At 43.6% G+C, this 72089-nt stretch overlaps 1 protein-coding gene across 1 annotated transcript; it reads right to left on the reverse strand.

Annotated features, from left to right (window-relative positions):
- Positions 1-2704: 2704 nt before the first annotated feature.
- Positions 2705-35132, reverse strand: LOC147603584 (ATP synthase small subunit 6-A, mitochondrial-like). Its single transcript, XM_086795857.1, has 4 exons — positions 34995-35132; positions 3180-3309; positions 3010-3055; positions 2705-2876 (listed from the first exon to the last, which is right to left on the reverse strand). Exons 2-4 carry the CDS (start codon positions 3295-3297, stop codon positions 2873-2875), a joined length of 168 nt encoding a protein of 55 aa, XP_086651983.1. The 5' UTR covers positions 3298-3309; positions 34995-35132; the 3' UTR covers positions 2705-2872.
- Between the last annotated feature and the right edge of the window lie 36957 nt (positions 35133-72089).

Below are 72089 nucleotides of genomic sequence, written 5' to 3' on the forward strand. Positions count from 1 at the left end.
AAAAGCAAAAGAGAGCGTGACCTAGTATCTTTTTTGAAGTAGGATCAGTACTAAGTAGCATGTTGGGTATATTAAATTCCATAAAATAATTCTAAAAAACAAACTACTCCAAAGTGCAAGGCTTCAAGACACCATGTTTTCTTTGTCTCATACCTTGGTCCATTTGGGGATTAATTAATTTTCTCAAAAGACTTGAGATTTTAATCGAATTGTTAATATAAGCACTCTATAGATAAAAACTTTTCTTAGTTATTTACAAAATATTTAAATAAAAACAAATTACCCTATAGCATCATGATGGAGAGCCTAAGATGACATGGAATAGCTACAAATACACTTAGTCAAAAGGTGATGTGCAAAAACGTTTTATCTTGTCTCAACCCTACTATCTACTAAATTGAGACAAGCCAGAATAATCCAATCATCCAATGTTTTCCAATACATAAACCCAATAGATGGAATGTATCCATTAGAGCCAGAATAATCCAATCATCCAATGTTTAGATGGAATGTATGCATTAGCACACAAGGCTAAAAATTTTCTAACTACATTGTACAGAGCAAATGGAAAAATTTTACCTATATTAAAAATCCCAAATTTTGATGATATTAATATAGATTTTGGATTGGAGATGATATATGTATGTATGTATGTACTAGTAAAAAGTAAAAGGGCATAGTCAATCATAGCCCATCTCCTCAATTGAGTCCACATAAACCCATCATGTCGCAGAAATGTTCCATGAAGAAGAAGGGTCATCACACATGGACAAAGAATGATGGAGATTTTGAGTTTAAATTTGATGGATATGGCCTTCCATGGTAGATGCATGTTCTTTTGTGTGAGGCATGCTTGTTGGAGCTGTGCATTTCATGTGCAAGTTCTTTACCATCTCCAATGGTTAGGGGTGGACTTGAGGTTGTGTACACTTCAGTTTTAATTGAAGTATGCCCACATAGTGTGTACTAAGATGTGTACTAAGAAGGCTTTATGATAAACATTACCAATGCAATGATTTAGCTAATCCAATTTATGTTAGGCTCTCAATCTACTTCCCATTACAATATGAAATATGCTTTGACTATTGATTAGTAGGTGACTTTGCAGCAAACCTTAAGTTAAGCATACTTGATAGTCCAAGGCCACCTAAAGTACCTTCTTCATGAATGTGATTACCTGGTGGATGTACATGGAGAAGATACATATTATACTTAGAGTTCCAAGGTTACCTAAATTGCCTTCTTTATGTGCATGGAAAAGGGTTATTACAGGGTGAATGTACATGGAGAAGATGCATACCATATGGTTGTTCGATCACTCTTCCCCACTACTCACAAATACTGTAAGAAGAATTTCGGAAAAAATAAGAAATATAAGCACATGTGATCTTTGATGGTGCATCCCTCAAAATGACCCTTTAAGGGAGTCTTATCTATAGTTTGTAGATGCTTACTTGGATGTTTGTGATCTTGAGGTACAATTGAGCCTGATGATTATAACAGTTCTTTTATTATTGACACCAACAAAGAAATTAACATGTTATTGCCTTCATTCTATAGCAACTTGGGGTAGAAAAATAAATAGCCGGTTAAAATGCATACCCATCATTTCCATCCATGGCCTACAAGTAACAAGCAAGGGCTAAGTTTATTGGCAAGATAGTTAAGGGGGCTCAAAATGGCATGATTGTACACTCGTAAATGTTTAGACTGATACTTTTTAGCATTAACTCGTAACCAATAATACAAAAATATAGAAAACACTTAAGGTTTAGTGGGCTGATTTAAAGAAAACCACATATGGAGAGCTTTAAGTATGCTCTTATTTTGTATTTTGATCAATATCTCTACATCATAATGGACGACTCATGGTTTGAAGCCCAGCACTACTGAGCCTAGAATCCCTTGCTTCTCTTTACTCTTAAAACTGCATTACACTCTCTTGTTGGTTATCCATATTCAGTAACCAAAGGAGTGACATTCTCAAGATATGCAAGGGCCAGAGATTAAGCCAAAAGAATAGACAAGCTGAGGGATTGAATTTTATTTGACATTTTAGCTGCAGAATACTGCCTTAAAATGTTGAATCTTATTGAAAACTAGCAAATTATTAAGACCGACTCATATGCCACCTTACAGCTACTTGAACCCATTCTAAGACATTAAAAAAATCGAATGCTTTTCTTACAATTACTTGAACCTATTCTAAGACATTAAACTGATCGCATGCAAGTAGCTTGGGGAACTTGACGGGGATTAGGTTTGTGCAACATCAAACATTACCAAGCTGTTCATGAATAATTTATCATGGCGAGTCCCATCTTAGTGAACAACCGTTTTTTCAACATGAAAACACACCAACCACACAATTTCATCAAAAGACCTTTCAATGTGAAAAAGCACCAAAGTTTGAACATCAATTAAAAAACAAACACAGTAACATTGCTTTGTTTCAACTAACAACTAACGTGTTAAACAACAAATCATTGCATTTGCCACCATGGTGTTGCACTGTAGTAAATGCTTAGAGTGACTTCAGATGACAGAAGCCCACCCAACAGCACGACTACGTTAAACACCCTGGTGACGCCCCCTCTCCCGATGAGCCATCTACCCTACTATATGGCAGCTTCTGTTAGAGAACAGGTTGCAGGGCAGATAACATGAAGGGGACCTTAGAGATTGTAAGAACGCAGACACATGGTAAACTAAATGTCTTTCCCATTTACTGATAAGTCATCAACTTGAAAGACATTAAGCTATCATGGATCCAAAATATTTCCTGGTTACAAAACCTTATTCACCAAGTCCTCCATATCCAGTGTTTATACACGGTCAACAAAAACAAAAATCAATACCTCCAAGCTAAGCTTCAACTGCAAACAAGACAAGGATGTAGCTACATCAGATGTTTATCATGACTTCTATCATTCACATCATCCCCAAGAAAAAAGAAGGTTTAAACCCATCTAGCTTATCTGGCAGCTACAAAGACTGCTAGAAACTGACCTGCGATGGTGTTCCTTAACAAAAGGAGAATTTTTTGCATCTTCCGCTGTAACATGCACATAATAATTTGTAAAAAATAATTCCACTGTACAAATGAGCCTACAAAAATCATTTATCAAAACCCTCAAAGCTAGGTGCAAGAAAAAAAAGGGGGGGAGGGGGGATCGCACGTGTTAACGACAAAGAGAGCTTTAAAATAAGTGACAGTGTCACCCCAAATCCAAGCACAAACGGCCAATTGCGACGTGCCTCCTTAAGGGCCACCCTGCCAAAAGATTCTCCTGCCATTTTGCTGTTTACCTGAAAGATAATAGATGCATAGCTACAAGTAAATAATCAATTTAATGGTTTAATGTTATTAACATAAACTGCCCATTAAACTCTCTTATAATATCTCAACACTGACATCCAAAAAAGATAGCATGTTAAGTACATGCAGACACTCAAGGCTTTAAGAAGATGCGCCTTCCAATCTCCTTCCTTTGAAGCACCTCCTCATTCCAAAACATCAACCCTTAGAAGGTAACAATTAATGTGACTTCAGACTCTATGTCAAAGGAAAAAAGGCACACAAAAACACTACAAATACAGGGGAATCAATGCCCATTACAAGGCTCTCTCTTTCTCAAACCAGAGTACACGTGTGCATGCTACGCATGGCTGGCTATGGACCCTGCACACTTGGCAGCTGAGCTCCTAAGCACTGAATCCTGATCACACTTAGATGCCCACATAACCCCAGCCATCTGAGCCTTCATGCTTGCACTCACTCATTGCTGAAAACCTGTACAACTCCTGGCCAGTCTATCCACCCACGCCACACGTGACTCAAAGCACTTCTGCCATTTCCGGATGATGCACTGTTAATTAATATTTAGATTTTCATGGTAACGAGGTTTGCCGGACTACAATGTTGTAAGAGTCTAATCTCAAACTAAGGTGCTGTAAAGGAAAATTGAACACTAGTTTGGTAGCTCAAACAAGACGTTAAAAATGTCCTTTGGGAAGGTTGGGAAAAATTTTCTAATTAAAAAGATTTTCCACTACTGATGTCCATGCATAAATGGACTCTACATATGTGAGAATTTATATAGAAAATATAAATATTAGGGTTTAAAATTATCATTTGACCCTTAGCCTAGCACCACCTGGTGGGTGTTACAGGACTGAGTATTTTACCTTTTTTCTTAAGCATTGCAATTATGTTTTAAGCATGTTTAGCATTCACTAATCATGTTTTACTCTGTATATGCATATGTAAGATTTTACACGTGTGTGGGTACAAATACATGTTTAGTGTGTGTGAGTACATGTGTGTGCATGCTCATATGTTTGTACATGTGCATGTATGTCTTTGGGTATTTTTTCTCTTTGCAGGTGCAGCAGCTGAGATCTCTTCTCTTTTGTTGGGCACTCAAGGGCAGCTCAAGGGGCTACCCTAGGGCCACCCAAAAGGCAGCCCAAGGAACTGCATGAAAAGCAGCTAAGGGACAGTGTTGGGGTGACCAAGGGGGCAGCCGGGTAGCAACCCTGTAGTGCAGCCAGAGGTAACCGGGTAACAGCCCTGCAGCACCGTCGGGTTGCAGCCAGCGTAGCAATACTGGCAGCGCTGAAGTGGCCAAGGGGGCAGCCGGGTAGCAGCCCGCGCAGCAACACTGGCAGCCCGTCTAGGTGACATGGTGCTGCCACGTAGCAAAGGCAATTGACTGCAACACAAAGCGGCGAGCTCGCGCACAGTTCAGCTGCGAAACCCCAAAAACGCAGAAAGAGAGAAGTCGGGCAGCAAAAACGCAGAGAGAAACGTCGAGCAGAAAAACGCAGAGAGAAAGCGGACTGGAACCAAAAACACGGAAGAAAATAAAAGCATGCCCATGTGCGAATATTAATTTTATTTTTATTTTTTTTAAGAGAAGCATTCGAATAGTTTTTTTTTTAAAGGCGAAAAGCCATGCTTTTTACCCCAAACTTGTACAAAAAGGGGGCCAAGGCTCTTTGTATCACACAACAAACTTGGGTGAAAGCTTCAAGGAGACTCCTTCTACGTGGAGCAAGGAGATCTCTTCTCGGAAGTTGTACAAGGGCTACGCCAACTTCAAGTGATAAATAAATACCTACGGGGGCGCCACGCTTTGGGGCCTATCGGTCTCTTGTGCAGGAGCGTTCTAGCTCCATCTCTTCTTCTTCTTTTGTAAAGTTTATTATTATTCCAGTTCATCAAGAGTGTTAAGTGTGATTAATTTGTGCTCACCGCCCGTCAAGTCTCTGAAGGCCAGTTTCAGTGGGAGGTATATCGCCACAAGCATACCCTCGATAATACCAAAACCTAGAGAAAAAAGCATGGCTTTCAATCTTGCATAGACTTACAATGCTCCATAAAATTCTACTTAAGCCCTATCCTTAGGGCTTTACTTTCTTCCCAAAATACCAATGTTGTTCATACCTTGCTTTGAAAGTCAATTTTTGTCTTTCAAAAACTTTTATATCTCTTTAACTCTTTGCAATTTTTATAGTAAGAAAATTCACAAATTTTGTTGGAGTCTTGATAGTATTTATACAAAAGAAAAGATAGCAACTTGGAATCTCACCTTCAAAAAAAATCCACAAAATTGTTCGGTTAAGAGAACATAAAAGTGTCCTCAAAACACTTTTCTTTCTTACCACCAAATAAGGTTGATGTGGTAACTGACTCCCTAAAGCGAATGATAAATGAGTTACAGTTTTAATGAATTTCTTAATGACTTCGTAAAGCCATAAAGAGTGTATGTGAGTATGATGCCCACTGCTCTGAGTTTTGGAAAGCGATCATGAAAAGGGACCATGTAGGTGAAGCACCTAGGATGGGTGTCAATTCTATTTACCAATGAAAAGTTCAAGTTATTTATCACATTCATCGTTTGTAGCATGGAATAAGTGCTATGACATCCCCACTCACATCATCAACATCCAAGGGTAAATGCACATTCATACATAAAGATTTGTCACCGTGATAAAAAAAACTTCGTAGATATATCGAACTTAGTTTCTATCACTTCTTCAAAGGTGATGGGCTAGCCTCAGCCATGATAAAGGCTAGCATTAAAGATAACACGTACACTTTTTTTTGTGTGAAACCACTATTTTGTTTTATATTTGAGAACCCTCAAAGTGAGAGGCTCTCATCAAAGCACATCTAAAAAACAGTGGAAAAACACTTCATAATTCTACTGATCACTCTGCTACAACTCAAAACTGTCAAGCAAAGACTGACATAATGATCGATGGAAGTATATATACTTGTCGATCCGAGGTTGTGCAAACACCTCATAATTACGATCCAGCCATACTGTCCATATAGCCCAATATCTCACCCAGGCAAAGAAAAGTAGGATATCTTCTAAACATCCAAAACATTTTCCCAAATGTCAAAAAAGATAAAACACACTTTTTTTTTGTAAAACCACACTTTCTATTTCTTTTTTGTATAAAGAGAAGAGCCCCCAAGATGAGGGCACTTCTCCTACAATGTACAACTAAAAGCAGCCGAAAAAAAGAAGTCCAGATGTAATTGGTCTAGCTATTGTAGCTCAACACAGCTACGAAAGTAGTAATACTTGTCAATCTGAGGCAAGGAAAACCAGCCGATTATGACCAATCTAGATTGTCCAAAGTGCCCAAAATCTTGTCCATGCAAAGAAAGGAGCTTTGTTTGTCAATTTCCTTGCCAATCAGCGATGTAAGAACGAACACCTTGGTATCTGTGCAATTCCATAACAAGTGTGGAATAGTCTCATTCAAGCACGAGCATCGTGCGCATTTAGTAGTAGCAATTTTTCTTTTGCCAAATACGTGCCAATAGGGAGTACTCCTGCAATACATCTCCATAGGAATAGTCTTTGTTTGAGGGGGAGTTTACTATTCCTTATCGCTTGCAAATTTTTCTTCCACCATTTTTATGTTTTGTTCAATTGCCATATCCCATTTGCATGCTTTGAAAACCATGACCGAAGGATGATAAATCTGTAGATCTTTCATGCTGTAATTTGAGTAAAACATAAGCATGAAGCCCTTCTCTATATAATATATATATACCTAGATGAATCCAAGAACATGTCGAAATTCACCTTATAAGAAAGTACAATTTATAACCTCATGGTAGTCATCCACAAGACAATAAACCATCAACTCCATCATGCATAGTATGGACTAGATACTACGACATCCCCACTAACGTCATCAGTGCCCAATAGTGGGTGTAGAACTTGGTATCAATATATGCTCCCACACACACACCCCCCCACGCGTACACACAACATACATTCATAAAAGGACTGTGTACTGAGTTTCTGTCAGAGCTCCGGAGATACAGGGCAGACTCAGCCATGATGAAGCCTAGCACCAAGGATCATAACAAATAGAAAGAATTATTACAACAAAAAGGTAGTTGATAGGACATATGCACCACTAAAGATAGAAAGAATTAACACAATATCAATTGACTGCAACTTAGACAAAAACTTCACAATGTGAAATTTGCATGTCCGCTAATACAGTATGATGATATACCTAGATGATCTTGCAATCTATTCTCTATGTAATGTTTAATCTTGCAATCTATTCTCTTTAAGAGCTCCAAAAATAACACTTTTCATGCTTTTCTCTACGCACCCTATTATTTAAAAAACACATCTTCTCTCCATGTGCATGCACTGCAAGCTTCATGGAATCACTAATTTGGGGAGGAGTGTAGGATGGAATATGTGAGAAAGAAGGGGAGAGTTTCTGTGGGAGGGGAGAAACAAGAGAAGACGTGGTTGCAAGAAAGGATGGGGAAACCACCAAAGGGGTGGAGGGAGAGGATACCGATGAAGTGGTAGCCTAGGAAGTATGGGATAGGATTCCCTCTGAAGAGAAAAGAAGTCCAGAGAAGTCAGAATATTGATCTCTTGAAGCCATATCCTCCAACCATAGAATCCTCCCCTTCAATTAGGGCTAGATAGTAGAATTAGCTAGACCTCCTCTAAAACTGATTCAGTATGAGGATGACGAAGAAGGAATGCATGGTGGGAGGGTGGAAAAAAAAACATAAGGAGAAAAACACAGCCTGATTGAAGAAAACGAAGCACCATCATTGAGAAAACGCAGCTCTCTAATGAAAAACACAGCTCTTGATGTAAACACAGCTCCCAGATCTGAAAACGCAAATCTTTTTGTGCTGAAATCTGTAAGCAACAGGTTCATGAAGAAAAACGCTTGGTGAAGCATGCCTGCCTTTGCATGTTCTCATGCCCCAAGTTGTTCCAAACCACATGCACACCATTACCCTGACATAGTCAACCTTTCCATACACTTTGATCCTCTTTTTTACTTTGTCAAACTCAGCTTTTTGGTCAAAACAGCCTTGCTTTTTTGACTTTTACCCACTCGAATGCTCATGGTTGATCTACACATGCCAACACAGGTCTTCACTGTGCATCTTCATGTGTCTTTGGTCCATGTGAATCCTCTTTGCCTTTTCCTCAAGAGAAACCAATTCTCTTCTTTGCCTTCTTTCCATTATGCTTGCGTGCAGACAACCACAAGCTTGCCCCCTTGAGAAAGTTGACGTGATCCCGACAATGGAACCTCATGCGGTAGACAAAAACTTCACCACACACAAGCGCTTAAAGATAGTTTAAATCACTTAAACTTGAAGAGAGAGAAAATAGAGAGAGACTGTAGACAGGGAAGCTAGATTGCTCCTACACAAGAGAAGTGGTGGCCCCGAACTGCTCTAGTGCCCCCACAAGTATTTCTTTACTCTTCACAAAGTTGGGTTACAACTTCACCAGTCCCGCTCCAAGTATCCTCGGCTAGGAGCACTCCCGCACACACACTAGCACCCAAGTGAAGGCTTCTTTGGCCTCGTCTCAGACCCACACTACTGAGGTTATGATTAGAGCCCTTCCCCATGCCCATAGTTGTCAGGTACGATACCATACGATTCATACGATACGATTCAGTACAAGAAAATACAGTTACAATAAAATACAATGTTTTAAAAAAAATACTTGGAAACTTGGATATTTCCAATTTCGAGATATGGACCATTTTAAAAAGGAGGGAAGCATCACAGAATATAGAGGAAGCTCAAACAACCATAGACAAGCAAAAACAAGACCATTACCACCCAAAAAAAATGGGAAAAAAAATTATCATGTTTTTTTTGAAAAATCTGTACGAGTCTATACGATATCGTACCGTATGGTATTCCATACGATATGGTGTCGTACGACGTACAAAGACAACTATGTCCATGCCTCACTTATATAGAGCCGGCTTAGGGTTGCTTTAAAGCAAGTTTTGCTTTTAAAAAGCAACCGAAAAGCAACTTTATTGACTTTTTATGCGAAAAGTCATCCTCCTAAAAATCTCTCAAACCACTTTGAATTTAAAGATGCTGTAAGAGACAAAGCTGCTCCTCTCCTCAACGAGCTCTTCGCGATGACACGAACAGATCTTCATTCTGACAATCTTGAAAATTAGGGTTAGGGTTTCCACCGAGGCAAAACATGCATTGCGGTGACACTACCTGAGTAGAGTCCCAACTTTAGGTAGACTAGTCTTCATGGAGTTTTTTTTCCCCTCGAAAAGAGATCCTTCTATTAGCTAAAAAACAACCACTCAAGGGCTAAATGTGTTGGAGGTGGCAATTCTCGTAGCTATTCTTGGGTTATCGCATGACTAAAAGTTGTGGTGGATTATCCCATATGCAAGAGCATGGGAAGTCGAAGAGCCATATATAGGGTGTGCATCTCAGTGTTCTAGGGCTTTACCATTTATCTAGTATTTTACTAGATTTTTCTCCTATTTATTTGTCCAGGGGCAATCGGCCAGTTTCCTCTTGCACTATATAAGGAGTTCTCCATTATTCACTCTTTTATCCACTTCCCTTGCACATAGTTCAACATTCAATTGCTGGCCATTGCCATTGTAAAGCTTTACTGCTGTTATAAAAGGTGATCTTGTCCAACTCTCTCATTCGACTTTGTACTCTCTCATATGTTTACTGTTTATGCTTCCGCATGTGCTATCTCCTTCATGGTATCATACGCTTAGGTCCTAGCTGCTCCAAACTCTGCAAATCTGCCCACCTTGCTGTGCGTTTTGCTTCCATCACTTCTCCGGCTGTGCAGATCGGTCCATACAGTAGTGCGTTTTCAGTACCTTGCAGCATTTCTGGTCCAGAGATGGCACTTTGTCATAGATATCTCCTCCGGCCGGGTTTTTGGGAGGGGCAACGGCAAGGAGATGGGAGCCCAACCACCGACGTTGCTCAATGCCCTAGGGTGGTGTGCATGCTACTACTGCGTGACTTTGACAAACTCTACATGCTCAGAACCCTCATAAGAAGCAAGAAACAATCTGGGGAGGGGTGGTTCCCTCCATGGCTGGCCACTCTCGGAGGGAAACCTACCACATACAAGAAAGGAGGGCAAGCAGGGCACATCAAGCGGCTTGTAATGCCAAGTAATCTCGCCGGCACGATCGATTGGAAAGGGACCCCTACGCCATGTGCACAAGAAGGCCTCTCGCTGTCTACAATAGACAAATGACAAAAACGCTGAAGCTCCAAGAGAGAGAGGAGAGAAAACAGAAAAACACTGATGCACTAATCCTCAAGGAAAAGATGGATACAACCAACCCATATGCGAGGAGTGGACTCCAAAGGCAGAGGGTTGTGTCAAAATGCACAGCGGAGATGATGACCAAATCCCGGAACACAAGCAAATGCAATGCAGAAAAAAACAGCACAAGAGAGGAGAGATAGAGGTGTGTAACTCTGCTCTATATACACAAAGAAGATCCCGAAAATGATACAAGATGTGGCAAGGGCCGTGGGCCCATTTTATATGGCCCCCATACAGCAGTCAGCCTGCTGTAGGCAGCCAACAGGACTCCAGAAGTGCCCACGACTATCATCACCAGTCGGCCAGCTCATAGGGGTGTCGGCCAGCACCAAGAAGGTCGACGACTTGTCCACATACAGTCGGCCAGCACCACTAAGAGGACTGATGCAGCCGGCTACAGACAAGGACATCCCAGGGCTGCCTCCCAAGCCACAGAAAAAATGGAAAAAATGTGGGAAAAAATATGGAGAGTGGGGAAAAATGAGAAAACACCTACTAGGGCGGGCACACCCACAACAAAGGCCCTGGTGTCTACAGAAAGACAAGAGATGACTTCTAACACCCCCTCTTAGCTCCTGGCTGTGAAACCAACCACAGGGAGCTGGGGTGCCGCCTGAGCAAATCCTGAGATAGCGACTTCGTGAAGAGGTCCACCATACTGTCCTCTGTCGAACAAAACTCTAGCAAGATGTCATCAGCAACGATCTGTTCACGAACAAAGTGCCTCTGGATGACCATGGGTTCCTCCAGTGGAAGCCCAATCCTGCACTGCAACCTCTGCAACCTCACCACCTCACAAGCAGCATCACAAGCAGCCCGGAACTCTGCCTCTGTCGACAAGGCAAAACATGACTGCCTCTTACTGCTCCGTAAAACTACTCCTGGGCCTAAAGTAGATCTCCTCGTGTCCGGATCTCCTCCCCAAACTGAGTCACTCCATCCGTGGAGTCGGACTCCATCAATCAATCCCTCTTGTGTACAAGAGTCCATGATCCTTCGCATGTTGCAGAAACCACAAGATACTCAATCCTGCCTCCCAAAGAGTCATCTGCAACCATGAGCTCAACTGCCTCATCAGGAGCTCACGTCCAATCTGGTGTCCATCAACCAAATCAATGAATCATTCCGCTTCCGAGTCAAAGAGGCATCACACTGCTCACAAGGATCAACACTTGTTACGGTGCAAAGCCAAGTCCTGGAAACCTGCCGAAGACCACGCAAGGCCTTCTGAAACCTGTCAACCACCCCCTCTGAGTCCGGAACCACAAAGCCTGGAGAATGCACCTCGTTCTGCAAGTAATCAACTGCCACCTGCCTGGCTTTCCAAGAGGTCCTCGTGGAAAGAACATCCTCATCTACAAAATTTCTGTCCCCCAAATACTACGAGAAATCAGAGCAAAAGTTACCTGTTCAATTTCCTCTGACTGACGAACACAAGAACCACCAACATCAGTACTAGAAAAGTTCCTGCCAACTACTGCCATCAACTGGCAAGCTATCCTCCATCTCGTCCCGGAGAGCCTTCACCTGCAATGTATCCACACGTAAGTGGCCATTACCACACTGCCACTCATCACACACCTGAGAACCCTGGAGAGAGAGTGCTGAAAGCTTGTAAACTCCATTCTCCACTCCGCCTTCCCAAACTACATGGCCTGTTGCCTTGTCCCGGAGAGCAACAAAATGCTCATCAAACTCCACCCGTACGCCAGTCTTGCAAACCTGATGCACTGACAACAGATGAAAACCAAGTGACGAAACATACAACACCTGGGAGGAATGCTTCCCCCCTCTGCCATCGGGAACTATCTCCAACCTGCCCTCACTATGAACTAGGATAGTGGATGTATCCCCAGTAAGAATGTGACCAAAATACCTGCAAAGATCCTGTAAATCTGAACGGGAAGGAGTCATGTGCTTGGAAGCACCACTGTCTAGAATCCACTCCCGAGTATCCGTTGCGGAGAATCCTCCAACCTCCTCCCTGCCTGAAGAAAATGAAACATCGGTGTCCATCACCTCCAGGTGCACAAAGGCCGGAGTCTTCATGATTGCTGCTCAGGAATCTTCACCCTTCTCAGTCTTCCGCTTGGGACACTGCCTCCAATAGTGGCCTTTCTCACCACAATCATTACAGGTCCTCTCTGCCTTTAGTTTCTCGCGGTCAGCGACAAACTTCTTCTCAGAAGACTTCTCCGATGAAGCCTTCCCTTTGCCCGTGTTACGGCCTTTCGATCGTTGGCCAGTTAAGGCCTCCAAACCTCCACCCTGAGGAGGGTTCGTGAATCGTTCCTCCTGGTCCAAGACCATGGGCACAAGCTCCTCCCACGTGATGGTGCTGAGCCTACCACTAGTAATCAAAGACGAGTAAAATGCTGAGTACTAAGAGGGCAAATGTGACAGCAACGTTATGGCCATGTTCTCTGACGATATCTCCTTCCCAGACTGAAGAACTTCCTGTTGAAGAGCCTACAGGTTCGTCAACGACTTTGCAGGGCTCATAACCCGCATCTGTACTTCCAAGAAAATCCTCTTCATGGGCGATACCCTGTTGTAAAGAGAAGCCAAATGCTGCCATATACCTCTGGCCAGCGTCATATACTTGACATGATTGATTACCTGCGGTGTCAAGTTGAGGAAGATAAACGAACGGACCCTGGCGTTGACACGATCCCACATCTGTGCATGTGCCTCCCGGTCCTTTCGGATCGACAATAACTCCCCTTCCTCTACTTCCGGCCGTGGAACTCCAACAACGATGAAATCAACGAGGTCGTAAGACTCCAGAACAGATTCCATCATAACTTTCCATATGCCGTAATTGTTCCCATCCAACTGACGGTCCATCGGGAACGTGGGGAGTGTAGGGATCTTCACATGCCTCTCGGCCATCTCTAACATATCTGCCATTGCGGGGATGTACTCTGAAAAAGGGAGGGTGGCTGGGAACAAAGAAGAATTTACACCTGCCAAGTGGCTGTCCAGCAAATCAGCCCGCCGTCCTCTTGCTTCTCCTCTTCCCAAACAGTCCCGTACAGTCCACCAATCAGCAACACAACAGTCCCCCTCTTGCTCACACAAATCCCAAGAACTATCAAGAGCCTATGGCTCTGATACCATGTCAGAATGCGCAGCGGAGATGATGACCAAATCCCGGAATACGCGCAAACGCAATGCAGAAAAAAACAGCACAAGAGAGGGAGAGAGATAGAGGCGTGTAACTCTGCTCTATATACACAAAGAAGATCCCCATTATGATACAAGATGTGGCAAGGGTTGTGGGGCCATTTTATATGGCCCCCATACAACAGTCGGCCTGCTGTCGGCAGCCAACAGGACTCCAGAAGTGCCCACGACTGTAATCACCAGTCGGCCAGCTCATAGGGGTGTCGGCCACCACCAAGGTCCACGACTTGTCCACATACAGTCGGCCAGCACCACTAAGAGGACTGCTGCAGTCGGCTACAGACAAGGACATCCTGCCACCTCAGGGCTGCCTCCCAAGCCACAAAAAAAATGGGAAAAATGGGGGAAAAATGAGAAAACACCTACTAGGGCGGGCACACCCACAACAAAGGCCCTGGTGTCTACAAAAAGACAGGAGATGACTTCTAACAGGTTGAAGGTGCTCACTGCTCACCAAATGACCAATAAGCAATGATGAAAAGTGAGGAAAGAGCAGCATATATATACACTCCATATGAGGTCTCTAACTCCCTCCTAAACTCCTACACGACCTGAAAAATGGGGATATAGGCATAAAAGCCATAAAAAAAGGGTGGGCAACCCACATCAAAGGCCCAATAAAATAGGGAAAAATATGGGAAAATTAGGGGGGTGCCTACGCATGGGAAGGGCACCCGTGGACACCAAAATAGCCACAACCAAGCGATGATATATACTAACACCCCCTCTCAAGTCCTGGGGGTGGCCCACGGCCCAAGGAGCTACCATGAATGCCAATAGTTGACTAGATAATCCTTTGGTGAATAAATCTGCAGCATTGTCCTAGGTAGGACAATATTTAAGGATAATGTCTCCCTCCAAGATCCGCTTCCGCACAGAGTGGTACTGGATCGCTATATGCCTGGTCCACACATGAAATACCAAATTCTTAGCAATAGCCAAGCAACTCTAGTTGTCGCATGAGATGAGGGTGGGTTGCTATTGTCAAAAATCGATCTCCTCAAGTAGCCACCGCAACCAAATCACCTCACAAGCAGCCGAACAAGCCGCTCGATACTCCACCTCACTCGATGAAAGCGTGTTGGGTAGGAGGGAAGCTAGCCTGCACACACACACACACACACACACAACCTCAAGCACAGAGAAACGTGAGTGCTAGAAAAGATGTACTCAATAATGATATGAAATGAAAGTACAAGTAAGTACTAAAAAGCCTAGTGCAAAGTGCCCAACACACATAAGTGTGTTCACACGGGGAAAAAACCTGTGTCCAGTCACAGGGAAAAAGTGCCCGTGAGTAAGCTAGGTTCACACCTGCACTAGCCGGGAGTGGTCATGACCAACAAACCCCCCTCAAGTAAATGGTGTCAACGGGTAGCAGCACGGTGATAGAGCTATGAATGCTGCCTTGCACTATGCTCCACAGTAAGAGTGAACTGCAGTGCCAATGGAAAAAGCAAGCACTATATGACGGGTAAAAGGAGAATCCCCAATGTCATAGTGCTAATGCTAGAGCACAGTAGTACATAAATGCATCACCAAAAATGCATAGCAAAGATCATGTGGACATCAACTGCATCAAATCAGGAGGCATCGCATAATACCCCCCTAAAGGCAAGTACCAAATGCCAAGCTAAACTGCATGTAATCCACATCAATGCTCTGTAACTGCACCAATGATAAGCATAAGAAGAGGTAGCAGATATACGCATGTGTAAAGGCAACAGGATCCAGAAGTCATGCCTGTGAGACATGCAATGTAAGCTGCAAAAGTGAAACTCATCAATGGAGGATCCGATGAGGAAAAATCAGCAATGGGAAAAGCTGAAAATGGGAAGAGAAAGTGGGGGCTCGAGGCGGGCATCAGCCAATGCTATGAGAGGATAGGTAAACTCTCAGCGATGCCATGATCAATGGCATGTATGGCAAATGTAAAGATGCATAATCCCACAATGAATAATATACACGTGACATGTCAAAACCATGAGAGCAAGCCAACACTGGCCAAGTGTGTAAAAGGCACTCCCAGTAAACATCACATGTGAGAAAGTGACAATGTCAACACTGTAGAAACAATCCCGCTGCAAGAGAAAATAGCATAAAAGGCATCTCCAGTAGACATCACATAAGAGAAAGTGAAATGCATCTGCCAGACAATGCATACGGAGTACAAACTATAAAGCATAGTCATCAAAAGCAATGGCATCAGAAGACATCTCTGCGGCAATGAAGATGTAAGTGTCAAGGCTGACACATGTGTAGCCAAATTGGCCTGATCTGCACCTGTGGTGGAAGAAGATGCCAGCTTCCTCTTTTTCTCACTCGCAATACGCTTCCTGCATTCCTTTATGGTGTGCCTTGTTTTCCTACAATAGTTACAGGGCTTTTTCTTTTCAGGCTTGTCCTCTGTCTTGGGAGGATTCGATGGGCTAGGTTTAGGCCCAGATCTATTCCCACGAAAAGTAGCAGCCATTGCTGACTCAACAGACATCGTGTTGTTCCTGTTGGAACGAGATTGCTCTTCACTGAGCAAGAGAGTCACAAGGTTGTCAAAAGTGACCGCATTAGGTGCATTGCCAGTTAACAACCGCAAGTGGTGCCAAATGTCTGATAAGAGTCAGGCAAGTTGCGCAAAACTGTCTGAACAAGATAGCTATATGTCAAAACCTCATCGATGTTAATGAGCTGCTCTCGTAGGTCCTTCACATGCGTAAGGTACTGATCGATAGAGTCACCTTCAAGCATGCGGTCACTCTCAAGCTTGCCCCGAAGGTAAGCTACACGAGCCTCATTGCGACCTGAATACAATGCCGCCAAGGTATCCCAAGCACCCTTTGCAGTGGTGCAAGATCGAATGTGCGAAATGATATGCCTGCGGCACGAGAGAGCAATCAATGCATGGGCCTGAGCATCCCTAGCATCCCAAGTACGCTGCTGCTGAAAAGGAGGAAGACAAGGAGGTGGACCTGAAGGAGGATGAGCGGGAATCACTTCACCTTCCGCTGGAGCAGGTGCAAGAGAACGCTCCTCAGTGCCATCCACATACAACCATACAACCAAAACATGATGCATCATATAAGCTCACATAGGGTAGTTGTCCCCATTAAGCTTGTCCTCTTGAGATAGCATTCCAAAGAGGTCATTATTACTGTTGGCCATGGTAGGACAGCAAATCTGTCACAAGACACCACGAGTATGCAATGTCCAGCAAAACCGTAAGAATGCGGAAGATAAATAGCAGGATAACCAATGGACTGAAAGGAAACTCCTTCACTAGGAGAAATACATATGCATGTCCCAAAACTGAAAGTGTACTGCACGATGATGCAAATCTGTCAAAGTGTCCACAAAGGCATACATATACTGCAGCAAACCACAAATGTATACATGTGCCGTGAAAAACACAATCAGCTGACACCTGTAAGAGCTGCAAGTGCTCAAATCCTGGCAGATCAAATGTAAATTGGTCGAATGCTCCAAAAATGGGCTCAATGTAGAAAAGCCCTAATTTTTAGGCAACCAATTAGACCACATCTGAACCAGATCTGCACCTGTAAATCTGCTAATGCGATTGTCACCTGTACCAAGTGCTGCAATGCCCAAAAATTGGGAGGAATGCCCCAATGCCAACCAAATGTGCCTAAAATACCCAAAAATTTGGAGGAAATGCCCCAACCAAATGTGCCTGTAATACCCAAAAATTTGGGGAAATGCTCCAATGCCAACCAAATGTGCCTGCAACACCCAAAATTGCCTACAAATAGTGCCAATTTTTGCAAAATAGTGCCAATTTCTGCAAAATCCCCAAATTTCTAGTGCAATTATGCAACAAATCTGCTGAAATCAATGCCAATGTGTGCCAATGTTGCAATTGCAGGCTCAATGGTGAAAAGCCCCAAATTTCAACAGGCAGAATGTGCAATTTCAGGTCAGAAATTTGCAAATCCCACTAACCTTATCTGAAGGTGAACCTTGCAATTGGGCAGACCTGAAGGTGAAGGTGAAGTCGGCGTAGATCTGAAAGGTGCAGATCTGACAGGCGTCGTACGGCGGTGGTATAGGGCGCAGGTACAGGGCGGGAAAGTGCAGGGCGGCTGCAGATATGGGCTGGATCAGCACGGTGAAGGCGGCGCCAGGCAGACGGCGGCAACAACGGCGGGCAGGCGTCGGATGGGACGGCGGGCAGGCGATGGCTGTGCTACAGTCGATGACGGCGCACGATGCAAGGGCGATGGCAGATCTGACGACGAACGGCAGCGGCGCACAGCGGCAGGGACAGGGCGGCTGAGGGCGGTTCTATTGGAGGCACAAGCGGCGCAGCAAACTGGGAGGCACGAAGTGCAATCAGCGGGAGGCGACAATACAAGTCGGCGCACAAATATGAGGCGCAAAGATCTGAGGCACCGCGGACTAGGGCGGCGCTGGGCAGTGTCGTACGATGCAGGGCGTGAGCAGCCGGGCAATACAAGTCGGGAACAGCAAGGGAGAGAAGAACACAACTGTTTTTTTATATATATATAATAATAAGAGAGTGTGTGGTGTCTAAAGTGTGCAATAGGCTCTAGCAAGGAGCAAACCCTAACCCTAATGTTTGGGAGCAACAGGGTGTAACCCTAACCAGGCTCTGATACCAATGTTGGGTAGGAGGGAAGCTGGCCTGCACAAACACACACACACACACACAACCTCAAGCACAGAGAAACATGAGAGTGCTGGAAAAGATGTACTCAATAATGATATGAAATGAAAGTACAAGTGAGTACTAAAAAGCCTAGGGCAAAGTGCCCAACACACATAAGTGTGTTCACACGAGGAAAAAACCTGTGTCCAGTTCACAGGGAAAAAGTGCCCGTGAGTAAGCTGGGTTCACACCTGAGCTAGCCAAAAGTGGTCATGACCAACAAGCGTCACCATAGGTTGCATTTTACTCGTCCATGAAATTGATCCTAATCCAAGAGTAAAGCAATACCCTATAGTAAACCGTTGGGTATCCGCATCTCCGGCCCCGTTGGGGTTGCCCCAGCCACATAAATTGGCCCCCTCTCCATAGAAAATATGAAAATCCTTGGTACCTTGCAAGTACCACAACACGTGGAGTGCTACCTACCAGTGAGCATCCAAAGGTGCATGCACGCGGAGTGCTGCCTACCAGTGAGCGTCCAAAGGTGCCTGCATCATGAAGGCACTAAGAGTTCCCACAATGTGCGTTGTATGGTTGCTTGTGATGATCAAGTCGTCCACATAGAGAATGATAAGAGTATACAACCCTTTCTAAAGAAAGATGTAGAGATTTGCATCAGCCGCCGACCACTTGAAACCCTTCTATTGAAACAAAGCATCAATCTTCTCATACCTAGCCCTGAGAGCTTGTTTCGAACCATACAAAGCCTTTTTCAGCCTGTAGACCATACCTTTGGAGCCAAGAACCTGAAATCCCAAGGGTTGTTCCACATTAACTTCCTCCTTTAGCTCCCCATGGAGGAATGCCAACTTGACATCCATCTGCAAGATGGGTCAATGAGAGTGTGCAGCAAGAGCAAGAACTATCCGTATGGTCGCCATCCGGGCAATCAGTGCAAAAGTATCACCAAATCCACGCAAACCTCTGAGAATAGCCTCTTGCCACAAGCCTAGCCTTGTGCTTATCCAGAGTCCCATCCGATTTGTACTTGGTCTTATGGACCCATTTGACACCAATAACCTTCCGCTTTGCCGGTCTAGGAACCAGCTCCCAAGTCTGATTCCAATCAATAGATTCAAGCTCTGTTTCCATGGCCTCCTTCCAAGTCGGTTTGGAATGCACCTCCCCAATATAAGTAGGTTCGGAGTCCTTTTTGGATGCATGGAGGCCGGTAGAAACCAAAGTGCGGCAGACTAGCAGTCACCAATCCAATTGTAGTCCAGACAATAAACAAATAAACAAGAGCTAGAGTGCTCCAAAACAAAAAGGAGAACGACACCCGTTGGCCCCAAAGCTTAGCGCCCCTTTCGGTACTTCTTTATTCAATTTCAATGGAAAAGCTTAACTGAGTACTACAAAGCCAGTCAAGGAAAAGAAACCTGCATATCCAATCTGGCAACCCTCAAGACCTCTTAGCATAGAGGATACACACACAGATTTGTGTCCCACAAAAGTAACACACTGCAGTCTCCTCTAATCAACCAAGACAATGCAACAGGGAAGCCTTGAGCACGCATCTGGTTGTTCCATGATCGTAGCCTCAAACTCAGCCAAAGAACAAATCCACAATCTAACTCTGTTTCCACCCTTCAAACTGCCACACCCCTCCTCTCACAAAGGGCCAGAAGAAACAACTCTGATGCAGATGTAAGCCAGTGGAAAGAGAGAGAAGGATATTCAGCAGGTACACTGCTGTCCCTCAGTCCAATCCTCCTCAGAAACACCAGCCTTGAGAGTATAGAGTATGCTGTCCTGAATTGCAGCCACCCGCCTTTGCCCTCCAGAGCTCACACGAGGGGAGGAGAGAGAGATACTGCTGCCCGGTCAACCGCTTGCCTGCAGTCTTCCTCGCCCATCTCCTTTTGTACCCGCCGTCCTGCAGCCGCCTGCTCCAACTATCCTGCAGCCGCCTGTGCCAGCTGTCCAGTAGCCGCCTGTACCAGCTGACCTGCACTAACCTGACTGTATGCCTATGGAGAGAACCGGCCAAGCCATCCTGTACGTATCCCTTCAGGCGATCCTCCTCCAAAGAATTCAGCGCCCCTCCTTTTGAGAATCCTTCACGCCTTCCTCTCCACGCTGCCAGCCGCCTTGCTCTTTCCAAAAGCAAGAGAGAAAAAAGGGAGAGAGGCGTGTGCTTCCAAAAATGGAGTAGCCCCTCCCCAAACTTATCCTAGGGGCCTCATAAAGTTTATTGGAACTTTACTAGGGGCCACCCAAGGTTATAAACTTTAATAACTTTAATCCCTTGGTCCCCCTTCACACTTGGGGATGTCCACAAATTAACCTTTTGTCCGGGCACCCAAGTATGAACAATTAACTGTTTATCTTGCTCACCGACCACCATGCTCACACTTATGCTGCACCCATTTTCACAGGGTCATGACATACCCCCCTCTTGAAAAATGACAAGCGTCCTCGATTGCAATCTGGTGATACAGCAAGACATCCAAAGTGAAAAGTAGAATATGGCAAGATCAGCGTCCCAATCTCTCTAAGCCACGCATATGTAACAACATTCACTGCAAACCAATGGTGTAGTAATAGTCCAAGTTGTATACCACTGTGAACCATACACAACCACAACATCCAATGTGACTAGTAAACATATATCATAGAAGTCCTATAAACAGATGTACTGTCAGCCATCAGTACCTTCAGGTGAGACAAAAGCTGCACCAAGAGACCTCTAGATGTCATCTGAGCCTGTCTGTATCAAGGGAGCGGAGGTGCTACCCCCCTCTTGAGCATCAGGCAATGCTCTAGACCCATGCTCTGCTGAACCTGAATGAGCCGTAGCAAGAGTCGGCTCCAACTCAAAGGCATCAAGATAAAGCTGCAAAACCTGAGGTGAATCTACTAAGTCACCTTCCTCCATCCACTTCGCATCCATCGGTGAATAGTTCTTGAACTTCACAAGATAGCGACGGGAAACTTTACCTCGTACCTTTCTTTCCTTATGTGCCACTATCTGCTCTAGAATAAGAACCTCATCAAGTTCCTCAACTTCCGGCTGAGCCTCATCTAATACATCCTCAGGCACATCCCCACGGAAAGGTCTTAAGTAGACTCACATGAAATGCATTGTGAATCCTCCAGTGATCTGGTAGCTTCAAACGATAAGCCACCTCACCAATCTTTTCCAATACCTGAAAAGGTCCATAATAGCGCATGCTCAACTTAGGGAATAAGCGCTCTTTACCCTTCATCTTTTTGAGCCTAGCTTTCTCAAATCGCAAAAGAACCGAATCACCCAATGCAAACTCTAATGCACGTCTGTGACGGTCTGCTGCTTTCTTTTGCTTTTGCTGAGTTTTTTGGAGTGCCAACTTAACTCTCCGATAAGCTTCATCCATGTTCTCCACATACTAGTCAGCCTCAAAGATCTTATCCTTTGTGTGCAAAATAGGTGGTACCTTCTTCCCTCCTTCCACAATCTCAAAAGGCGCCTTGCCGTCAAGGTATGGACGGTGTTGTTATAAGCCAACTCCACCAAAGGAAGATACTTTTCCCATTGTTGCTTGTGCTCTGACACATAACACTTAAGAAGATCTAACACTGTGGAATTAGCCTCTTCCGACTGACCATCTGTCTGTGGATGAAACGATGATGAAAACTTGAGAGTTGTACCCATGTTGTTGATGTTTGCCATGAACAACTTCACCATGTAATCAACTTTGATCGTCTTACGCACGGGAATGAAATGAGCCTGCTTACTGAACCTGCATATGATAGCCCAAATGCCATCATTCTCCGTTTATGTCCTCGAAAGATCAAATATAAAATCCATGGCAATGCTCTCCCATGATCTATCTGGAATAGGTAAAGGCTAAAGTAACCCTGGTGTCTTTTGACGGTCAAACTTCACCTTTTGACATACGATGCATTGCCTAACAAAAGCATCAACATCTCTTCTCAAGGCCGGCCAATAAAAGAAAGCCTCAACTGCCTTTACCGTGGCATCAATACCTCTATGACCTGCATACGGCGTAGCATGACTTTCAATCATAACCTTGAGTCGTAACTACCACAACATTCTTTTTGCCTTCCACATGAACAATCTGAAAGTGGAACATAGACAGAAAGTTGGCCCATCTCATATGCTTCTCAGAAAGTTTAGTTTGCGTAAGGAAATAACGCAAGGTCTGATGATCTGTCTGCACAGTGAAATCAGCCCCAAGCAAATAGTGTTTCCATGTAGAAAGAGCGTGAAGCCAACATCTCTTTCTCATAAATGCTTCTCGTACGACTCTCATAGGCTATCACATGTCCTTCCTGCATGAGAACTGCCCCAATGTTGTTCCCACATGCATCACACTGGACAACAAAAGCCTTTCGGAGATCCGGTAATACCAATATGGGATCCGAAGTAAGCTTTTCTTTAAGCTTTTTACAGGCTGCAATTTCCCGATCAGCCCATCGAAACAGAGTTCCCTTCTTTGTTAAAGCATGAAGGGGCGAAGCAATCTCACCAAAATACCGTATGTACCGCCTGTAATAGGAACACAATCCCAAAAAGCTACGTACATCATGCACGGTCCTCAAATCTGGCCAATTGAGAATTGCTTCCACTTTCGAAGGATCCATACGGACTCCATCTTTAGACACGATATGCCCCAAGAAGTGTATCTCTTCCAAGAAGAACTCACTCTTCTTGCCATTAATGACCAACCTATGCTTCCGGAGTTATTCAAACACAATGGCCAAATGTTTCCTATGCTCCTCCTCTGTGCGTGAATGCACAATCATATCATCAAAGAATGTGCCCACAAACGCTCTATGAGGCCGGAAAATCCTGTCCATCATCCTATTAAATGTGGCAGGAGTATTAGTCAAACCATAGGGCATGACCAAGAACTCATATAGCCCAAAAGTAGTCCGAAATGCGGTCTTATGCACATCCTCGGGTCTAATGCGTATCTGATGATACCCGCTTTTCCAGTCTATCCGACTAAAGACTGTGGAGCCCTGTAAGCAGTCCAATATGTCATCAATCCTCGGAATAGGGAATCGATTCTTGATGGTGTTCTTGTTTAGCGCCCTGTAATCTATACACATGCACCAAGAACCATCTTTCTTTCGCACTAAGAGCACAGGTGAGCAAAAGGGTGATGAGCTAGGCTGGATCAACCCCTTTTTCAACAACTCCTGTACCTGGCTCATAATTTCCTCTTGTTGGGCTGCACTAACATGGTACGGCGGTCTATTTGGTGGGATACTCCTCGGAATTAGATCAATAGCATGATCTTCTGGCCTTTTCGGAGGAAGTTCTCCTGACAATGACTCGGAAAAACAATCCTGGAACTCACGTAAGAAATCAGTCCTGTCTTTATCTAACATAGACAAATTAGATTTAGACTCATCATCTTTTGCATCCTTTACAAAAACCAAGTACGCAAAAAGATGCTTTTTCATTACTGATAAAATGGCCGAAGCCGATACACTAGGAACAAATTCCCCTTTAAGCTTTACATCCAAAATATGCTCTTTTCCTCTATGAGTCAAACTAATCTTCCTGTTGTACGTACCGTGTGGACAAGAAGCCAGATGCAGGTTCTTTGCAGGCTTCAGGAGTTCTACTGGGACGGCTGAATTACCAGCCTTATATTGTAATCAAAGCTCTTAAAATCAATTAAAGAAATACCGCAAGGGGCGCCACTGCGATTTGGGGCCAATCGGTGTCCGTGTACTTTTTGCAGGAGCACTCTAGCTCCCCCTGTTTGTTTTCCTTTTCGAGGTCCTCAATGGTGTTGAAGAGTTTTATGTGCGAGTGTTTGTTTCGCCGCCCTTTGCTTTCTGAAGGCCGGTTTACAAGGTTCCGTTGCCGGGACACATCGTCGACTTTCTCAAATGGGCGAGTCCGTGGTTGCTTTGGTTGGGAAAATCGCCAACTTTCCTAAGGGGGCGAGCTCGTGGTTGTCTCATGAGAGTCACATCAAAAGCTTCAACATGAGGAAAGTGAAAAGGAAGTGCAGGACACAGTACAAGATTTTGTGTCTTTGCCTATATGAGGTGAAGAGCAAGAGATGAAGATGAAGCTCAGGAGAAAAGACACCAAGGACAGGAAGTAGTCGGCCAGGAACAAGAAGCAGTTGAAGTGTTATGGTGCAGGAGATGCGTTGAAGGCTATGGCTTTCGACAGTTTGTCACCAGTGGTATCTTCATAGAGGCTTCATGGGTTCGGAAGACAGTTTCCTTCTATGTTTAGCAGTGGTGATCTACTTACTATGCTTCATCGAGGACTTGTGCTTACCACTTGGGTGGAGTGCAAGCAGGTTTTGGGTGCCTGAGGATGTATCAGATGAGGCTCAAATGGAAGTGGAGGAACTTGACGAGGTTCTTATTCCTGAGCATATACTGGCACATAAGGAAAGAAAGGTACAGGGTAAAGTTTCCCGTCGCTATCCTGTGAAGTTCAAGAGCTGTTCACTGATGGATGCGAAGTGACTGGAGGAGGTTCACTGATGGATGCGAAATGGATGGAGGAGGGTGACTTAGCAGATTCACCTCAGGAGTTGCAGCTTTATCTTGATACCTATGAGTTGGAGTCGACTCTTGTTACGGCTCATTCAGGTTCAGCAGAGCATAGGTCTGGAGCATTGCCTGATGCTCAAGAGGGGGGTAGCACCTCCGCTCCCTTGTTGTTACAGACAGGCTCATTTGTTATCTAGGAGTCGCTTGGTGACATCTTTGTATTCACCCGAAGGTACTGAGGCTGACAGTACATCTGCTTATGGGACTTCTATGATATTGTGTACTAGTCACAGGAGATGGTGGTTGAGTATGGTTCACAGTCGCGCGCACCTGGAACTCTAACTGCAACTATGGATAACTCTATGAAGGGCATAAGTCTTGCGAGCAGTCCTAGAGTTGGTTTGGTTCATGGAAATATGGATCGAACTCTATTTGTGCATGTATGCATACACTTTTTGTGGTAGGTATATTTGTATTCTGGTGCCATTGGATCCTGGTACCATTGAGAATACATTGGGAAATACTCTGCATTGTGTCATGTGCTGCATGTATGTTGGTATGATACATCAAGTGCTTTATTATGTTCATGGATGCACCATTGGGTGTAACTCCTGCGGGATGGCCATGAGAACATATGTGGGAAAGTACTTGGTAGATGTAGTGTTTGGATGCATTGAGTGCTTTCATATGCTCATGTTTTACCTTCAGTCGTGGGTCCTGCGGGATGCCCATGGGCGTAAGGCTTGCGAGCAGCCCTTAGACTGTTACTTTGGAGTAGGTAGAGCATTTTGAGGAGCATATTGTTTGCGAATGCATATGTGTCATATGTAGAATGATGCATGGTTTTGTTTTTGGCTAACACAGTTAACGTATTTCCATTTGGTTTTAGACTTTTGCTGTAGGTTCTGAAGGAACAAGCAAGAGGACAGTGTGGCTTATTGTGCAGGATGATTGTTTTATCACCCAGATGCATTGGAAGGCCATTGTTTTTGCCATATGGGGTGTCTTTGCTCATGAGATGCTTTACTATGCCATTGGTTTGCAGTGAATGTTGATACATGTGTATGGCTTAGAGAGATTGGGACGCTGATCTTGCCATATTGTATATTTCACTTTAGATATTTTGATGCATCACCAAAATGCAATCGAGGACGCTTGCCATTTTTCAAGAGGGGGGTATGTCATGGCCCTGTGAAAATGGAACAGTACAAGTGTGGGCATGGTGGTTGCAGAGTCAGAATATTTTATGATTCACATGGGGGGTGCCCGGACAGAGTTTAAGATGTGTGGACATCCCTAGGTGTGAAGGGGGGGAACTAGAAACATTAAATTTTAATGTTTATTAAAGTTTGCCCCTAGGCCTTAGTGGCCCTAGGGACTTATTAAAGTTGGGGGCCCTAGGGATTATTTTGGGGAGGAGCCACTTTTGGAGTAGTGCTTCTCTCTCCTCCCTCTCTCTCTAGCTTTTGGGAAAGAAGTCGTGGAGGAGTCTTCAAGCGCATGTACACAGGCGTGGAGAAGCTGGAGAGCAAGTCGACTGCAGATTTTGGAGTGCTGCTGCTGTTTTTCTGAGTGTAAATCAGCCGTACAGCACTGTACGGCCAGATCTGTGCAAGTACACTCTCTCTCTCTCTCTTTGGTACAGGCTGCGAGTCTTCTTCTCTGCTGGACTGGCTGCGCACAGGTCCTGTACAGGCTGTGCAGTCAAGTTTTCAGCAAGTACAGTACTGTACGGCTGCCGTACAGTGTACGGACAGCCAGGTACAGCAAGTACAGTTGCTGCAGGCGGTGCAGACAGGTGCTGGACAGAACTGAATACTCAGATTCAGGCGAGCACAAGTGTGGACAGCAAGCTGCGTGTGCAAGTACAACTATCTGGCACGTATCCCGAGGTAGTACAGACGGGTACGGGGCTGTTTTTCAGATCTGTACATTCAAAGTCAGCATAAAGGTGAACAGGGGGCTGGTTTTTCATGAACATAGACATCATGACGATGGCGTTCAACTGATGGAACTTTCAGCTTCTCTTTGCTTTGGATTCGGGACTGTTTTGGGACAGTTTATGGGCTGTTTTTGCTTGGCTGCAAATTCAGCAATGTACTTGGGTTTTTGGCTGCAAGTACAGGTCACTTGGTTATGTTTCTTGGCATGGGAGTGAAGCAAGCTCGCATGGCTGCGTGCTCATGGAGCAGATTGTTTTCTTTGCTAGAAAGGAACAATGGGACCTACAGTTATGGGCATCTCTATGTTGCCAGATGTTTCATGAGGGAACAGGTAACTAGATGTATGGGAAACATGACAGAAGTTTCAAAGGGAAACAGGCCTAAAGGTTTCATGTGGAAACAGGTCGTAGGTTTTCTGGAGGAAACATGTATTTGGGTTTCTCCAGGAGATAGGTCACATGTAGGCAAAAGGTACAGGAATGGACACATGTATGGTACAGCCTTGCTACTGATATGACAGGGGACAGGGAATCCATGACAGAGATGGATAGTACCCTTGGAAGGTAGAGAGGGTTTGTACAGCTGTGTCGACTGTATGTTATGCTGTGCTGTGATACTCTTTTGAGAGACAGTTTGGGAGTCTGTGTTGTGATGCAGAAGCACTGGATGTGTCAGGGTGTGATGCTGTTCATAGTGTGAGAGGCTATGGATGGTTGTGGCAGCCCTGATCATGGGAGAAAGCTTCTGTATGCAGACTCAATGTGTGAGAGTCTTTCGATATGAACAATGGCTGGACTTGTTTGTGGATGCCGTGTGGACAAGAAGCCAGATGCAGGTTCTTTGCAGGCTTCAGGAGTTCTACTGGGACGGCTGAATTACCAGCCTTATATTGTAATCAAAGCTCTTAAAATCAATTAAAGAAATACCGCAAGGGACGCCACTGCGATTTGGGGCCAATCGGTGTCCGTGTACTTTTTGCAGGAGCACTCTAGCTCCCCCTGTTTGTTTTCCTTTTCTAGGTCCTCAATGGTGTTGAAGAGTTTTATGTGCGAGTGTTTGTTTCACCGCCCTTTGCTTTCTGAAGGCCGGTTTACACGTATCCACCACCGCATGTACTCTATGGCACCATGGCATAGCCAACAAAACATCAACCCATCAAGTGGCATGATAAAGAACTCCTCACTGTCCACATATCCCTGCACATGAAGCCTCAGCTTCCCAATAATAGAGTAACGAGTTCTGCATACCCAGGACAAGCCATATTAGCCTCAAACAAAGGCGCCATCTCCTCTACACGGATCCCCAGGCGGATCCCCAATCTGCCAACCAAATCTGGTAAAAGATAAAGTTGGCTCTAGCACCTGTGTCAAAGAAAATCAAGGCATTCTGATCTCTCACTCCATGCCCTGCACAACTCAGTCTCTTCACCACCTGGCTGCTCCCCAATAAGATCAAGAACTAACCCTGCACAAGGCTTTGGTTTCTTAGGCTTAGGCTCCCCTTTGGTGTTAGAGTCCTTTTGGGACTTACGCTTGGGACAATTAAAAGACATATGTCCCTCCTCAGTACAGAAAAAGCACTTCCTAGCATCCATCAAAGCCTGTCTCTCCTCAAGAGTTTTCTTGGGCATGGGTAACTTCTTATACCGCTTCTCTGTAGCCCTTTTGCATCACGCGAAGCATGCCCTGACTTTTCAGATTTCTTGCTTGTGCTTTTACTTCCTTTAAATCCAGATGAGACTCCAGTGAGTAACGCATTTGCCATCATAACATTCTCTATCATCTGCGACATTTGTTACTCGAGTCTTTATACAATAGTCACGCACTTCCTTGGGCAGCCCACAACAATACTTCTCAACCTACTCAGACGAAGGCACTGCACGATAAGAAGTAACTGGGATAAAGCTTTCCAAAACTTCTTATTATAATCCTCAAGATTTTCACACTTCGATGCATCCAACTTGTGCCATGCTGTCATTACATCCACCTCAAAAGTAGATGTGAGCCACACGGAAGAGAACACCTGTTTAAACTGTATCCAAGTAGATGGTGCTATGCCCTGCAAAAGAAGAGTGGACCACCACTGCAATGCATTGCCCTTGAGAAAAGTCGCAACTTTTCTCACCTTAGAGGATTCCGTGTAATTTCCACCAGAAAAAGCAGCATCAAACTGTTGTAAAAAGGTAAGTGCCTTTAGCTTGTCTTTGGCCCCGCTAAATGTGTCAAATTTCACTGCAACTCCCCCTTCCTTATAATCCTTCGCCTTACCCATACGCGTTAGATTATCGTAAGGAAGTGGCTTCACAAGATTGCTACCCCTAGCATTCATGCCCATCATAGGGTCAACATTACCAATTCCCACACCTGGCATACCGTGCATTCTTGCTAATCCCCCCATGTTTCCAAACATACCACTATGCATACCGGGCTGCATGTCCCCATACATGTTTCCTTGCATTCCGGGCTGCATACCACCATACATATTCCCCAGCATACCAAGCTGAAAATTAGCTCCAAAATTCCCTTGCATTCCCATGCCTCCCTGAGTGTATCCCCCAGTCATTGATTGGAACATGGAACCACCACCAAAATAGCCTAGATGCATAGACTGCTACAGAATAGGTGGCTGTCTGAAAAAAGAACTCTATGGGTTTGCACCAGAAGTGTTCTGCATGTTAGGAAACGGTCCAAAAGCAAGATCCTGTGGGAAGGCACCAATATTGCCCTGAGGTGGATTCGTAGAACGCTCTTTCTTCTTCTTCTTCTTAGGATCAGAAGGGGCTCTCATAAATTCAGCAAACTTCTCACTTTGTGTGAGCTGCATAAACACATCCACTGCCCCGGCCAAACGAGCTTTAAACTAGGCATCATCTTCCTCTTGACTTGGCATGTCTTCTGGCTGCGTTACATCCTCATAACGTGCATCTTCTGCAGCCTGATCTCCTGCAAGTATATCCTCTCTTCATTTCTCTCAAGAGAGGTCTCTTGCTCTTCCTCATCATCATAAAAATAGTCATCTTCTGTGTCTGACATCTTGCTGAAATTTTCAGCAATGGCTTTCCTCGAGACAACCACGACCTCACCCCCTTAGGAAAGTTGATGATGGTCCCGACAACGGAACCTTGAAACCGGCCTCTGGTAGAAACCAAAGTGCGGTAGACTAGCAGTCACCAATCCAATTGTAGTCCAGACAATAAACAAATAAACAAGAGCTAGAGTGCTCCAAAACAAAAAGGAGAACGACACCTGTTGGCCCCAAAGCTTGGCGCCCCTTTCGGTACTTCTTTATTCAATTTCAATGGAAAAGCTTAACTGAGTACTACAAAGCCAGTCAAGGAAAAGAAACCTACATGTCCAATCTGGCAACCCTCAAGACCTCTTAGCATAGAGGATACACACACAGATCTGTGTCCCACAAAAGCAACACTGCAGTCTCCTCTAATCAACCAAGACAATGCAACAGGGAAGCCTTGAGCACGCATCTGGCTGTTCCATGATCGTAGCCTCAAACTCAGCCAAAGAACAAATCCACAATCTAACTCTGTTTTCACGCTTCAAACTGGCACACCCCTCCTCTCACAAAGGGCCAGAAGAAACGACTCTGAAGCAGTTGTAAGCCAGTGGAAAGAGAGAGAAAGATATTCAGCAGGTACACTGTTGTCCCTCAGTCCAATCCTCCTCAGAAACACCAACCCTGAGAGTATAGAGTATGCTGTCTTGAATTGCAACCACCCGCCTTTACCTTCCAGAGCTCACACGAGGGGAAGAGAAAGAGAGAGAGAGTTTCAGGCTGCGCCTGCTGCCCTGTCAACCGCCTACCTGCAGTCTTCCTCGCCCATCTCCTTTTGTACCCACCGTCCTGCAGCCGCCTACTCCTGCTGTCCTGCAGCCGCCTGCGCTAGCTGTCCCGCAGCCGCCTGTACCAGCTGACCTGCACTAACCTGACTGTATGCCTATGGAGAGAACCTGTACGTATCCCTTCAGGCGATCCTCCTCCAGAGAATTCAACGCTCCTCCTTTTGAGAATCCTTCACGCCTTTCTCTCCACACTGCCAGCCGCCTTGCTCTTTCCAAAAGCGAGAGAGAGAAAAAAGGGAGAGAGGCGTGTACTTCCAAAAATGGAGTAGCCCCTCCCCAAACTTATCCTAGGAGCCTCATAAAGTTTATTGGAACCTTACTAGGGGCCACTTATGCCTAGGGGACACGCAAGGTTATAAACTTTAATAACTTTAATCCCTTGGTCCCCCTTCACACTTGGGGATGTCCACAAATTAACCTTTTGTCCGGGCACCCAAGTATGAACAATTAACTGTTTATCTTGCTCACCGACCACCATGCTCACACTTATGCTGCACCTATTTTCACAAGGTCATGACACATGACATCAATGCATAATTGATGCACAAGTTCTCCTGAGATGATGTCGTGGTACGTAACCGCTCCAATCGACGAGATCCTCCATTGTAGGTGAAGCCAACCGTGTTACCCCCAAGCCCCGCAATGTCTGGTACAACCAATTGGGAATATGAGATCCCCCCTCAAGAGTCAAACCCTGCTCATGAGGAGTAGCCTGCTGAGGAGCATCCACCGAAATCTCCCCCCCCCCAAGTCAATGTCGAATGATTCCTCTATCGGAGGTGCTGGAGGACGTGCCAGTTCAAGTCGAGGAAGAGGAACAAGAGCAGGAACAGGAGGATCCAATGAGGAACCAAGGAGAGGCTCACTCGAATCAACCCCCGATGATGAAGAAACCCCCTCTGCAATGGAAGACAAAGTCTCATCAACCACCACATCTCTACTAACGATGATCTTCAAAGTTGCAAGATAGTAGAGCCGATGACCTTTGGATTCTGAGTTGTAACCAACCAAAATACGATGCTTGGACTTAGCATCCAGCTTCCCCCTTCACCATTAGGTACATGTACAAATGCATTTGACCCAAAAACGCGGAAGTGTGAAACCAGGTAGGCTTGAAAGGGGGTCTGTCCTAGAACAGCAGTAGTAGGGGACCGATTGAGAATGTAAACAGCAATAGAAACTGCCTCCACCCAAAGCTTTTGAGGAAGACTCCAATGTTCCAACATTGTCCAAGCAACCTTCTTCCGCTCCACCACGCCATTCTCTGAAGAAGTACTTGTGTTGGCAAACTCCCTTGAATGCCATGGAGCTCACAGTACTGGTTGAACTGGTGAGAAGTAAACTCGCCTCCTTTGTCACTCGTAATGTCAAGACAGAGTGTCTAGACTGTTTCTCCACCAAGGTTCTCCATGTTTGAAATCTGTCGAAAGTTTCATCTTTGGATTTGAGAAAATAGGCCCAAGTATACCTGCTAAAATCATCAACCAAAAGAAAAACATGACTAGCAAAACCAAGATACAAAGTGTGCATCGGGCCGCACAAATCCGCATTAACCAATTCCAGAGGTGCCGTAGCTTGCCGTGTAGCCTTCTTTGGAAAGGCCTCTCGATGTTGTTTCCCTTTGAGACAAGAGTGACAAGGGCCCTCACGTGTGCCAATATCTAGCTATCCATCCACTAGCTCCTCCCAAAAAGCCTTCAACAAGGCCTCCAAAGGAAGATGTCCAAATCTAGCATGCCAAAGATCGCTTTTGCGGGTACCTATGTGAGAGTAAACAGCCATGAGTTTGCAAAGGCCATGGTCCTCTATGCCTTGCCATAGGATCTCGCCAGTGAGAGGGTCACGAATTATCACAATCCTCCATAAATTCGACCTTAGTGCCCAATTTGCAAATCTCATGTACAAAAAGGAGATGGAATCCTAAAAGTCGCACAAATAGCACTCTCAAGGTGTACTTTCCTCTATTGCCATCCGGAATGAGGGGCATTGTCCCTTCGCCAAGAATGGAGACAGTAGAGTTATCTCCAATGGCAACTCTACCGCGAGACGTTGCTGCAATTCATCAAGCCAGTCACGTGCTTTGTGGCACCGTTGTCCAAAATCCACTAAGGAGAGTTGGAACAAGAGATCAATCAGGGTGACGAAAGCTGACTCCTCCACAACTTTGATGGATGAGCTCGTCCCTTTGTCCTTTGACTTCCCTTCCAAGTCCCGCATGATGCGACTCCAGCACTGTCGCCATAAGTTGCCCTTGTTTGCAACAATAATCACAAACCTTCTGGTTGCCAGAAGAATTGGGAGCTGAAGACCCCTTCGGCTTTGCATCCTTAGAGTCCTTGGAATCCTTAAGAGTCCTTGGAGTCCTTAAAGGAAGGTGCCCCACCTTTGCCTTTGTTAGGTTGCACCCATTCCACGTGGCTGTTGCATAGCATCCCGTCACCTCCTCTCTATGTTGCCTTCCCCACGGCACCCAGGCCCCGCTGTTCACGGATCCATGCTCCAGGCCCCTCTCCACCAGTCCCGTGTGCAATCCTTGTTGCGCCCATGTTCCATCTACAAACAACCGCCACCCTCTCACCTCATCATTGAATCCACTGCTATCTGAGCACACATCATGTCTCTTCAAGCCTCCTCCACTCCTTCATTCATTGAGACAAGTTCACCAATAGTGGTTTCCCTACATGGCAAACCAACTATGTTGCTTGCAAAACTTATCAAATTCTATTAAGGAGTACTCACCACCTTTGTCGGCCCTTAAAAACTGAATTTATGCTCATACTTATGTTCCACTTCAATCTTCCATTCTTTAAACACATTTAAAGCATCACTTTTTCTTTTAAAAAAATACACCCAAGTTTTTCGAGAAATCATCAATGAACAAAAGAAAAGAAACAGCCCCACTAAGAGACTTTGTTCTCATTGGACCAAAGATGTCCGAATGTGAGTTTCTTAACTCTGTAAGTAGCCTCCTTTGGAAAGGCTTCTCTATGTTGCTTGCCCATCATGCAAGCCTAGCATACTAACCCAAATCACTCCAAATTTGGGCAGCTAGAGTTGGAATGGGCATTCACAAGATGTGTATAGCTTAAGTGGCCGAACCTCTTGTGCAACAATCGGCTATCTACAGCTTCCATCTTCATAAACATGAAGTTTTCATCGAACAATCATCAAGCATCAAGAGTGCCGCTTGGTTCTTGAGTCGTCCCCAAGCCTTGCATAGCTTTGAAGTTTGCTTGCCTACCGGCTTCAATTCTTCCATAGCATCGTCCATCTGGGGCTCTAGGGGTAACTCCCATAGTAAACACCGGTAACTGCCATAGCAATGTTGACACAGCTTATCTAATTCTAGTTCATAGTCATGTCCACATGCATTTGGATGAGTTATGCATGTGATGTATTTTCGACAAAACATACACTTCAAAAGTTCTTTTACCCAACCCACACAATAGGCATGCGGAGCCTACCATCCAAACAGACTACAAATCAATGGACACTTCATAGCAAGTCCAAGATTGCGACCTTGCATGTGGTAACACAACAAAATCCCCATGTATTCAAAAATATACATCACTAAGGCGAACCACAAAAACCTTGAGCTTGACACGACCTCCTGCAACTAGGACTCTAGAGAACTTTTGATTGCCAGCAGGAGGACCAAAGTCGTCCTAGAGGTAGTCGGCAAGCTAGAAGCAGACCGTGAGAAGCAATGGCGCACCAAATTCAATGCTAGATAAGGTAGCAACGGCAAGGCCAAAGGCAGAAAGTAAAATGCACAGAGAAGAAAGGTAAAACCTGGACCCAGATCTACATTACGAATCCCGCATATCAACAAACTGCCCTGGGATTCTTTATGCCATACCATGAAACAAGCACACTATTTACGAGGTTGATCCTGAGATTCTTTGTTCGGATGCACAATGCATTGATTCTTTGCATGCTTTGAAGACCTCAGATGAAGATTCGGCTCTAAGGTTTTTGCCATAGCCGAAACATTAAAAAATACACAGGCGGAAAGGCCTGAGAGAAACCATGACACAAATTTTTTTTCTAAAACCCCGAAACGGCGAGAATCTCATTACAGAACAGCTAATGGAACTGGTGAAAGAAACCTTCAGAGAAACGAGCTACTGAAACCGCGTAATGGGAGAGCAGATCAAGCTTCTGAAACCCTAAAATGGTGAACAGAGAGGTAAAGTACCTGCTGTGGAGGCTGAAACAGACAAACGTCGATGAAGCGGAGAGCTCGCCCGCCGTAGCAGCAACTCAAGGAAAACTAGGAAGCCTTCGAGAGTTATCTTAGATAATATCTCCATGCCCAGCCCCAGGCCCCATTTCTAGCGTTCAAAATTATCCTTCTTATGCCCTCGGCAGGTCCTATGCCTAGGCCATGTTCTAATGTCTCATGGCATGTTTGATATCTGGTGTATGTATGTCCAAGGGGCATCCTCCCAGCGGCGAGACTCACCGACCGCTTTCGGTAAGCAAGCTTTCAATCACTATCTGGAGAATGCATAAGCTTTCCTACTACCATGCCCTGCTAGCGAGGACAATAGCCCATTCGTGGAGGTGGCCCCAACTGGTGAGGTAAAACAAGTGTACGTGTGTACCTTCTTGCAAAAATAATAGAAAACCACTACTCTTGTTGACAAATTTTACACAGTGAATTGGTTCAAGCTAGTTACTACCATTCCCTACCCATAGGGCAAGCAGGGAGTTTGATAGTAGGTGAGATTGCTCTAACCATGTTATGTAACCAACCTCAAACAACCCTACCCATGTTCCTTGCCACATCTCTCTCAAAGGATGGGTGGAGCATTGGAGCTACTATGGTTGACAATTCTCTTATGATATCGAGAATGCCATGATGTCCTAGGTTTGACATTATGTAACAATTTGAGAGATTGTGACTATGGTGATCTTGGAAGTCCATGTCATCATCACATTAAGTGATTAGCACTCGTGCTTAAACCACCTCCCTTTCACCCAATTTTTTAGTATAAACATTTCCATCAAGCAATGTAACACCTATCTTTATTTAGCATTTAGAAAAATGTGTAGGGGTAAGGAATCAAACAAATGAATATTTATTTCATTTTAGTATGGAAAACATCACTTGAGATTTAGCATGCAAAGGTTTCATCGAGTGGGCAAAGACATACATACACCCATTTTTTTGCTAAATTTTGTATTGATCGTGAGGTCCTCCATACATGGTCATTTATGCAGACCCTATTGTTTGGGAATAGGAATTGTCCCTCTTGAAGACACTTGACACATTGTTTGGGAATAGGAATTGTCCCTCTTGAAGACACTTGACACATTGTTACTTTTTATCATGGTGTTGGTGCATGTCAGTTTACATGTGGTTCATTGTCACTATTTCACATTGGTGTTGTTGCATGTCAGTTGACATGTGGTGCATTGTCACTATTTCACCATGGTGTTGTTGCATGTCAGTTGACACATGGTCAATTATCACTATTTCACCGCGATGTGTTCTTACATGTCAATTGACAGCTTCACCTTAAAGAGTCTCAAGATCCCATTTAGTGAGTATATTGGCACATCTCTCAGAGATGACATGTATCTCTCAAAAGATGGCATGGTCCATGTATGTTTGTGGAGTCCCTGTTGTTTAAGAAGAAATGTACTTGAGAACAAATGACATCAATTCAGCTCATTATATGTCATTTGAACTCAATTGACATCATTTAATCTCAATGATGTAATACCGAGTAGGTCTACATCAATCACTTCATAGTTGTCTATCAATGGCTTAAAAATTGAGGCCACTTCAACACAAATGGCATCAATTCAGCTCATTATACATCATTTAGTCTCCAATTGGGTCAAATTAAGGTCAACTAGATAATTTCTCAAAGAAACGCACTCAAATGACCAATGGTGAACTAAAATTTTTAAATTCTTATTTAATTTTATATCGTCTTTAAATAAATATATAAATTTCCATTACTCAATTTGGTTGGGACTTAATTTGTGCACTTCCTAAGTTGCAAGATTGTCTTACCTTTATGCACCCATGTTATTGGCCAAACTACATGCATTTCATGAAGTCCTCAAATACCATGTCATCCTTGTATATACGTGTGTGGAGTCCCTATTGTTTTAGAAGAGGAAATATGGTTAAGGTAGAGTAGTAGGAGATGCTACGATATTTAGATCGCTACAAAATTCAAGTGGCTTGTAATTTTGTGGATGTAAGTTCTCAGGGATATGAGGCAATCTTCTAAGCAATAGCATGCCCTTTTAAATATTAATATAAGAAGAGAAATCCCCCCTCACCTCAAAGGGTTAGATCAACTAGCAAGAGTCAAAATGTCTCAATCAAGAGATTCAGAGGAGATTCATTGGAGAGTGCTTCTTTGTTGAAGGTTCTTTGTTGAAGGCCATATAGAAGTTCCACGAGAAAAAGCTTGCAAACAAATTGTTTTTGTGTAGACTAAGTTTAAAAATATTTTTGTTCGTATCAAGCTTGTGTTAAAGGTGTATGTAATTTCTTATGTTAAAGGTGTGCTTTACTGTGCTTATGTTAAAGTTGTGTGTAATTTCTTCTTTTGTGGGCATAAATGACGTTCTTAATGTTATTTTCCAATTAAAATTTATTATGTTTTGTATCTTTGTGGATAGGGAATGGTGATACCATTGAATGAATTTGTCCTCAAAGTAGATGAATGTCAGATAGTGAAAGTTTGATCTTGATGGACCAAGCCATGGCATATACAAAAGATGTAACAAAGAGGCCTATTTTCCACATCTAATTAAAAAAGGAGATATAGTGGCTAGCTATCTTTAGGGTACCAAAAGAAACACATGATGTTCTTTATTGTTGGTTGTTTCAAAGAACACCCTACACATGGATGTGATTCAACAACAAGTTAGTTGGATAAAAACTTCATGTTAATGGAGTGGGAGGATTTAAAGTTAATTGGTACTTGGGAGGAGATCCCAAAACCATCAACTACATGTTTACACCAAGGCCACTTTCAATAATACATGTCCTTGTTGTATGAAAAGGTCTAAGTCATCAAAGGACAATGAATTAGTAGCTTGGAATAAGTAACTTGGAAGATCTTCGAAAAATGAACTTGAAAAACCAAAATGAACAGGATAAGAACTAGAAATAAGTATTTCCCTTCTCCTTGGATAATGTTCATTTTCCCACTTTGCGTTACCTTGTGCATGTATGTGACAAATTGCATAAGTTATGCATATTTAATGCGGCCCCAAGAAGATCCAAAACTACTATTAAAAAGTCAGAGAAGCTCCTTAATTCTCTAGGTATGAATGCATGATGTGTCATAAATTAATAAGTATGGAAAAAGAGAAGTCTGGTGTTGCTCATAAAGTTTCCATGATTAATGCAAAGGCCAAGATATTTCTTAGCAATATGATAAATAAAAAGAGCAATGCAAGATGGGAACTCTAGAAGAAGTTGTGTAAGTGCATATGCACAACCAACGAAGATCAAAATCCCACATATCAAATCAATAGAGCAAAGGTTTGTCTTAGCTTTAACAATGTTGTTTTACTCATAATGAAAAGCACGACCATAAGGAAGAAGTGAAACATTCATTGAGCTTATTTCTCAAGTATGGGGGGGGAGGCATGTATCATGCACTACCAGATGATCTATTTTCACGTGCTATATTTTTGTTGTAATTTAGTAAGTTCATTAAAATAAAAAAGGTTTAAGGCAAAATTTTTTAGGGCATCATATTCTCCATGTGCATGGTTTCTACTTCATATTCTCCATGTGCATGGTTTCTACTTCATATTCTCCACGTGCATGGTTTCTACTTCATGAAAAAGTATGGAGCTCTTGAGATGTGGCATACTCAAGGGATGGAAAAGCGACACTATAAAGCAAGAGGTTCATATTTCAAAAATAGCGATACATCATGCAAGAGGTATCAATCAAAGCAGTTATACAGTGGTGGAGATTTTTGATTGGTTATGTCATGTACCATGAGTAAATCAATCTTAATGAAAATGGCAAAATCTTCTAAATTGCAAAAGATGTGCATATAAAGAAGCAAAGTTGAGACATAGTGAGAAGTGGAAAAGTATAACAAGTCCTACAAGGTGTACATCATGGTGCACTAAAATGGTTTGTAAGCGGACAAACTAGTTAACACAGAGTAGTGACTTCTTAAGGCAAATCAAACTCAACATGTTGTAGAGTTTTCGCTTTTGCAAAAGTATCCGTTTTGGAGGCAGATCGTCTCAATATGGTGCATGATGGTAAAAAGCTCATGAAATCTCTCTCTTGAAAAGCTTGTGAGATAGATGACAAGGATTTCTGACTTTCAAAATTTGCATATTCAACATCCATGGATGGTGTAGAGATGTTGATCTTAGCGGCTTGCATTTCTTATATTTGGAAGCTAGTTTTTTGGGGTTCTGTAAGAGAATCTAGATCATTTTTTTAATAATATTAGCTTCAGATACAAGCTTTGTGAGTGTTTGAATTATGGCAGTGACCTTCACTTGAAGAGCCTCTACTCACACAACAACACCACATACAAGGAGGCTGACCTTGAACTTCTGTATGATAGCCTTAGTAAAGAAGTTATAGCAAACAAACATTGGGACTTACAACAAAACAAGAGCGAACAAGAATCTCTTGAACTAAATAATTTACATGCTAACTTGCGATCCACCATAGTCAATAAATGAGATTTTGAGTATAGACTCAGTATAGACTTAAGTGGATAAGGTTGCTATAGAATGGTGAAATGTATGGTAAAATTACTTGACCATGAGGACTGCTTACATGTTTTCGAGCATTATGGTGGTGTTTAGGCACTTGGGGTGTTTATAAGGGATGTTCACATCCTTTGCGTTTATTGGGTGGTGTTCAGTGTAGCCATGATTTACTACTACTATCCTTCATTGGATTGACATGCTACACACCATCATCATCATCATCGACATCACTTTGTTACCATCTCAGATTTTAATAGTAGGAGATTTGCTCATGCTTTTTCATCATGGCTCTATGTTCATTATAGCGAGTTTCCATCTAGTGTCTTGGATCACATTTCTTTTCCTGAGTTCACACATACCTCTGGTATTCGAGGCTTTGACCTTTAGATCCTCGTTTGCCAACTTCATGCTATGTTGAGACTGCATACTCATGGTATGGTTGGATGTTGACTTGAGGCACTTATTCAATAAGTGGGATGTATGTGCCAAATGGTATAGACAATCTATGCTCGTCGGTAACTTTATTGATTCATTGATTGGGTACCTTGACATGGATGGTTGGGCATTGTTTGCATGGGATGATTCTTCTTTTGATGACTTGTATAAGTGTCCTACACTCTTGAGCCATCATAATTATGTTCTTGAGGATTTAGACTACTCCTACATAGATTCAGATGGTCTCATGATAATGTATTGCACACACATACACATGATGTAGACTACTCTGACATAGATTTAGATGGTCATGATAATGTATATTGTACACACATACACATGATTTTGTATCGCACACATACTCATGATGATATTGATACACGTGTACATGATGATGACATTGACCCATATGCACATGGTGCACATGATGATGATGTATGTGGTATTGATGTGTGTGAGCTAGATCATGTGGACATGATCTCAAGGGCATGTATAGCATCAAGTATCATGAGTACACCTATGTCTATCTACCTTCCTAGGTATCATGGGGATGCATTAGATGTTGATGAGGGTCTACTAGAGGATCACAAGTGATGCATCCATTGTTACACACGAGGTTAGTGATATTTCACATGTGGGTTCACATGATACCTATGAGCATAGGCCTAAGTTTCTTGTGTTATATGTGTCAAGATATTCTTCTAGGGCTTATACATGTGGAGACATTTATGATTCAAACACTACTCCTAGTTTTAATAGCTTACCTGGTAATGTTTGTGTGGATATAGTTTATGTATTTGAGCAGTCACACATAGTGCATGAGAGTATTGATGATTTTGTGGAGGTGAGGCCTCATAGGAGAGGCAAGATTATGCATATGGAGCATATTTTTATTAGATCATATGTTGTTGATCTTGAGATATTTTTAATTGAGATAGGCATAATCTCAGATTTAGTATTGATAGAGATTGATCTATAATGGAAGATATTCTATGTCTATGGGGACGACCTTAGAAACCTTGAGGATGCCATGGATGATACCACTTATCCCTCATGTGTGGATTCATTATCAATATTCAGTGATGATTGTGATGATATTAATGATCATATTTCAACTTTGAATCATCATACACATATAGATGGTCTTGCACATGAGGATACGGTACTTGGTATGGATCATGCCTATATACATATTAATGCAGTGGATCATGCCTTCGATTGTTGAGAGGTGTTACACGGGATGATGACATTTTGATTCACATTTGATCTTGCATGATACCAACCTCGAGTTATGTTCATTTGGTTTCTATCATTGTCGACGTGATCCTATGTTCTTTAGAGCCGAGACATTTCTCTTTGGATGCATTCTATGCCACTTGGGGTGTATGGTATTTGATTATGTGGCATGCCATTCAGATACACATGTGGCACAGGTTTGGCCTCCACGATGAGATTCATTTTTTCTAGGACCATTCAACATTGTGGCCATGAGTTATGGCATACCTTGGATGATGCCAGATTCACATTATGGTCGAGTTGACGGGCTTGTGAGTTTTCCCTTTGAACCAAGAGCTATTACTACTTTGGTTTCAGGGTTTCGTGATGTATACTCTGCAGCTATCCATTTGACCTAGGAGGATATATGGCTAGCTTCATCATTGATGATGGTTCCTTACACTTCACATTTGGAGCCATTGTTTTGGAGTTTATATGGTTTGGATTCCTATTTGATCTAGGTGGTTACATGATTAGCCTCATCTTTGATGCCTTATCTTTGACAGCATTCCACCTTCTTTTCAATTTGATTAGGGGGTAATGTGACTTTGGCATTGACATCGCACGACTCATGTTTTTGGCATCCATTTGCTTGGCATCAACACCTAATTATGGTCGACTTTTGGATTTTATATATAGCCTCTTGTATATGTTGATTATGCATGACCACCTTTTGATTTTGAAGACGAAATCATTGTAGGAGAGGATGGTTTGTAACAAAATAAATTTTAGCATGCACATGGGGCATGGGCATAGGTACATCCAATGATGAGAGGATCTGTGGTGGTACTCCCTTCATGAGTGCAAGTTGTGTGTACTCTAGTTAATGAATGAAGCCGTCATTCTCAACCCCTAGATCCATTTCTTGCATTTACCTTAGGAGATTTAAATTAAATGCTCTTATAATATAGCATAGTGTGAGTCTAATCTTTCGTCATTCTCAACCCCTAGATCCCTTTCTTACCTTAGGAGTTTTGAATTAAATACCCTTACAATATAACATAGTGGGAGTCTAATCAACCATTATAACAAGAGCAAGTTTTACCTTAGAAGAATTAAATTAAAGGCCCTTACAATATAATATAGTGTCAAACCAACTATAGGTTTCCTTATAGATAGGCAAACCCTTTTAATTTTTAACCATTTACATTTGAGAGAAGATGGATAGAACCAGTAGATAAGATGCTACATTAATATGTGCAAAGAGAAATAGGGGGCCAACCAAAGAGGGTGCAAGCCCTTTTACTCATGTAAAGGGTGTTGGCCCTTTAACTCATGAGTGGGATATGGGTTCCTTGACTCATGAGTGGGATATGGGTCCCTTGACTCATAAGTGGGATATGGGGCCCTTAACACATGTAGAGGGTGTAAGGACCTCATTGTTGTCAAAATTATGGGAAGTATGCACAATGGAAGCAATAGTTGATGGCACGATAAAGCAACATATATGAGAGAGAGCAAGAACACAAGATGTATAGAAAGCTTCTATATTACCTTCTATTTCAGGCACTCCAAAGTTGGCTTAACCTTCATCTTCAAGTGTTGTGTTACTTGTCTTACAAAAAGTGAGGCCGCCTGCCCTTTATATAGGGTTCACCCACCAGGGCTAGGGTTGGTGGGCCAACCCTAGATCCCTTTTCCAGCCACATGCCCACTTTATTTGGGGTCTGTTCACACCTACATGACCTCTTTCTCTCACCCTTTACCACTTGTACATCATATATTTCAACAATTGTGCATATAGGGGATCTACACCATGGGATGGGTGTTCTTCTTCTTGAACTAAAAATCTTGAATCAAGTGTCCAAGCTTGCTGTAATTAGGTGCATTTCTTGATTTTTTAATCCTTCGTCTTCTAAAAGAAAGATTATTCTCTAAGAGTAAGATTAATGTCACCCTTTATTCTTTTTTCCTCTTCCATGAGAGAACTTACAATGCTATCAACAAAGGTGGGATCTGGCACGTTCTTTAATGTCACTCTTTAGTCTTTTGTCCTCTTCCATGAGAGAACTTACAATGTCATCAAAGGTGTTATCTTGCACGTTCTTTAATGTTGCAACAATGGATTGAGTTACTTGGGCATGATCTTCAATAAGACTATCAATGTATCTTCTTCTTCTATAGCAACATCAATACTTGGATTGGAGCATTATGCTCTTCAAATTATTAATGTGTGCAGGAATCTTCAAATTTCATATCCATGCCATAAAATTGAATCTTCATACTAATTTATCCCACCTTCTCAAATAGTGTGCATCCTACAAACAGATGTGTTAGATGCGTTAGATGCGTTAGTGGGATTGCTTTTGCAAGAGGAACATATGAGCTAATCTTATGGCAATTCTCTAGAGCTAATTCGTTAAGCAAAGGTGATGCTTCTAAGTCCAAAAAGAAGGGAAATTTTCACTACTTTCATAAGCCAAGAGATTACATTAGTGAGTGCTAGAAAAGACTTGCGTGATCTCCATGTTAAATAACAAGCTAGTGTATTATTGGTGTATATGTTTGTACCTATTTGACATTGTCATGTTGGGATTGATTGTGTGGATCCTAATTAAATGTTATAATTGAAATGGTTGACATTTATGAGATAGTAGTGATGTGAGCAGTGTAGATTCCAATTAAATGTTGTAACTTACATGGTTAACATTTGTGAGATAGGTGATGAGAAGTGCGATGGTGCTGCTTGAGGTGATGCCACATAGCATGTGAAAACCTAGTGTATTATTGGTGTATATGTTTGTACCTATTTGACATTATCATGTTGGGATTGATTGTGTGGATCCTAATTAAATGTTATAATTGAAATGGTTGACATTTATGAGATAGCAGTGATGTGAGCAGTGTAGATTCCAATTAAATGTTGTAACTTACATGGTTAACATTTGTGAGATAGGTGATGAGAAGTGCGATGGTGCTGCTTGAGATGATGCCACATAGCATGTGAAAACCTATCATGGTATTATACGGAGTATTATTTTAATTGATAGTGTGCTAGAATTTTGGATTTTTGTATGGTTGGGGCATTGATTCATAAACCTATATGCTTTGATCATTTTCATAAAACCTTACTTGTTGCATGGATACATGGTTATTTATGTAAAAGGGGAGCCCAATTTTAACAAAAATGCTATTATTGGCTTCTTGGGATAATTTTTGCAATATGATTTTAAATATCTGAATGCGAAGAGCGAGCCTCTCACATTGGTTGGGGGAAGGGGGGAGAAAATTATACCTAGTGGTGGTGCTCTTTGCCTTGTGATTTTTTTTTTGTGTTTTGTCTTGGGATGTTTAATTTTCTTATATCAATTCAAGATATGGTTGATTATGTCAATTCAAGCTATGGTTATAGACATATATGTGGTCAATTATATATTTGTTCATGTTAAAGAACGTTCTTGCCCAATTGTAAGATTGCAAGGAATCATAGGATAGTGGCCAAACCACTTATCTTGGATCCTGGAAGTCCCATTAGGAGAGGCAAAAGAGGTGTGTCAATCCCTGATCTTGCCCAATTTTGCAAGGAATAATAAGATAGTGGCTAAACCACTTATCTTGGATCTTGGAAGTTCCATTAGGAGAGGTGAAAGAGGTGTGTCAATCCCTTATCTTGCCCAATTAGGAGAGGTGTGTCAATCCCTTATCTTGCCCAATTACAAGATTGAAAGGAATCATAGGATAATGGCCAAACCACTTATCTTGGATCCTAGAAGTCCCATTAGAGGAGGAAAAAGAGATGTGTCAATCCCTTATGTTGCCCAATTATAAGATTGTAAGGAATCATAGGATAGTGGCCAAACACTTATCTTGGATCCTGGAAGTCCCATTAGGAGAGGCGAAAGAGTCCAAGAGGCGTGTCAATCCCTTTTATTTAAGCCCTTCCTCTACTCTCAATCATCTAAGGTGATATTAATCTAGGAATCTTGAACCTATCTCCTCTAGCTCAATCACACTGTCACTCAAGCTAGAAAGCTTGTACACTCAACACACTCCAAGCACACACACATGTATGCACACTATAAACAAGTAAGAAGGTAAGAGCATTAGAGAAGAAGAAAGACAGGAATCCTGAACCACTCTCCTCTAAGGTAATCATGTCACCGGTTAAGCTAGGAATCTTGAAACAAGTAAGAGCATTAGAGAAGAAGAAAGACAGGAATCCTGAACCACTCTCCTCTAAGGTAATCATGTCACCGGTTAAGCTAGGAATCTTGAACCACTCTCCTCTCCACTCTAGCTCAATCACACTCTCACTCAACATAGAAAGCTTGTACACTCAACACACTCCAAGCACACACATGAGTATGCACACTATAAATAAGCACACACATGAGTATAAACAAGAAAGAAGGTAAGAGCACTAGAGAAGAAGAAAACTCTACACTTGAGAAATGATTAATTCTCCCCATTCACATTATCAAAAGTTTTCTATATACACAAGGGCTTTACGCGACTTAAGTGGGTGCATATTGCCTATCTCTACTCATACATACAAGCCTTGTGGTTGGGCACTATCCTCAGAAGCTGTGAGGACCAGTCTTCATCGGTGGCGGCATCTTATGGTTTGTTATTCACAACAACCTCTACATGTGGAATTGTTGCACCACCTTTAAGTGTTAGAGTGGCTTCCCATTATTGTAGGTGAACACAAAGTTGTGTGAGGAACAGTCTTTGGTAGTGGTGGCATCTTTTGGTTTCATATTTACGTCGGCCTCTGCATATGTGTTCACTGATTGAGAACAATTGATCTGCCTTGCAAGATAGAGAGAACACTTGATCCGCCTTTTGCAGCAAGATAGAGAGGAGAGGAGAATGCAAGGGTCTTACTGATTTGCACCTCAAGCCACTCTTAGTAGAGTAACTCTCTTGTGGAGAGCTAGGGTTGTCAACCTCTTCTCCTTTGTTGTCCACCACAAAGGAGCTTTGCAAATGGGTGGGGAGGAACAAAGAGAGAGAGAGAGAGAGAGAGAGAGAGAGAGAGAGAGAGAGAGAGCTTGGAAAGCTCAACCTCTACTTCGATTGCACGTTGAGTGAAAGTATGAGTGTAGACAAGAGAAGGAGAAATGGAGAAGAGAATATACATCAACACCATCACTCATCCACACAATCCCTAATCATGCATGCAATAAAGAAGAAGAGAAAGTATCCAAGCAAATTTAATCATAAGAGCAAGAAGACAAACTCAAATGTGAGAATGGGATTATGTCTTTTCTTATTAGCCAAAATGTATTATACACGAGACTCATTTGGATAATGTCCGGCCACCCAACTAATGTTCGAGGGCCTAATGAGTTGGTCTAGGCCTACTTTCCCAGTATAAAGGACATTATCGGCATTACACAAATCATAAGCTCGGTCTTTGAATGTCTTTCGGCATTACAGAAGTCGTAAGCTCAGAGATTTTCCATAATTGTTTTACATGAAATGTATTGCACGGTATAAAAATATGGCTTGAAGAAGTTGTAGTGCATTTTGGAGTAATGTTAGCCACCAATGTGGTTAGCATATCTTCCTCCCTAATTAGGGTTCCATCCTCAAAATCAATAGTGAAGCTTCAAGGAGGTTAGAGGTAGAAGCCGCCGCCGCCGCTGAAGTTCCATTAGAATGTGGTTTCAAACATATATGTAGGGTGGTTGGATGGAAGGATATTTGTAGGATGTCTAGAGTGCGGTTTCAAACATATCCTTAAAAATGAGCATATGTTAGCCTTGCATCCACTGTACCCACTTATAGAAGTTGAGTATTTTCTTAAGTGTGCAACCCTTATTGATGTCAAAGGCCATGCCTTGTTGACCTCATCAAATGCATGCCAATTGGGAAATTCCACCAAAAGGACAATGATGAGCCTTAAAAAGCAGATGGTGATGGCAACCATATAAGGGTTTGACATTGCATCATAATCCTAGATGAGCTTGCACATGGTGCAAAGCATCCATTCTTCATGTAGGATGAGGCTAGTCGAGGTGGAGGGATCCATGGGAAGTTGAACTGTAGGTTCGGGTTCTTCTCTAGCTCTTGCTTGAAGAGGTCCCAAGCCCATCTACGCTCGATCAAAAAATAAATTGGGTTGATCTTGAGATACCTTGGGGAATAGGAGGACTCTTTCCAACATCTAGCCTTGAGAAGGTAAGGTTGCCACCATAGGTTGCTCCCCCATGAGATCATGCGGGGGCTGTGCTTGCCTATTGTTGTTTATATCCCCCTCGGTCCCTCTTACAATGTAATCTAGACCACTAATTGAACTTCTCTTCCATATAAATCTTGATAAGGCTTAATGTTAGGCAATTAGTGATCATGTTAGTGTCAGGGGGTAGGGTTTGATCATGGTCAACTAGTCTAGTATTGTGAGGGCTCTGTTAATATCAATCCTATCAAGAGGATCACGTGAGTTGAATGGGTGATAAAGGGGTGTGAATAGAGGGTTTTAGGATCTTGCCTTACTCCAAGACCTGTGGTAGAAGAGAGGGGTGGTAGAAGAGAGGTGTGGTTGGCTTGTGAGGTTGAGGCCTTTGTGAGTCCATTGAGGACATCCCCAAGAGAGGTCGATAGTGGGGGGTTGGCTTGGGAGATGGGGGGGTGATAGAGGTGCCGAAGATGCCTTGAAAGAGGCCCTCAAAGTAGGGTATTAAGACAAGGGACTCGATGGAGTCCTATTGGAATAGTTGCATAACATGAGGTAAAAGGAAGGAGAATCTATCCGGGACTACATCAACTAGGTGAGATATCTTCATTCTTGCTGAGGAGTGAGTAGCTGCATTGATGCGATGAATGACCCAATAATGGAGAATGGGTCAAGGCCATGACTAGGCTGACCAACCTTATCTTTACCCAAAGAGATAACTAGTATGATGCCTGATTTGTCAAGCAAAACACACTAGTGTAGAATGTCCACACCTGAAACCTAGGCCCACTCTCTATTGCGCTTACTGCCAGAGATGGGGAGAGCACGAAACATCAAACTACTACCACCAAAGAGTTGCTCAAGCTAGGCCTTTACAAAATAAGCCCTACTACCTAATCCTAGGCAACTGCTGACCTTACCAATGCCTACACATCACAATGCATCTCAACTTGGCCATGAAGTGGCCAAACGAGGTTTTCTTAGGTACCTAACGTACCCTTGCCACCACCACCAATCCTTTCGCCCCACAACCTTATTTTCCACGAGTGACCCCAATTCACTAGTTGGCCCTGATGGAAATTTTCAAAGAAGGTGAGAGGAGGAGGCAGCTAACAATATTATTTTTGAGCCACCTAAACTAAGTAGTCCACCTCGACATATCCTAAGTCATTATGTGATAGAAGGTGAGCATGTACCCTGTATACCTAGCAACAACAACACCGCGAGGGTGGGACTTAAAAAGTGTGTCTATCACTACGCTGGACCTCATCGAGTAGCTGAGTGTTCGATCAAGAAAGGGATGACAAGTACTACTATGAGTACCCCCGCTTGGACTCCCTTATGCGCAAGATATGGGATAGACCACATGTATAAGGATTTCCCATTGAGAACTAGTGCACTTGGAAAAGGGAATGAAGTCAAACCAAGCACTAGCATTAAATTATAGAGTGTGTAGGGTGGCTTCATCCACACAGCGCCTCTCAACACACTCACATAGATGCAAAGCAAGAAGAGAGATACTGCTCATGCTACCGTTTGAAGCATTTGGTCCACAAAAACAAGGAACTCCATGACAAGAAAGGGTCTTATCTTCCAAAGAGGTTCCTGAGCAAGCACGAGTGACTACATGCACTTGGAAGAAAAGGATCACAAAGATTGGCAAGGGAGATAGCCGTGCCACTATACAAAGTGGATCTGACGAGGGGACATCTACAAATGTGTCATCCTCCTCATCTGATGAGGAGGATGATCACAAAGATTGGCAAGGGAGATAGCCGTGCCACTATACAAAGTGGATCTGACGAGGGGACATCTACAAATGTGTCATCCTCCTCATCTGATGAGGAGAAGACCTTGTTACCATCCGCCCCTAAAAAAGGGAGCATATAGATCCTAATCATCTGCCTAGAAAATTGGTTGAATATCTGAACCTGATCAAGGAGAAGAGTAGGCTAAAGGCTGCTCAAGAGCTAGTCAAAGAATGCTAAGCTCAATAGAGGAGGAGCTTGAGGCCCAACAATACACACTTATACCCAAGACGAGAGCTAGTTTGGTGTTTAATATGTAGACAAAACCATGCAAGCATAGTTGCTTCAACATACATTAGGTTGAAAGGTTGTGTCGATGGCCACATTATATGCCGTGCAATAAGCCCCCAGCACAGTCGATAACTTATGTTCCTAGTTGTGACTCGCCTCTACAGTCTTGGTCAAGATGGCACATATGATTTTGTTCATGCTTTAACATTCCTTGGCCATATGTCCAATCTTACCATAATAGGATTTTGTTCGTGCTTTAAAATTCTCTTCCTCTAGAATTATATCTCCCCTTGCCTCGGGAGTATGACTCTCTACCTCCTTGTGCACCATATAAGGGCTGAAAATTCTATTGTTGTTGTGGGTGGTCTATCCTGCCAACCACGTCCACCTGTACATCCTCTAAATAAGAATCTCCCCTTGGTTCTTGCACCTCTTTATGTGTAAATTACATGGTCCCTTGCATGCCCACTACTACTCGCATGTACCTAATCCAAGCCTCAACTCTTCCACAATAAGAAATGAAATCAACTCTCCAAAGTTAAATTGTGTTAAGTTCCTAAGTGTTATTTTACAACTCTATTTCACATTGGGAATAACCCCCTGGAAGGGAAGTTCTATGTCATGCCTACACGGATAATGCAAGAAGAAATCCTCCTGAAAAGAGGATCGATGGGCCACAATAGGTGTCACATAGACTGGGAAGCAAGGACAACCACACTATAACTTGCCTCATGATAGGTTATTGTCCTTAAAAACAGAGCCGGAACTGCAAAATTTGCAGTAGCACGGCATATCATCCTCATTAGTGGTCCAATCCCCCAAGACAAAAGAATGAGATAAGATTGTACCACCAAAAAAGAGGCTTATACTCTACCCTAAACCTTGCAATGCAAAGCCTCTTTCCAACCAGTCCTCTCATCAGCAATGATTAACTCCACTCCACATCAAGCTTCGCCGATGTTTCATGCTAACCATGCTCACTTTACTCTAACACTACTAATTGCCAGCAGTAGTAGCAGGTATAGCCCCAAAAGGCTCCAACAAGGACCCATATACTCACCACAATAGCCAATGGTGGGTACCAAAGGAGATCCTTGTAGCCCATGGATACTACGAGGGTAACAATACAGTGTGGACCCCAAAAGATACCAACCCATCTCTCAAGCCTCCGCGACACCAAAGGCCAAGACATGCATATTTGCTAGCTATACCAAAAATAGAGCCACCCACTAAGGCAATCACAAACCTAGGGGGTTAGGAAGAACATAAGAAGATGCCCAACAGTAGAGCAACTGAAAAGCAAAAGCCCAATTCATCCTCGAGCCACCCCCACTAAAATATGGATACCTAAAGAACTTGTGAAAGCCCACCAAAAACAATCCTATAAGGTCAATACACAAATATGGCTACCAAAGTTGCATACGCTTAATGTACAACACCCACAAGTCCACTGCACCACATAAATTATAATGGAGGCAAATTATGGGAACACACATTACCACTTAGTGTCTCTTGATAAAGGCAAAGGAAAAGCACAAGAGGAATCCAAGGAGATAAGTACCACAACCAATGATTTCATCAACGATATACCCTTACGCTTGACAACTCCACCTGCTCTCATAACATGACTACCAAACTCCACCTCTACCAAAGCAACCCATCTCTACAACACTTAATGTGTCAAGCCACCCCCAACCAGGTTGCGGAAGAGTTGAAGCCTAAGCAAAGCCCAATTGGAGCCGAATTGGAGAAACTATAAATTGGGCAAGGAGTCATTATACAAAACACATAATGGGGTGCTAAAACCATGTAGTGAAGTGGCACAAAACTTGTAAATAGGGTGCCAAAAAAATGTCATGGTGGCTGAGGAACAGCCGTTCACTCAGCCACGACCGTTCCTGCCACCTTCTGCGCAGACACCACGGCCATTAACTCTCTCCTATCAATGGCCATTCACTCTTGCTTATCCACCATGACTGTACTGTAAAGCCATGGTTATTCCTTTTGTCTTCTACATAGCTAGCCGGTGACTGTACCACTTCAGAGCCACGGCCATACCACTTGCCATTTTTTTCTATTGAATTTAGTAGCATCTCGGCCTCACCTCACCTTTTACATGGCTAATTATGTTGTGCAACTCAGGAAACATCACCTTATCTGGAAGTTCAGCACATACCAACATATCATAGTGAGCAATCTTAGTCGGTTTACATCCACTTTCCAATATCAATAATATATATGCATGTGGCAAACCTCTTTTTTGAAATTCAATAACATAAAATAATCCTACCACCGTTCCAAATAATATTTTTTAAACCAATAAGTGCATCATATCCTTATGCTTCTCATCGAAGACCCCTGCCATCAAGTTTGGTTGATCTTGGGTAGTTTGACCCGATAGTAAAGCATTGCCTATTTCATCCCACTTACTTAGATTTGCAACAAGTAAAGGTAATAAAGAGGTCAAGCTTACCCATCTTCATAAAAATACCCCGAGAAGAAGAAGAGATAGGCCGTAGCTATCGTTTTCAAGGAATATGGCATTCACCCCATGTAGCTCTCCCATCTAGGTGAAGTCATCATGAAGTGGGTCGACGGCTATGTGATCCATAGCTTTATGAAGAACACCCACAAAGTAGAGCATAAGCTCATGTATTACACAGAGTAATACTACTATGCAGTGGGCCGAACGAGCAATAGTAGCATGCTTGGAGCAGATCGAGCTCAGTGGATTACCCACGATGGTGCCTTGGGGACCTAATCTCCTCAACTTCTTGTACGTCATCGAGATGTACAATGCAAGCCAGGCTATATAGCATGTCACTAATTTAGAAGGAGCCTCTCACAGTGCAACTCAGTTTGGATGCGATACGAGAAGCTCTACAACTACCCACCATCAAGTAACCATATGTTCACCATAGCCGTGTCATGCGGTTTGTGCATGATACATTTCACGGACCCATGACCAAGGATGGTGTGAGGTGAAAAAAAGAAGAAAGAACCTGCCTCTATAGCCCTTCCACCTCGCAAACTTGGAAACACTACCACGAACGGGGCACCACCAGCCACCGGCTGGAACACTCTCTCACCATTCGCCACCCACCCACACCATAAGACAGCTCAGAAAAGCAAGACACCTCTATTGCTTAATCTGCAACTCAATCAGTGGAGTACAGAGGGGAACTTACAATTATCCAAACACAAACACAGAAAATAATGACAGAAGCTTGTTGAGCTCCAGCCTGATCACATCAGCAGGCGAGCAATCACACAAAAACAAGATGACAACTGCCACCACTTCCGTTATTAACACATCACACACTCCCTCTCATAGCTCACACAACATCACCCGCCTTGCAATCTTGCAATAGATTTGTTTCCCTTGCCTGTGGCTGTATAGCAGCCACAATCACCTTCAACCCCCTAGCACACGCTACCCCAAACACCAGACAGCTTCTCCTGACGGCAGTCACACTGCACACTTCACTGAAGAAGCCTCCAGATACAAGCGGGCACCTTCCACGCATGACAGCCACAATGAACAGCCACAGGTGACTTCCCCTTTCACCTCTTGTCCCTTAGAACTCGCCAATAGCCATATGCAAAAGCCTCCTGTCCTCTGGCAATTCTCCCCGTGTCAGTCAGCTGCGCTACCCATTTCTCTTCAGCGCATCCAACAGCTGCTTTGCCCACAGTCGCCTTTGCTACCACAGACAGCGTCCTCTGCGACTTCACCAAGGCGGCCTTTAATCCCTCACACGTTGGTCACCAGTGCCAGCCCCCAACACCAGTCCTTCTGCAGCAATCACGACGTCCGCACCCTCTCTCCGTGTGTTGCGAACAGCAATTACGTCAACCATCCAAAAACCTGGAACCCTTTCCTTTCCTCCTTTCCTCCACGTTCACCCTTTGCCAAATCTCAAACCAGAGGTAGCAACACCTCTCCCACACGTCAGGGTTCTGCGCAATCACCCGCCGGGCAGCAGCCTTCGCTTCACAGCAGTGGGCGCCCTCCTCATCTCTCTGGTTAACTGCAGTGTTTCAACCTCTTCATTCGGTGTTTCATACTCCCCAGAGCATCTTTGCCTCCACCATCGCTGACGGCTAGCTTCACGTTTGGCTCCGTCTGCTGCAACACCTCCGCCAGACCTCCACAACACTTTACGTACACAGTCGGCCTCTCACTTCCTTTTGTTCCACGCTGTGCAATCACCAGTCCTCTTCAACAGCAAGGCGGCTTCTTCTCACAACCCCGGGCTCTCCTTTTCTACACCCGCCGTCAGCCCGCCATCTCACACCAGGCTGCAACTCACTCCAAGGCGACCCTCCCTTTGGCACCTGCAGCTTCTCTTATGGTGACTTCACTCAGGTTTGGTGTCTCTCACCCCCTGAGCCTAGGCGATTCCCTCTCGTCTTTTGATCCCACACGATCCCACACTATCCCGAAGCGGCCAGACCTCCACATGTTCGCCACCATCTAGATAATGCGTTGGCAGCCAGTGCTAGTTCCACATGGCCATGACTATAATATTTATAGCCACCTTGATTATATTTTATATCATTCTTTAGCCTCAAAATGATGGCCATACATCCTATATCACCTTGCTTTACTTAGTCATGCAACACCCACAACTTCCAAAACAATGCAAGATCTATCCACCGCCATGATCATCAACATCATCACTTACCATCACAAGTAGTGCTATGCTCCAAACAACCATCTGCACATACATGCTAAAAATGGAGTGTCCTCCTTGCATCCAAATTCAGCTCCAGATCTTTCGCGTCTACTCCGGGAAAAAAAACACAACACACCAGTACCAGTTTACTGTAAAACCTCTCAACCTGTACATTTGCCAGGGCATTCAGGGCAAATTTTATTCACACACCACACGCACCATATGTACATTGACCCAAAATACCTTTCAGATTTTATCCTGACATACTTAGCCAACCCCCCAGCCTGCGGTAGGCATTTATGCCAAGCAGCAGCATCATACACTTCATCTGTCTTTTGTCCGGGGTATAGTCATCCCCCTCTGCCTGCACCTTCACCTCTGTCCCATTTATTATAAACAACAAACTGACACACAAATCATAACACCTACTTCACACACCGAACTCAAATGGAAGCCATATGTACATCCCCAATACTTGATTTCACCAAATGCCACCAGGGTCAAACGGCCAGCAATATATGGCCCAAGACCTTTGCATCGTTGTCCTTTCCCCACCTGGGTCAAATACTAGCTGCAGTGATATTTCATCCATCTCCACCCCTCTGCTATTCCCATAGTCCTGTAACTCGCTGGGCCAATCATCATCATTGTCCAAATATAGCACATCTAACATATTCTCCAGTTCCAACTGGCACCTAGCCTCTGCCAATTGTTGGCTACGCATTTCTTGAACTTGCTGCAAGGCCTTGGATACCATTACCTGTTGTTCTGCATCTATTTCCACTTCCGGGTCATCAAAACCCCAATCTTTATCATCATCCAGCATTTTCGACACTGCATCCTCGGTGCAAGCATTCCAATAACTCCACATGGTGCAACCTATTTGCAACATTAATAAAGCCAACCCCCCTGTTACAACAAACACTGCAACAACCTGCATATAGCATGACATTTCATCTAGCAACACAGGGTTGACCAGCGGCGGCAGCTTCACTTCAATCTCTTGGACTTGTTCCCTGACCATATTCACCTCATCACCGCTCTTATCTTCATCATCAGACAGCACCCCTAACTCTTCATCCACCACTTGGGCATAGCATATGCTTAACAAGTTTCCACCCCAACACAATAAAGACATGGCCAATTCACTAATGGCCACCAACAAGCAAGCATTTTGAACCATACTAGCCATAACATTTATACTCACAAAACATGCATACACATTTACCACATCAGTAGGGATTACCTCCGCTACAAGCCGCTCCTGGCACTGAGCCTTCAAATTGTTTTCAAACACTTCATTGCTTTCATTCTCCTCAACACTTGCCAAGTCGTCGGTCATCTCATCTTGGACAAGGTCTTCACATAGCAATGTCTCTTCGACACAAGAGAAGGCATCACCAACACTGTCAACCCTTACAAAACCATTCTCTTCACCCAAAGGTGTCATGGTCATCGACGGATCCTCTTGGCCTCTGCCCTCTTTCTCATCTTCAAGTGAAGCACTCTCTTCACTGTCACCAGCACTTGCAGTATCTTCATCCTCATCTCTTTCCTCCGATGTATCGATCTCTAGCCATATTGTTGGAGCCAATTCCAGGTAGCTCAAATCCACAAGGCATCTCAAAGCCTGCTGGTCTTTGTCATCGCTTGACTCTGCTCTTGTCTCCAAGGCTTCTTTACTCTTCTGCACCGCTTGAGTGGATTTCATCATCACTAATGCCTTCTGCTGGGAACTCTTCATAGCTGCAAGCTCATCTCTGGCTGCCCTATAGGCTCTTAGATTCATGTCCTTCAACTGTACCAATGTTATCTCATCAAAAAATGAGACCTTTACATAAGCTCCCTAGACCACATTGAAAGCGGCTTCATAGTCTCCTATCAACTGCCATTGCTCCTTCAAAGCATGCAGGGCGTTTAAACACAATCCTTGGTCGAAATGTGCCAACAACTGGTATCGGGCCAACTGGATTGCACTCTCCATGGTAATTCAATAAACCACTCTTTGACCTCACCTTCGAATGCTTGGGACAAGAAGCTGGCCTTGACCTCATCACCCCATACGCCAAGAACTCGGCATCTGTCTTCTGCATATGCTATAAACTCGGCCACATCGCCATATCCATTAAATGGAACAGCAGCATCCACATAGTTTAACCACTTGGCTTGGATGCCAAGGTTCGCCCAATAAACATTCATGGTCATCTTATGCCATACACAACCTTAAATAGACCACTTGAGATACCTGGCCACCTGCAGCACTGCTTCCTCTTTAAGCCACAGCCGATCGTCAAATCGATGTCGAATCCACCACCACCACTTTGCACATCCACCTAAATTCAGCAACCGCCAATTGATGACGACGAGCTCTTCAAAGCTCCTCAATGGATTAAAAAGCAGAAAACACCTTCCTTCAATCTCCTACTCTGGAGCATACACCCTCGTAAGAGACACTTGAGCAATCCTCAGTGAAACAATGCCAGAGCAACTCCTCGGTGAAACACACGCCAAAGCACAACGCCAGAGTTATCCTCAGTGGGGGCACCAGAAGGATGTGAGGTGAAAAAAAGAAGAAAGAACCTGCCTCTATAGCCCTTCCACCTCGCAAACTTGGAAACACTACCACGAACGGGGCACCACCAGCCACCAGCTGGAACACTCTCACCATTCGCCACCCACCCACACCATAAGACAGCTCAGAAAAGCAAGACACCTCTATTGCTTAATCTGCAACTCAATCAGTGGAGTACAGAGGGGAACTTACAATTATCCAAACACAAACACAGAAAATAATGACAGAAGCTTGTCGAGCTCCAGCCTGATCACATCAGCAGGCGAGCAATCACACAAAAACAAGATGACAACTGCCACCACTTCCGTTATTAACACATCACACACTCCCTCTCATAGCTCACACAACATCACCCGCCTTGCAATCTTGCAATAGATTTGTTTCCCTTGTCTATGGCTGTATAGCAGCCACAATCACCTTCAACCCCCTAGCACACGCTATCCCAAACACCAGACAGCTTCTCCTGATGGCAGTCACTGCACACTTCACTGAAGAAGCCTCCAGATACAAGCGGGCACCTTCCACGCATGACAGCCACAATGAACAGCCACAGGCGACTTCCCCTTTCACCTCTTGTCCCTTAGAACTCGCCAATAGCCATATGCAAAAGCCTCCTGTCCTCTGGCAATTCTCCCCGTGTCAGTCAGCTGCGCTACCCATTTCGCTTCAGCGCATCCAAGAGCTGCTCTGCCCACAGTCGCCTTTGCTACCACAGACGGCATCCTTTGCGACTTCACCAAGGCGGCCTTTAATCCCTCACACGTTGGTCCCAACACCAGTCCTTCTGCAGCAATCACGACGTCCGCACCCTCTCTCCGTGTGTTGCGAACAGCAATTACGTCAACCATCCAAAAACCTGGAACCCTTTCCTTTCCTCCTTTCCTCCACGTTCACCCTTTGCCAAATCTCAAACCAGAGGTAGCAACACCTCTCCCACACGTCAGGGTTCTGCGCAATCACCCGCCGGGCAGCAGCCTTTGCTTCACAGCAGTGGGCGCCCTCCTCATCTCTCTGGTTAACTGTAGTGTTTCAACCTCTTCATTCGGTGTTTCATACTCCCCAGAGCATCTTTGCCTCCACCATCGCTGACGGCTAGCTTCACGTTTGGCTCCGTCTGCTGCAACACCTCCGCCAGACCTCCACAACACTTTACGTACACAGTCGGCCTCTCACTTCCTTTTGTTCCACGCTGTGCAATCACCAGTCCTCTTCAACAGCAAGGCGGCTTCTTCTCACAACCCCGGGCTCTCCTTTTCTGCACCCGTCAGCCTGCCATCGCCTCACACCAGGCTGCAACTCACTCCAAGGCGACCCTCCCTTTGGCACTTGCAGCTTCTCTTATGGTGACTTCACTCAGGTTTGGTGTCTCTCACCCCCTGAGCCTAGGCGATTCCCTCTCGTCTTTTGATCCCACACGATCCCACACTATCCCGAAGCGGCCAGACCTCCACATGTTCGCCACCATCTAGATAATGCGTTGGCAGCCAGTGCTAGTTCCACATGGCCATGACTATAATATTTATAGCCACCTTGATTATATTTTATATCATTCTTTAGCCTCAAAATGATGGCCGTACATCCTATATCACCTTGCTTTACTTAGTCATGCAACACCCATAACTTCCAAAACAATGCAAGATCTATCCACCGCCATGATCATCAACATCATCACTTACCATCACAGTCAGTGCTATGCTCCAAACAACCATCTGCACATACATGCTAAAAATGGAGTGTCCTCCTTGCATCCAAATTCAGCTCCAGATCTTTCGCGTCTACTCCGAGAAAAAAAACACAACACACCAGTACCAGTTTACTGTAAAACCTCTTAACCTGTACATTTTCCAGGGCATTCAGGGCAAATTTTATTCACACACCACACGCACCATATGTACATTGACCCAAAATACCTTTCAGATTTTATCTTGACAGATGGCATGGAGTGGAATAACATCATCTGATAGGAGCTAATCATGCTAGCACAAGAACTTTCTTTCCTCCTCACCACACATTGGGCAGACAAGTTTAATTGCTACAACCTTTCTACCCTAGCTTGAGTATATTAGCAGGGAGTGGCAATCAATTGGGGCCGAATATCTCGACAAGCAAGTCCGCAAGGAGCTCCATGCTATCTGCACCACCAACCCTCAAGGAAAACTGGCAACCTCCTCTCTCCTCACCAAGGTCTTATATCACATTGCAGGGTGGGACACGTTGTTGAACCCCATCTGTTTATAGGTGGAGGCCACCGTCCCTCGCCCCATGCTCAAACTTCAACCTTCCCCCAACACTACCTCGTCCAAGCGTTAGCACATCAAAACACAAGAAGAAGAAGACTACCGTAGGGTTCAGAGGAGGATGACTCCACAAGACATCCCAACTTTTGGAAGAAACACTTTTATAGTCATCACCTAGCACTCTGGGAGGCCAAACCCTTCCCTCACCCTTGCCAACCCTACCCGATGAAGGACCTTCTACATCCCCTTCCAAGCCACAACTAACAAGCATGCATACGTTATGTTGGGCCCAGGCTGGGTGTTTCCTTTCCTAACAAGCATTCTACGAAGGCACCGAAGGAACCAACCATTCCTGACTTGGTAGTTTCTCACGGCTTCCTGGTTGATAATGCTCCCACCCTCATGCAGTGTCAATAAGACCTCCATGCTACTCTACACACAAATCACAAGGTGCAAGCCTCACTTGCAGACCAAGAAGCCAACCTAGCGGAATCCCTAAATGCTATCAACTGCACCCTTAATTGTGGGATGCTAAGGAAGAGTGTAGGTTAGCTAAGGAAGCATACTCCCTAGCTTCGAGGGAAGCCAGAAAAATGCAGCACATTGCTAAGGTCGCCCAAGAGAGTTGAGAGAACATTTGCGCCACCTTCTAGCTGTACAAGCAAGTCATAGAAGATACATTGGTGTGAAAGGAGGAGCAACTACGGGCCACCAAAGAGAGAGCAAGGCACAAGCAGCCAGCAGCTCTGGGGTAGGCATCAACCATCTCACCGAACATTCGAGAAATTGATGGATGTTTCCACCGAACTTCTTACCCTAACCTACCCTCCCTAGAACTGTACCACCATCCTCTAACTCCATTATCGTGCTCTCCAACTTAACCTCCTTCAACATAACATCTTTTTAGAGGAACCCATCACCATCTCTTCCCTCTCCTACATTATCACCAAAATCCCTCCGCCCTCCATCAATATGCTTATCACCTTCTTTTTCCAGGGCCAAATCTCTTTTGCCACTCCCACTACCCTCTTCACCCTCCCAACCATCCTCTTATAGCCAACCTCCTTACTTGGGCCCACATCTTAGAACATGGACAAGCCATAGAATCGGATGCCTAGGTAGAGCTAACAATGCTCCATGGTCTCTGTCCTTTTCCTTATACTTCTTCAAAGTCTCTTACTACACTGACTTGGATGGAAGGGGAGGGATGGAAGGAAATCCACATGGCCTACAAAGCACTTTTTGATCCCTACTGCCCCCCAAGGCCTATTGGTTTTGTACAGCCGTGTGCCACTAGTTGGAAATCCCCACCACACAGCCATGACTACCATATGTAAATTGACAAATCTCATGTGGTCTTTCCCTAGGCCTTCACATCTGAAGAGGGTTGTTAGGCCAAAACCTTTTTCTTCTTCAAAAAGCCCGCCACTATTGCCATTGAGGGTGAGGACGAAGAAGAAGATGATGATGATGAGATGACGATCCCTCCCAACCCTCAAGTGGTGCCACACAACCCTAGGCACATGACACCTGACACCTTGCTCCAACTACCCACTACTAGCACAACCAAGGACGATCCTTCGCACCACCAGTGCAGAACCCACCCACCTTTGGAACCCGACAACACCCTCCTGACACCCCCACACTCCATGCCAAACTGACTTCCAGGGTCAGCTTTCCATCCTAAGCCTCGTCTCCCTGACCACCATTCCCTTATTTCCTCCACCACACACCACCCCTCCTCACTTATCCTTGCCACCTCCTTCTCCAATGTCACCTTCACCTCCTCTTTACATTGGGTTGGGCCCGCCAACACTCCCCTAAGATAAACCCTCATCATCAACATGCCAACGCAACCTACTTGTTGATACCTTGCTCTTCTGTACACAACCCTCTACATTCTCAACCCCTCCACTCCAAGAACCCCAAACCCAACAGGTTCCTCTTGGAATTCCCCTAGAGGATGGAGAAATCCCCTCATAGTCAACACAAGACCAAGCAGAGGTGGATCCCCCACTCGATCCCCTTAATTGGCACGACCCCATGGATCACACATAGTTTAAGCAAGCCATTTGGATCTTGCTTGGTTGGCCAACTACAACAACAAGAGCACCTTACCAAAGTAATGGATCATATGAACATCAATGTCCTACGACTCTACATTGATGCCAAGCAAGATGCTTGGAACAAGCAGCACACGCAAAGGCAATGATGTGGATACATGAGGCCCAACCCAGACACAAGGCCCATCACCTTCGATCTCGTGGAAAAACAACCTATTTGGAGTTGCCTCTTTCTTTTGAAACCACACATCTAGTTGGAGTACTACAAGGCCCTGCAGCACATCTGCACCAACCCAGCGTACCTCTCCATCTGCCTTGATGATGGGCATGGGATATATTCCAACAACAAGAGAAGCAACAGAATCTAAAGATACATTTTAACTTTCCATGGTTCAGCCCCCTCTTTCAGTAGTAGCAGCCCCTACACATACGATATCATGATCACTAGGATGAAAGCCTTCAGTGCCAAATATGAATAGATGCCAGATCTGGCCATCATCACTCACAACCATCAGGTTCTTCAACATCATCATCACTATGTTGGCCAAGTTTCTATCCTGGCATCACTATGATGAAAGCGACCAAGAGCTTGCTTTCAACATCAATAAGAGACCCACCCTTAAGCAGCTCTTTGGGTACTACGAAAGAATTTAGTCGATGTTAGCCTAGCGACTCCAAACATTCGAAGATATGATGGAAATGGTCTTCTAGACAAGCTACAAAACCTTCCCGAATTGCGGTACTTCGTCCATCACATACTCCTCCTATTACCGTCACTAAGCTTCATTGTCGATTCCAAGGACGGAATCTAAATTAGGGAGGGGTTATGTTAACCATAATGGTTAACATTACTCTTTCTATTTTTTGATTAAAAGCGCGGTTACACTTCATGTAACACATTTTTTTTGTAGAACCATGCTAAGCACTTCATGTAAAAGATATGGGATGATTGAGCTTACAACATGTGTAATACTGGCCATAATCTAGAAAGCCTAAGTATACATAGGTCTAGATAATTATTTTTGGGCTCCCAATTGTCAAATGGGCAGCCAACCATTGTAAAAACCGAGCTCTTGTATATAAGTGACTTGAAGAAATATGAAAAGATACAATCCCATCATCACATTTGAGTTTTCTCTTCTCTTCCTCTCGTTCTCTTGTGTGGTGATGGTTGTGAGCTTGTTTGCTCATGCGTGCTTGCTTGCTTGATTATGTGTGTTCTTGTAGGTTATGCTCTCCATATCCTCTCCATTCCCTTCTCCTCTATCTCTCTCTCTCTCTCTCTCTCTCTCTCTCTATCTCTCTCACCTTCCTTGCACACATGAAGGTATTGAGGTAGACATTAAGCTTTCCATAGCTCCTTCCCTCTTTGTTCTCTACCTAGCATATGGAAGCTCCACTTGAGTGACACAAGTGGTGGTGGAGTGAGCCCCTAGTGGCTTCACATTGAGGAGTTAACCCTCATAGGGTTGGCTAAGTGCATGCCCCCGAAGATCCTTCACTCATACAAGAAGGTGAGTGTTCATTTTGGTGAACAGTGGTGTAGGGCCTTCAACTGCATCATAGGCTGCTAAGTTCAACGTGGAAGGGATGTCCTATTTGGAGATGGTCATGGAGCTCGATGAATTGGTCATTTTTTACTTACCCTTTCCTAGGGTTGCACATAGGGTTTCCATGTTGTTAATCACCTTGGGTTGCCATTACCATATCTTCTTAGTTATTTTTATTGTGACTAAAGGGGTTGGAGGAACCGATGGTGTGACCTTAGGGACCCAAATGCTTCTATTAGCTTCATAATACCCTTGGGCCACTAGAAGCATGTCACACACCCATCATTTTTTTTGGGGTCATCTTATTTTATGGTTTGGTTTTGATTATGTTTCCTTGGGTAGCCACAGTTGTTTTTGTCCGGCAAGTACCTTTGGCTTCCAACAATTGCGTATTGACGAGCCATGTCTTTGGTCTGGGGTTGGGGTCGGTGTTCTACTACATGGTCCATTATGTGGCATGGCTTTGACTAGCATATGCTAGACCTTCCTCTTGGGCACCTAGATTTTCCTCTGCCATTCATAGTAACCTTGTGCTTGGAGCATTGGTTTTGGTACCCACACCCTTCTCATGGAAACATTGGTGTTGTTAAGGATTGATAGGTGGGCTTGATTCTCCAAGAAGGTTAAATATGTTAATAATACTGATGTTAGTTGGGTTAGCTTTTGGAGAGGGCACTTGTGTGGGGGACAGTAAAATGTTAGTGTGGGGGACATTAAAATGTTAATGCCGCTTAGATGAGGCTTTTATTGGATCTTGGTTCATTGATACCTACGATTAAGTATAGAATAGGCCTCTTTATAAGTAGCTTGACTTTTGGATGTTTGGTGGGTTGGAGTAGTTTTGTGATGGGAAAATTGTTGTTTGGTGTTGAAGTTTGATAAGAAATGGGCTCCTCATCTATCCATCAGGATAGTTACATGTCCGATGGTTATAGTTGTAAAGTAGGAGCTTGCAAGTCCTAGTATATTTGGCATCAATTATGCCCCATCCATCTTCATCCAAGAAGCACTTCTTCATGTATGGTAATTTCAATAAGTCTTTTTGTTAGCTACTTTGTTGATAACTACTTGAGCTACTATGTCATCACCTATGGAGGTTGTTAGGCTCATATTTCCAATAAAAAACATATTATGATTTGATGTATGAGGTTTTGAATGTGTCTACTTCTTCAACTCTTGCATTTGTGTTTGTTAAACAATGGTTGTTGCAATGCACACCAAGTTGCATGGGACATTAGGTTATGGCTAGCACCCATGTCGACGAGTGAGAGCTTGTGTTCTAGGCTAGTCTTTGTGGTCATGTTCCTAGCCAGAGTCTAGTGGGCTTCACTTCCTAGTCCTCCTCCTCTTCTAAGTTAACAACTTGGGCCATGCTAATTTGTGGAGCGAGAGAGTTTTATAGACTCATTCAATCTTGTAGGTTCATATCTCTCTGCGATCATTAACTTGACCCCAAAACTTCAGAAAGATTAGGCTCCTTCTACCACTATGATGGCATAAGTCTACATGGGAGTCTATGGCTTCGACATATCAAAGACAATGGTCTTCTTTTTCTCCCTGGAAAAGATATAGATCATCCCTTTTTGATCTTTTTGGGCCCCAATCTACCACTTCTTGGTCACGGATATTGCCCTCAAATTTTGTCACATGTTGCATTTTTGCAGTGCTCAACATATATATGGAAGCAATTTCCTTGCTATTCATTGTGCCATATCATGTGCATGTTCTTATTTGGGAGGATGTCCATAGTTGTAAGAATGTGCATCCAATTTTTAGAGTCGAAAGACTCTGGATGTGAGACGAGTTTTGAGCTCTCACATTCCTTATCAACATTTTATGACAAGTTTGGCACATGTTTAGCTCAATGGCATTTTGGTGGTTATGGAGTCTTTCGGCTCTAGATGTGAGACAAACTTCAGGCTCTCACATTCCTTCTCCCTAATGTTTTATGATGACAAGTTTGGCACATGTTTAGCTTAGTGGTGTTTTTGGTGGTTATGGAGTCTTCAGCAAAAGGTTCACCACCATAAGATGAGCTTTCCATGTTTGTAAGTTTACTTTGAGGGATTCATTCCTTTTCCGAACGTAGATGTAGTCTGTGTCCCAATCATGGACCATTTGGGTCACTCTCATGAAGGGTTGGCTTAGGATGCAGTCATAAGAATTAGGTGGTTGTTAAAATTTCATGACAACAAAAGAGTGGCGGAAACTTAGGCCAAAAGTTTTATTTATCATATTTTACAATAACCTCATGGGTTTTGCTATGGCCCCATTTGCGAGCTTAACTATCAAGTCTAACACTATTTGGTAATGATATTGACACTGGCCCCTTCCTATCCGTATATTTTATAGGAAGGATGACATTCACATCGTTACTTTCAAAGTAGCGGCCTAGCTTATTCATCAGTACCTTTGGAAAGGCATGATGGTGTGAATTATCTCTTCCTTAGCGGGCTTGTCATTATTTGACTCATTGAGGAGTCTTGAATCAGTTGTTCATCCATTCCCACTTTTAACTTACCATCTATCCAATCCTTTAAGTCCTTCCATAGGTTTGGACTTCCTTGAAATTTGTAATTAGGAGGAAAGGAAGACGGTGAGTCCAACTATGTCTCTAAGTGTTTGTCCATTATCACTCGGGGCCGATAATGGTGTATGGAATGTGTATAGGCCCCTTTGAGTGTGGTACTCTTCAGTCTCATCACCCAAGAGTTTGTAGGCCATGGCATCAAAGCTTTTATCTTCATCCCCTAATCCATGTTCTGAGTTTTCTTGGGTTGTGAAATGGATTTTTGGTCTCTCTTGAGCAAGGTGCAACTAGTCTCTACATTGGCATCCTCTCCAATAGTGGGGACTACTGGAGGTTCAACTTCAATTTGTGCTTGGCATGCTATTGCTAGTTCCTGGGCTACTTAGACTGCTTTTTTCCTTAATAGAATTAGGATACTCTACTAGCTTCTTAGGTAGTTTGTTAAGGTCCACGACTAGTTCTTCCAGGTTTTTGGGATGGGCTCGGAATTTAATTCTTCCTCTAAAGTTATGTCCTCCTCTGATCCCTCTTGAACTGTCTCTTGGTCTTCCCCTTATCCTATCTTCTTGGTTCTTCATCTTATGGCTTTAGGGGTAACTCTAACTTCATCGACTAGTAGGACTCACACCGGATTTTGTGCCCTTTGAGTATGAGAACCTGAAGCCTATTTGGCTTTGTGAGTAGTGACTCTACTCCTATTCTACATTCTAGTCACGACGTTGAGAGGACCTGTTTGTAACAGCCCATCCCTAACACTTAGCAAATTAAGGCTTGTACTTGGCTTGTGCTCTTGGGCTAGACTTGGATTATAGATGTTCTCAATCCTTGTACATGGGGTCAATACCACAACCTGTGCAGAGTGGTACTAATGGCTATGGGTTAATTAGTGTGGCTGTTATATCCTTCTTCATGGGATGCTTTACCACCCGATGAGGTCTCTTACACAATGATATCATTATAGTGGCATTTGGGATCCTAAGGCATTGATGTCTATCCCCCTATTTGATTGCACCGTGATTCTATATACAGGGTAGACACTATCGCCATCTTGAACATAGTGACTTAGGACTTGACTTGGGGGAATTTGACCCTCTAGTGGTTCTAGATAGTTAATGTCCCCCCTTTGTTTCTTCTTCCTCTTAGGGATTTCCATTAGGTTCAATTTGTTCATGGGGGTCACTTTGAGAATGGGTGGTTGTTGTGGCAATATCACAGGTAGCAAGGGACTCTTAGAACTCCTCATTGGGGCACATACTATCTTGGGTGAGGTATGTTGAAGCATGGGTCTTATTGGTGGAGCTAGTAAAGCTAGGTGTTGGGTAACTAGGGTTGGTGTGACTAGCAGTTGCTATCTTTGAGGTTGAATCTTGTAGCAATGGGTAGTATCATGGTTTCTCCATCCTCATGTAGTATGCACACTAGATTCCTCCTTGTCTCGGTCTTAGGTGGGGATGTTCCATGCTAGTATGATTGGCATGGCACACCAGACCAACTCACGTCTGGAGTACAAATGTGATCGGCCTATGTTATCTTTTCTTGCTCCATTGATCATACATTTGTTACATGAGCGTGGCTAGTGTAGCTTGTGGCTCTTTCCCTTTGTCACTGACCTTTGAAGGTACTGTGTCAAATGATGATTAAGAAGGGGTTCCTTCAGCAGAGGGAGACTCCTTGGAGAAGTTCCCATGAAGTTATCCGTCAAAGTCTATGGCACTTCTATAGCATGGCTCAAAGTTCCCATGAAGTCTACGTCAAAGTCTATGGCACTTCTATAGCACGGCTCAAAGTTTTTAATCGAGTACAAGGCATCATGCAAGGATAAATTGAGGATTCCTTCTAGGAATCTCCCCATTAACTATTCGTCAAAGAATTTATCATTGTTCAAGTATCATGAGTGAAGGTATATCACTCTATTCACATAGTCTTTGATTGATTATTTCTCTTACTCTTTTGACATAGTTAAGTTAATTGATTGGGTTCTATCGGGCTCCCTGATGGGAGTACCCAATTGTGAAAGCAGTCTTCAATGTGTCAAAGTCAACCTTGTCTTTTAGTTTTAGTGATTAGAACCACTGACCCGCTTTTGCTTCCATGGTAAGGCTGAAGGCACTTACTCGTACATGGTCATCAGGTTGACCACCAGTGTCACACATTTGATCAAACACTTCTAAGTGTATAATAGGGTCTCCACTCCCATTGAACTTGGGCATTAATTTTGTGATTTGCTTAGGTTTGATAGTATTTAGGTGTCTAGGGTTTGGTTCTACTACTACTTGTAGTTGAAGGTGGTGTTGTTGCTAGCCTTATTGGTTACTTTCCTCTTCCTTATTTGGACTATTATCCTCAGATATCTTCAGAGTTGTTAGAGAAAAGGGCAATGGTGTAGGTGGAGGCTAAGGGCAGTGGGGTTGTGGGTGATAGTACGGGTATGGATACGTTGGAGGGGAGACATGGTATATGCTAGGTGTTGCCCTTGTCCCTGAGGTAAGTTAGGTTATTGTGGAGGATACCCGTGCAAGGCTGGTTCATACTATGGCATGTATCCTCCCTGCTACATGCTGCAAGGTTCTTAAGTTATGTATTCAACAGCTTAGATTGACTTTAGCTCTAGTGGCCTAAGTGGCTCTATGGTTATATTAAATCTAAATCCACCTATGATGCTTGGATATCGAGGTTTGATGTTGTTAAGCCGAAAGGAACAGTGGTTCTCGAGGCTGTTTCAAACACTTTGAGGTCATGTTTTGAGAGCTAGCCAAGCCAAACGCTATAGATGTAACCATTGTCTCAATGGCCATTTTGGTTGTGGTTCTCGAGACTGTTTCAAACACTTTGAGGTCATGTTTTGAGAGCTAGCCAAGCCAAAAGCTATAGATGTAACCATTGTCTCAATGGCCATTTTGGTTGTGGTTCTAGGAAGGACTACTCCTTTCACTACAAGGTTGATGCTTTTTGTTTCCGGGCTAGTCTGCTAGGATCCATATCGAAAATGGGTACCTCCGTGCTTGGTCTTTCTAGCAGACAATCTCTCCCTTGTTGGACAGTTTGATGAGTCTTTAACTTCCACTCCTCAATTAGACCTCGTATGATAATGTCTCTAATGACATTTACAAAACTCCTTTCAGTGGTTGTAGGGGAGTTAGGCACTCCAATGAGAGTATCATTTCTATATTAGTAATGATACATGATGCACATTTTGTGCGACATTGCTTCCACCTTCATGATGATTTTTTAATGAGATTACAGGGTCACATGGCGATAGTGATGGATCTGATCTAATCTATTAGCTGTATAGGTGGTACTTATACTATACTTTCTAAGAGTCCTTGCATAGTCAAAGCTCAAATATATTATCTTTATAGAATACTAACAAAGAGCATCTTTTTTGGATTTATAGGTGGCATGTGCAGTCTAGTAAACTAGTGATTTGGAGCTACTTTAAGATTGTTCACGGGAAGGGTGAGCATGATGGTGCAGGCATGTGTGTGAAATGTGCTTTGTGATGCTGTCAATTGTGACATCATTTAGAGCCCTTTTTAGATATGCACTCTAGGTGGACAAGTGGTGTTCTCAATATTTGCATGAGTGTAGCCTCATCCTACCCAAGATGTGATGCTAGGATTGTCACAAGATTTTTTTGGTCTGTGGATGCTAGCAGTATTGACTACTCTACCCTATATGATTGTGATACGAGGCATCCTTGGCTTGCATTCTATTAGGAGTTTTAGCTTGAGTGATCTCATATCGTCACACGATAATTTACATCCTTTTATGGAGCACGTAGTATGAATGGTGATTGGATAGATTTCTCCATGTGCCTTCGTTGATGAAGTTTCTAACATAAGGTGTAGTAGAGGTAGAAGTTGGCCATTTGATTGCATTTGGGTTGAAAGTAGATGGTTTAGTTGTCCCCACTTTCCATCTATTGGCAACACCCACCTTATACTTAGATTCAAAGACCTCCATATATACATGGCATCTTGCAAAGTTTGGGATCTTTGAGCCTTCACATTAGCCCCAAGTGATGATTGCAATCCATGTATGTATTTCACCATTTTGTTGTACTCATTTATTCCCCCAAAAAACATGGAGAGCTTTCTAAATTGGTTACTATACTCCTTGAATGACGGAACTCCCCTTTTGCTCCAAATCGTACCATTGTCCCACCAATTGAGCTTGTTTCAATGGAGATGTGAAATTTTGAAACATGGCATCCTTGAATGCCTCCCAAGTGTCAAAGTGCATACCCACATGTTGAGTAAACCACCACCATGAATGGGCATAATTTTCCAAATGCAACATGGCAAATTGTACTTTGTCCTCCTCCTCACGGGGATACAATGCAAAGTACATCTCCATCTTGCTAATCCATTCCTCCAATTCTTCGGTGGTTGTGTTCACCCCTTTGAACTTGGGAAGTGTAATATTGTCCTTCACATCTTTGACCCTTGGTGACTCCAATGTAGTACGTCCATGGGTAGTGTGTGGTATGTCCCATGAACCCCTCAATACTCCATCCAAGAGTCTCCCACTCACATTGTGCACACCCCTTGAAGAGCCCTACCACTAAGATTCCCATGTGGGATGGTCAAATTTGTCCACACCCTTTTGCACACCCAAAATCTGGTCTTTAAGAGTTACAAACCTTTCATCCATCTTATCCACTATTTGATGAATCAGCTTGGCATTCATTGCCTTGATGCATGAGCTCACCACTAATGTAGAGCACCTCTTTTTGGGCATCTCTTTGTGCATCCTTGATTGCATCGGTGAGAGCAATCCTTAACATATCCAAGGTGATGTTCCCTAATGAGATTTTATCATGTCTACTAGTGTGCACCGGTATGCCTTCGTTCACTATTTGCCCACTAATGTCATGTAGAGGTACCCTTTCTTGTTGCATTGCCCTAGATTTTTGCCCATGTTTGAAAACAGAATGTGGTGCCGCATTTTGATTGTGTGGTTTATCTCCCAATGGGGTGTTAAACCACATGTGCCAATCCACCATCACTAACCCCCTCTTTTCCAACATCTTGAACTTGGTTCACCTCCACCATGGGCACTTGTGCTTGATCTTTTGATGTCCTTTCATGGTTTCCCATGTTACCAAGTGGTTCGTATAGGGCAAACAACAACCAAATTGGGAGTTCTTTAGTTTTCCGTGTTCGTCTCTTGATGAGAGGAACACTCCTACCACACCCTGAATTACCACTTTGAGCACCCCTATATCTCTCTGTTTTTAACTTTTATGTGAGGTTGACCACCCAAACGGTAATGGAATCAAGAGTTTGTTGGCTCATTTGGGAGCTCTTAGGTAGTGCTCTTAAGCTATTTAAACACCTTGAATTTAGTTTGCACTATTTTGAACTGAATTAGTATCTGACCAAACTAGTCCCTTTGCACCTTGAAATGGTGTCCAAATCAACCACTTGATGGCTTGTTAGATTTGCCTTAAGATGCCCTTTCAAGGCTTCTCAATGACCTTGAGAGTTCTTGAGTGGTTTGGGACTGAATTGCACTTTTGTATCCACTACAGAGTGTAGGAAACCTGTAAACATTTGGGCATAATCTCCCCACAAAACGGACCAAATCTCAATAGCAATCCATTAGCATTTGCCCAATGTCCATTCATGAGCAATGTCCCAAGTATTCACAACCACAAGCATTCACTTGCCAATGCGACTCACATGCTTTGATCACCTCCAAGTGTCCACCACATGCCAATCAAGTATCATTTGGCTTCCATAGCCTCAGTATGCTTGCAATGTAGCTAAGTTGAATGTTAGAGGAGCGCTTTATGCTTGCTGATCTCCCGGCCAACAGGCCTTCCCACCGTCGTACTACCTAGTCCGAATCTAGGCACAAGTTGGGGGCCATGTCTTCACATCCAATGTACCTAATCCCCCAACATACCTCTTTACTCAAAAATCATGGCATGATGGGTTCAATTCCCCCCCCGGGCCTCTCCTCCAATGCCCGAGATACCCTCACACACATACTAGATGTTAGGAAATTGAAGCGAGAGTACAAAGTGAGGTGGATGTAGATGTAAGTTCAAAAGGGAAGGTAGGCACTTACAATGTTTTTAGCATGACTCATGCTACTATCATTTTATCAATTCAATGAGCATGTACTCATGCTTTCCTCCAATCACCATAGTAGCTCCAATACACCAAATCACATCAAATTGACATCTAAGTAGCATCCAACATCATGTGAATCAGGCAAAAGTACTTGGAAGAAATAGCTCCACACTTCAAGAAGTAGGCATAATATCCTCAAAATGTTTCATGCAAACACAAGATCATCTCACCGACATCAAAGTGCACCAGTTGCTACAAGATTTCTTCAATGACAAGGAGCTGTGTAAGAGCATCAACCTGATGAAATTGTAGCTTATGGTGCTGTTGTGCAGGTTATTGTGGCCAATACTTCACTTTGGAATCTGCCTCATATTCCTTCCTGCGCTCCCCGGATAGCAACAACACATTCCCATTAACCATAGTCACCTTAATGTCAGATGACTTGAGGCCAGCATATATGTGATGAAGACATACAAAATGGGTACTCCTTGACATCTATAGAGCCATGTTGGCCGCCATGACATTATGCTCACGCAAGTTGGCTGAAATACCTTGACATTATCCTTAATTCGCTGCTGCTGCTGGTCAACAATAGAGATTCCGTGAGAGCATTGCTGGTGGTTAGCAATAGAGATTCCGTGAGAGCCCGTTTCTTGACATTATGCTTAGTTTGCAGACCTAGAAGACATAAATGCTTCCTTAAGCTTCTCCAAGCTTAATCAAAACTCCTTGTGACCTTGCAACTCCATATTGGGAGGAAATGCACGAATGGCAATGCGGAATCAGTGCGACGACTAGAGTTCTCACAGTGTTGTGCAACCTCCTTACCATTAAGCGTAGCATGAAGAGGTTCTTTAATGACAATCAAGATGAGGCACATGAAAACCCTAAGTCAATGCTACAGCTTATGCATAGATTGAAGCCTATTTCCCTGAAGTTCAAGCAAGAAGAAGAGGAGAAAGTAAAATGTTTTGGATGAACACCC

The sequence above is a fragment of the Cibotium barometz genome, chromosome 63 (assembly GCF_041138505.1).
Source record: "Cibotium barometz isolate CiBa-2024 chromosome 63, ASM4113850v1, whole genome shotgun sequence".
Classification (NCBI taxonomy): domain Eukaryota; kingdom Viridiplantae; phylum Streptophyta; class Polypodiopsida; order Cyatheales; family Cibotiaceae; genus Cibotium; species Cibotium barometz.

Excerpts from the sequence above, each read along its gene's own strand:
- LOC147603584 (XM_086795857.1), bottom strand. The coding sequence starts at position 3,297 with ATGGCAGGAGAATCTTTTGGCAGGGTGGCCCTTAAGGAGGCACGTCGC. Across the intron at positions 3,056-3,179 it reads GCTCTCTTTGTCGTTAACAC|CGGAAGATGCAAAAAATTCT; the intron begins GTGCGATCCCCC and ends TGCATGTTACAG.